At 38.8% G+C, this 60,356-nt stretch overlaps 3 protein-coding genes across 6 annotated transcripts; 1 reads left to right on the forward strand and 2 right to left on the reverse strand.

Moving 5' to 3' along the window:
- Positions 1 to 16,336: 16,336 nt before the first annotated feature.
- asb1 (ankyrin repeat and SOCS box containing 1) lies at positions 16,337 to 24,430 on the reverse strand. Its single transcript, XM_042494926.1, has 5 exons — positions 24,193 to 24,430; positions 22,514 to 22,652; positions 20,284 to 20,586; positions 18,620 to 19,002; positions 16,337 to 16,739 (listed from the first exon to the last, which is right to left on the reverse strand). Exons 1-5 carry the CDS (start codon positions 24,287 to 24,289, stop codon positions 16,609 to 16,611), a joined length of 1,053 nt encoding a protein of 350 aa, XP_042350860.1. The 5' UTR covers positions 24,290 to 24,430; the 3' UTR covers positions 16,337 to 16,608.
- Positions 24,431 to 29,577: 5,147 nt separating this feature from the next.
- traf3ip1 (TNF receptor-associated factor 3 interacting protein 1) lies at positions 29,578 to 52,044 on the reverse strand. Of its 3 annotated transcripts, none has more exons than XM_042494496.1 (16): positions 51,812 to 52,044; positions 49,993 to 50,061; positions 48,463 to 48,624; positions 47,689 to 47,817; positions 45,894 to 46,340; positions 45,739 to 45,810; positions 45,273 to 45,296; positions 43,942 to 44,011; positions 43,485 to 43,505; positions 42,380 to 42,467; positions 41,766 to 41,861; positions 40,791 to 40,923; positions 40,673 to 40,709; positions 39,599 to 39,675; positions 32,933 to 33,150; positions 29,578 to 31,849 (listed from the first exon to the last, which is right to left on the reverse strand). In XM_042494496.1, the coding sequence occupies exons 1-16, from the start codon at positions 51,932 to 51,934 to the stop codon at positions 31,684 to 31,686; spliced, it is 1,932 nt and encodes a 643-aa protein (XP_042350430.1). In that variant the 5' UTR covers positions 51,935 to 52,044; the 3' UTR covers positions 29,578 to 31,683. The 3 variants fall into 3 exon arrangements, with proteins under 3 accessions (XP_042350430.1, XP_042350429.1, XP_042350428.1); XM_042494495.1 differs by having other exon boundaries at positions 41,766 to 41,858; positions 43,936 to 44,011; XM_042494494.1 differs by having other exon boundaries at positions 43,936 to 44,011.
- A 901-nt stretch (positions 52,045 to 52,945) lies between these two features.
- Positions 52,946 to 59,435, forward strand: agr1 (anterior gradient 1). 2 transcript variants are annotated; one of them, XM_042495203.1, is made up of 9 exons: positions 52,946 to 52,993; positions 53,396 to 53,427; positions 53,531 to 53,649; positions 54,008 to 54,071; positions 54,710 to 54,762; positions 55,824 to 55,900; positions 56,502 to 56,565; positions 57,126 to 57,209; positions 59,270 to 59,435. In XM_042495203.1, the coding sequence occupies exons 3-9, from the start codon at positions 53,553 to 53,555 to the stop codon at positions 59,317 to 59,319; spliced, it is 489 nt and encodes a 162-aa protein (XP_042351137.1). In that variant the 5' UTR covers positions 52,946 to 52,993; positions 53,396 to 53,427; positions 53,531 to 53,552; the 3' UTR covers positions 59,320 to 59,435. The 2 variants fall into 2 exon arrangements, with proteins under 2 accessions (XP_042351137.1, XP_042351138.1); XM_042495204.1 differs by lacking the exon at positions 53,396 to 53,427 and having other exon boundaries at positions 52,969 to 52,993.
- The last annotated feature ends 921 nt before the right edge of the window (positions 59,436 to 60,356 follow it).

Here is a 60,356-nt window from a genome sequence, read left to right on the forward strand (position 1 = left end):
AATGTGAATATATGTTTTTAACATCAATATTATAATCAATATTAAGTAATAATAGTAGCTATGTTAAGGACATTCTTGTTACTTTTTTATGAACTATCACTTAATGTATTATTATCTCATAAGAGGTTAGGCCAGGCTTTCTGACAAAAGTACTCAAAACAAAAAGAAAAAAAAAAGTGGGTTATGCGGTGTTTAACTGACTATCTTGTCAAAGTGTTTGTACATTTTCTGTCTTTCTTTTACTTAATCCACAAGATGCAAGGCTTCATATTGATGGAAGAAAGGCATCCTGAAATGCAGAATAAAACAGAATTAATGTTATTCTTGCATCTGCATTTCTTGCTGATGACTCAAAATGTGAAAGGGGTTTTGACCCTAAAGCTTTAGCAACTAAATGGAATTCAGCCATCTTTTCTTTTCACTATTTACCTGTGCTTTTCACCATTTACCTATGCTTTTCCTAATGTGACATGTCAAAATGTTTTTTGATGATAAAGGTCTAGTTTATCTGGTAGATACAAATTTACCAGTGATTGGCAAAAAAGGAAAATAAATAAAATGATAAAATAAGATACATAACTATCAAGTAGTTAAAGAGTTAATTAGATACATTACAGAACTAGATTAAAACAGACAAACAAAATAATAATTAAAAAAAAAAAACACAAGAAATACATGTTGCACCTATTAAGTAGCACACAAGATCAACCATCAACCTGTAAACCTGACCCACTCTAATCAAATGAGATAGTTTGTTTTGTTTCAAAATAGGAAACGAGAGGCTGCCAGTGTTTGTAGAATTTCTCAGCTGAGCCATGGACAGAGAATTTAGTCAATATCAGTTTTTGGAGGCATTTTTGGGTCAAATGCAAATAGGCTACCTGTGATGGGCAGTACTGTATGCCTTGCTTTTACCTATCCACCTGTGCTGTAACATCAGTTTTTTTTTTTTGTTTTTTTTGCAGACAAACCCTATAGTTTAATAACTAAGGGACCCTTACATCAGTTAAAAACACTGCCTCTGCCTTCCCCTTTAATGTCAAACACTGAAATATCCTCTCATTTCAGTCTTGTTGGAATCTCCCAGCGCGAGAGATGACTTCTAGAAACATAAATCAAAAAGTTACTCTTCTCCCCACGCGCGCGCGCACACACACACACACACACACACACACACACACACACACACACACACACACACACACACACACAGCTCTTTGCTTGGTCTCTAGAAAAAGCATCCGAAACCAAAGGAGCCGCACACTCCTCCATGGAATTCACTGAGGACAGGATGTTGGCTTCACAGTCACGCAATGCTGCACACTCTTTATTCCCATTACACATTATATCATCATGTATCTGCATCAAGTGCTGAACTCTGCCAGAATAGATCAAGACCTTGTCATTGTTATTCTGTTTTCTTATATATTCTATAATTAACAATGTCACTGTCATTTAGCTGCCTGCAAGAGTTTTTTGACCCATGCAATTGTACATCTGGAATTATTTTTCTGATGATCATTCAGAAGGATTTTGGAAAATGCATTGAAAAGACAGTAGGGGAATTCACAGGTTAATTGGTGTTTTTAGAGGATCTTGAATGGAGTTGTGCGAGTTTGTAGATGTGTTTTTTTTTTTTCATTAAATTACGCACACACATAAATGAGAAGCCTCTTTACAGAGGTAGGGCTCCCTTGACAAAGAAGCAAATCCACTGAAAATCAAGAGACATTATTGTACCATTAAACAGCTGCTTAATCTGTAAAATTATACTTTTCAAAGAATTGTAATTTCCCTAAAGAAAGTTTGCAAAACAGTGATGCGTGCCCTGGAAACAAGTGAAAATGTCTCACACCATATGAAGAATGTTTCACTTAAAGTAAAACCAGATTTTATGTTTGAGCGACATAGGGAAGGGCTTATTTTCTGAAGTGTGTTAGAGCTTAGTTTTGCTGTTGCCAAAGCCATTTCCCTAAATGTCTTTTTTTAACTCTTCTTGCTCTTTCTTGCAGATCTGGGAAGCCGCTTATCAGAGGAGGAAATGGTCGATTTGATGTGGTGTTCCACTGTGGCCTCGCAGCTGAACCTGTGCGGAGGGAGAAACATGCTGTTTCTCCCTCCGCAGGCTCAGATTTAAGAATCAGCATGTCATTTAATATTTGTACTTATTTAAAATCATACTTACCTTTCAGTTGATGGATCCCTCGAGTCGTTTAAACTGGTCTTCCTGTTTTAAAGTGAGCAGTTGTAGGGATATCAATTGTATCACCTTATTTGTCTCATTATTATTAACTTAGCGGTGGCACCATCAGTACAAAAACTGTGGGCTACAGTACACTGGGTAAAGAAGAGCTGGTGACAGTGACACAGAGGACATACAAAGAAAGAGAGACACAGAGGGGCAGTTGTGTGTCCAAACAGAATTTTAGCAGGGATTTGATCCTAGGTCAGCAGAGTAAAACCGACAGTATGCTTCAAACTAAATGCTTGTCAGATCTTCTAAATAATCTCCTGAAACCCCTATTCTGACAGAATCGCATTTTCGCAATGTTTAAAAAACAGAGAATTTGAAAAGAACAGCAAATATACATCAACTGACCAGGTGTGAAAGCAATGGCAATGTGATTTTGGACTGTGTAAGGCAAAGTTGACCATTGTTTGAGTGACAAAGACAATCTTTGGAAATCATTTGGAAGATTGGACATCATTTGGACATCAGTCCGATGATTGCACTGAGAAATGAATGTCTTCTAAAAGACAATATGAAGCTTTGTTGGCCTAACACATCCTACAATCAAATTCTGATAGTGTCAGAAATTTAGGCTCAAACTCAAACGATGTAATTTCTCCTACAAACTATGTCTACAAACCAACCAGGAGGCGAAAGGAAAAAGAAGTTTTTGGGACTCTGCAAAGAAGCAAACAGTGAACATGGATAACACGATATTTCAGGAACACCTTGAAGGACTTTGTTCAAATTTGGCACAAACTTCAATTTGCACTCAGCGACAACATAAAATCAACTAAAATAGTTTCTACAGATTTTGATAAAAGGCTCCTCTATAATAAAAGGCCAGAGGATTTGGAAAGGACCCACCCTAATGCTCTTATCATTTCAGTTCGTACAATATGCCTTTGTGTATACTCCTAAACATATTTGCAACTGACCACTTACTGCAGTGCTCCACCTTGAATCTATGGGCTCCAGAGTCCCTGAAGACTTGAGTGTGGAAATGAATGTAAGGCTGATATGTAATTAAGTCAAAACCTCCTCACACTCTGTTCTCAACAAACAATGTATTTTAATCACACAGTATTTCATTGGTTACAAAGTCCTAAAGGTGTAATGTCAGCAGCTAGTTTGTTTGAGAGTACCTCCGTACCAGTCAACAAACCTCATGTCCTCTGTATATTTAAATCTTCTGTTCCGTCAAACTGCCCCCTTGATGCACAGAAGAGAGAGTGCGTCACTGCCAGCAAACCCCCACACCAAGTGATCAAGTGATGTTGTTCTGTATCTGACATCTCCTCTCTCGGGGGAGGCAGGCACCGTTTTCCATGCCCGCAGGTTCCAGCTCTGGTGTGGGATTCCCAAGGCCTCAGGAAAGCAAAGTTTACTACATTCCCACAGTGGTGGCCACCGAATGACTCTCTTCCTCTTCTCCCCTCTTCTGTTGAACTGGGGTTTCTTTTTGCCCATGTTGTTGTCAGGCAGTGGTTTGGGAAACTGCCCAATAGTTCCTGGTTCGTTTAGTAAGGGGAGCGAGAAGGAGGAAGAGGAGGAGGAGACCCATAGTCCCTCCGACCCTACCGTCCACAGCAGCTCTACTGCTTTGTTCCCCATCCAAGACACCCCCTCCCACTCTTAACCACGGACCCTTTTCAGTGGCGGAAAATCCTTCCCATGAGCGGTCCAGCTCTACGGAAGTAATTAAACATGGGTAGTTTGGTGTAATGGACATTGTCATGCTGCCATTAACTGATCCCCAGGCTCACAAACTCAGACACACAGCATAATCAGTGCTGATGAGCAAAAAAGATTTTGTTCAAGAACTTTTGACATGTAGCAGAGCAACAATCCGTCAGTGTTTTGAGTTCCTTTCAGTTGAACACAGGATGACAGCACTTTAAATGCTAGCAGGTTCATCACATCTGTGGTGGTGGTGCAGACAGTCTTGTGCCAGCGTTTAGATCTTTAGATAGACTGACATAAATGAAAGCATGGAAATACTACGAACATCATCCTAATGACTAAGAGTCTACAGCTAGTGGATCTGTGAGGCTGCACCATAGACTGTATAAATTGAGCTGCACTTAGACACAGCAGTGTTTTGAGCTAATATCAACATGCTAGCATATACTGACAGTGCCAACATGTCTAGCATGTACAATACCTCCAATGGTGACCATCTTAGTTTAGCGTGTAACTAAGCACTAAACTCAAAGTACAGTTGAGGCTGATTGGAATTAGTTTAGCAGGTCTTTAGCAGGCTGGTCATAGGCCAAAGTACTGGACAAAATGAAAATTTGACGTGATAAATTGTCAGGGGGTCACCAAACTTATCTTAATTATCTTTACCAAATTCCACGGCAAGACGGCCTGTAACAGACTGTATTGTCATGGCTGCAGCTAGAGGTGTCATGTCTGCTCTCCAGATCCTGGTAAAGTTTGATGTTAAGCCCCAAATCAAGTCCCAAGACTTAACCTTTGAGTTTTCAGTCCGAAACAAGTCACAATGCACTCTCGAAGTAATGCCCTTTAATAAGCCTTGACTTACCGCTCTTTGTGTAACTTCAAATGTGCAATGAGATAGGAACTTGTTGTATCTTTGTCTATAATTTTCAAACTGCACATTTCACATACTATAGTTCCTTTTCTTTTTTTCTCTTTTGGACAATGGCATGCTTTTTGTATATGACTGAAATTATCTTTGGTCACATCTTCAACCAATGCTTAGTGCTGCAACATTAATTCTTCATGGTCCTCTCCTGCAACTCATGCTTTCTGATTGATCCAAAGTAGGTGGATCAAGGGGATTAAGTTGGCTTGCTTGGAGTGAATAGCATTAATGTTAGTTCATTCAGGAAACGAAGGAAAATCAATATATTTGTGGCACACTTTTTAAACAACATGCTTTTTAATCTGTGGCCAGGGCCACTGTACAAGGTGCCACCTGCTCATCATATTCACATGCACTCACACCAAGGCTCAGTATTTTGCCCAAGGATACTTTGACATGAAGACTTAGAGCCTGTCAATCAAACTGACAATCTTATGATTAGTGGATGACCCGCTCTACTTCCTGAGCCACACCGCCCTGATGTCATTCCAAATGTCACCCCCAATGTTAGTATCAATGTACTATTCCATGTAGCCAACATCTGCTTGATTAGGTGAACCAGCACATTTTTCATCAAGCTCTGATTCCTTTAATGAGCTGATGATACCTAATAAAGACTAATTAGTAATACTTAAAGTTAAGTATTAAAACAGGGCAGTGAGAACAGAGCCAGACAATCATAATGGGTCTTTATTCCTAACTAGGCTCACGGATCATTGTTCCTTTCCCATCATCACTGCTAATGAATGATATTAGTTTAGTGCGGTATGTAATTTTTTTCTATAAACTTTATACTGACTGCTTCTCTTACTTTCTACAGCTTCATTGTTGTGACCATACGAGAAAAGCTGAAGTACTCAACACTCAAACGAGAGGGACCTCATTAAGTATAAGAGCCAAGTTAAAGACTGTGACAGTAATTACAGAAGCAATGACTTGACATCCTTCCTGCCCTTACCACATTTCACGACTACCGGCTCCTTTGGAAAACAGTCAAATTAAGCCTCATCAAGCCCCTCTGAGGTTTTTTATTTAAACACACTTTATAAGTAAAGATTCTTTCAATATTTCCAACCATATACTCCTTAATTATATCAATAAAGCTGTGTGTGTTGTGCTAGAGCACTGACTGAGTGGTTTATAGAGCAAGACGACCTTAATGGAGGAAAAGTGCTCCCGGACGTGCAGTTGCGATCCACATGTGCTTCGTCACAGTATGACACAGAAAATGAAAAATAATCAATATTTTCATACTCATCCACACCCAAGCTTTCCTGTTCAGTTGATCTAACGTGAGTTCAAACAGGAAAAGGCTGCTTTTCTTGGATGACAAATGACAAACTCAGTTCCATTTTATCTCTGTGAGTCATGTTAAACTGCTTTATGTTTGGACTAATTCTGTTCTTGTGGGGTGGAAAAAAAGGAAAGAGAAAAAGAAGCCTGAACTTGGTAAATCTTGAATTACACTGGGTCAGAATACCTGTGTGCATGCGTGTGGCGGTGGTAAATATGCAGTGATGTGGTCATTGGAGGAAAATAAGAGTTCCGGAACGTCTGAGGAATGAGATCATTCAAATTAAAGTGCGTTGCAATTACCAAATGGTAACAGGCTACTCGGCGGTGCAAGTGCAGGAGAGCAGGCGGCCGCAGAGGCAGACACAAAGTGATTGTGGTGGAACTACTTAACAACTTACAGGTGAGCTTGGATCTAAACAAACATGACCTTTACTCTGTTTTACAGGGTCCATGTATTGTTAAGAAAACACAACTTAAATATTCATATGCATACAGGCACACACACTCTCCATGGAAACAAACTTTAATTCGTGTCTAAAAACTGTGGTCACCTCATGAAGCACGTTGCACTGCATTTAACATGCTGGTCCCCAGTTAAAGCGGAACACTGCGGTGATATGAGCAGAGGCTGCTGAGATTTTGATTGCAGTTTGCGGTGCAAATAAAATTCGGAATGAACAACACCATTCAGCTTTTCCAGGCTCCGAGTGATTTTTGGAGAAAATAAACTTGTTATCATCTGTGTTTCTCTTTGTTGCAAAGGCATGACCAAAGCAAGTCACTTCAGTGTTTTACTACTGTTAATGCTGATCATGATTTGAAGTTGCTGCCAATAAACTATAATTTGGTGATGTTTAGCATTTAGCTGAGAGGACTGAGTGTGTGGAAGCCATCTTGTGATATCATTTTGTGCAAGAGGTTTTACTTCTGTAGTGAAACCTTGCTATGGACTAAAACTCTTTATGTGAAATCTCTGTAATAACTCTCAATAAAGCTACGCATGGTTTGATTATTTGGATATGTTAACAGCTGTTCTATTGCTGTGTTTACGTGTTTTACTCATCTGACTTTTGTTCAAAAAAATATTTCAAGATACAACCACCAGTGCAAGTTTGATAAATGCTAAATCCTGTGAGATATTTAGTCCAAACACATTATTACCTCTATAGATATTCACAGCCTGCTCTCACTCCAAACTCTCCCAATATATACACTCTGTCAGTATTTTTGATCTACAAGCTTAACGCCAAAAGCTACCTTCTGCATCTAACTGGACTGCGGCTGGACAACGTCAAGTAAGAATGCGCCTGGACAGAACCGGTGGCTTGTTAGTGCTGCCAGACATCCCACATGCAACATGGACAGGTGACGTCACTTGACAACGCTACCGAACACATTCATGCAACATGGAAGGCCTGCGTCAGGTAAGTGGCATGTGTGCGCTTATAGGGTGGACGGAAAGGGTGTGTGTGTGTGGATGGGTCCCACAAATATTTTACTGTCATGAATGAGTGCACTTTGCTTCCCGTATGGATGTGAGGTTATTTTTTTCTAAACCTTACCATGTGCCTCTTTTGCCTCGTCCTTTTGATTCATATTCAAAAATTCAGTACATTGTTTTGCTCTGTTTTTTAAAAAGTGCCTAGACATAAAATATGTGGCACATGTTTATTTCCTGCGATATTGTTATCTTCTTTACATTTCACAGTGACACAAGTGGTCATTTGCACTTGCAGTGATTCTTACTTTTGGGAAAACAACTTGCAACTAGAGTGTTATTTTTCAAATGAAATCATGCATGTACATGTAATGGATAAAGAACAGCTTTCAGTTTACTTTGGGTAGACTTTGGATAGGTATTTTAGGCACAAGGTACAAGGTGCAAGGTAGATGCAAGGCAGGTAGGAAATTTTAGGTGAATTTTACAGGATTACCTTATAAACTGTAACATAAAGTAAGTTTGACTTGAAAGAGAAGTCTTTTGCAATGGACCTTCCTTGCAGGAAGATAGTGGTCTCTCTGTCCCATGTCTGCTTCACTCCACACTGATGCAAAAGGGCGGATTCTGTGTGTGTTTGTGTGTGTGTCATGTTAATGAAAGACTTGCTTCAGTGAGTTTGAATCTGAGATGAGGCTCTTGAGGACACGTGCCGAGGTCCACACCTGAATTTTCTGAAGGAAATTCAGCAGAGACTGACAGAAGGAAGAAAGAAAGAAGAGAAGACAAAGGCAGAGATGGGACAAATATAAATAAGATGACAGTGAGACTGAGGGAAGGAGAGATATTGGGAAATGTCGAGATGTCTGCCATGCTTGAAAGGAAGACAGTGCCATCTAGGGACCTCATATGACAGTTTTGCATTTTTGTGCACAGGCACACAAACTTGACACTTTTAGACATGCATTGTTCTGTTGTTTAATTATCAAACATTTTGGAAAACAGCATGTCATGTCAAGTGTCATTAATATTATGAAGTTTTTCAACATACTATATAATGCTGTTTTTGGCCATAGTTTTGACATGCTATACTATGACATTTTTTGCCTTTACTTTACATTGTATACTAAGACAGACCTCGACAAGCTATAATGTCATTTTCAGACATTTTTGGGACATGTCAAAATTGGAAATTTTTGCCATACTACTATTTTTGACCATTTTTTCAGCATGATAAATTATGATGTTTTTGGCCTGTTTTAGCCTTTGTTTACACTTTGTATACTATGACGCGCCTCTGTGAGCTATAACATTTCATTATTAGCCATTTTTGGGAGATGTCAAAATTTGAGATTTTTTGCCATATGACTTTTTGGCCTTTGTTTGGACCTTATCGAACATGCTATGCTATGACGTGTCTCTATGAGCTATAATAAGCGGTTGTCAGCCATTTTTGGGAAATGTCAAAATTTGAGATTTTTTGCCATACTATGGTATGCGATTTTGGGCCATTTTTTCAACATGCTATATGATGACTTTGTGGCCTTTTGCTTGGCCCATTTTTCAACATGCTATGCTATGGCGCTTCTCTATCAGCAATAATAAGCACTTTACAGCCATTTTTGGGACATGTCAGAATTTGAATTTATTTGTACTCTAGTAGTTTCCTTTTTGGTCATTTTTTCAGCATGCATTTTTATGGTGTTTTTGGCCATTTTTTAAGAATTTTATGCTATGGCATGTCATGGCATGATATTTTATGCTGTTTTAAGAAGTTTTCAGCAATTTTTAGGACATGTCATATTTTAACATTTTTGCCTTACTATAGCATTGCCGTTTTGGTCATTTTTTCAACATGCAGTTTTATGTTGTTTTTGGCCATTTTTGCAAAATTGTATGCTATAGCATGTTTTGGCACACTATTTTATGCTGTTTTGAGGTGTTTTCAGCTGTTTTTAGGACATGTTATATTTTGACATTTTTGCCTTACTATAGCCTTGCCTTTTTGGTCATTTTTTCAACATGCATTTTTTGTGGTGTTTTTGGCCATTTTTGCAAAATTGTATGCTATGGCATGTTTTGGCAGACTATTTTATGGTGTTTTGAGGTGTTTTCAGCATTTCTTGGGACATGTCATATTTTGACATTTTTGCTTTACTATAGCCTTGCCATTTTCGTTGTGTTTTCAACATGCATTTTTATGATGTTTTTGGACATTTTTAAAAGATTTTTATGTTATGGCATGTCATAGCATGCAATTTTATGCTGTTTTGAGGTGTTTTCAGCTGTTTTTGGGACATGTCATATTTTGACATTTTTGCCTTACTATAGCCTTGCCGTTTTCGTTGTTTTTTCAACATGCATTTTTGTGATGTTTTTGGCCATTTTTCAAAGATTTTTATGCTATGGCATGTTTTGGCACACTATTTTATGCTGTTTTGAGGTGTTTTCAGTATTTTTTAGGACATGTCATATTTTGACATTTTTGCCTTACTATAGCCTTGCCTTTTTTGTCATTTTTTCAACATGCATTTTTGTGGTGTTTTTGGCCATTTTTGCAAAATTGTATGCTATGGCATGTTTTGGCACACTATTTTATGTTGTTTTGAGATGTTTTCAGCATTTTTTGGGACATGTCATATTTTAACATTTTTGCCTTACTATAGCCTTGCCTTTTTGGTCATTTTTTCAACATGCATTTTTGTGGTGTTTTTGGCCATTTTTGCAAAATTGTATGCTATGGCATGTTTTGGCACACTATTTTATGCTGTTTTGAGGTGTTTTCAGCATTTTTTGGGACATGTCATATTTTGATATTTTTGCCTTATAGCCTTGCCGTTTTGGTCATTTTTTCAACATACATTTTGTATGATGTTTTTGGCCATTTTTTAAAGATTTTTATGCCATGGCATGTCATGGCACGATATTTTATGCTGTTTTGAGGTGTCTTCAGCTATTTTGCAATATGTAAAATTTTGACATTTTTGCCATACTATAGCCTTGACCTTTTTGTCATTTTTTCAACATGCATTTTTGTGGTGTTTTTGGCCGTTTTTGCAAAATTCTATGCCATGGCATGTCATGGGACATTATTTTATGCCGTTTGTGGTATTTAGAGCTGACTTTTGGGGCGAGTCATATTTTGACTATTTTGCCATACGATTGCCTTACCTTTTTTCATTTTTTTAAACATGGATAAATGAATGAGAATTCTATGCTATGGCGTGTCTTTGTACTCTATTTTATGCTCTTTTCAGCTGTTCTCAGCTGTTTTTGGGACATGTCAAATGTTGACATTGTTGCCTTTCCATTTTGGTCAGTTTTTCAACATGCATAAGTATGGTGTTTTGGGCTGTTTTTGCAAAACATTCTATGCTATGGTGGGTCTTTGTATGCTATCTTATGCTGTCTTCAGGTGTTTTCAGCTGTTTAGCTGATTTGCATTTTTTGGCCTTTGTTTCCACTTTGTAAACATGAAGTGTCTCTACAAGCTTGTACAAATATGTCAAATATGTCATTTTTAGCCATTTTTGGGACCTGTCAGAATTTGACATTTTTCGACATACTATAGTCTGGCATTTTTGTTCATTTTTGTGACTTGCTAAATTATGAGGTTTTTGGTCTTTTTTGGCCTTTGTTTCCACTCGGGCTGGGGTTATGTGTCGACGTAATCGATTACTTGAATACATGGATAGACCTAACGTGCGTCGACGTACCCTTTCACACAGCGCGCGTAATGACAGCGTGAGCAGCAGCGGGCATGTTGTTCGTGTATCAAGTTAGAGCGTGCCCACCGCTCGCCTGAGCAGCGCTTGTCAGGCGCATCTGAGCTGCGCGTGAGCTGCAGCACATCTACAGAAACGGTGGCTTGCCGTTTTTTTTACGTGTGACGCTCGCGTTTGTTGACTCTTTACCACTTTATACTGCAGTTTAAAGTCTTTCTCTGTCACAGAGATGAGCAAATACAAAGATGTTTGTTTTACCTCAACTTCCTTGCTTCCCTTTCAAAACAAAAGCTACCTGACTGTGTCTCTGTGGACAGAAGGCCATCAGTTGCTGATACAATGCATTTTATTTTTAAACATTTACAGGGCGGGGTTGTCAGCTGTGCAGGAGCTTGTATAACTTCATAAATGAGTGGAATATGTGCTTATAAATATGGAAATACAGCACTCATATCAGCAGGCAGCGATATGCCTATAGGTCCAGTTAAGGCTGGACTATTTTGATGCAGAAAGAATGGACTAGTTATATACTAGTTATTCAAATTGCATTAATTTTACTGTAAGATGTAAGATGTCACTGTTTTATTAAGTGACTTGAATTTTAGATTGTTTTATTTATTTTGCTGTTGGATTGCTAAATGTAGATCGCGCCACATTCCTTTTATTTCAGTGGAACAAGCTCTTGCATTAATTTTATTTTAGAGAGACTTTATATCAGACTGTAAAACACAGATGACCAGTTAAGACTGGGCTATTTTTTGTTGGAGAATAATGCCCTGCAGTGTATGACAACTTTTAAGATGTTATTTTCAGTAAATTCGTTGTTGTATTTATTGAATAATTTAAAAAAATAATAGTTAGATCAATTTAAAAAATAATTGATAGATTAATCAATTAATCGAAAAAATAATCAATAGATTAATCGAAAAAATAATCAATAAAAAAATAATCGTTAGGTGCAGTCCTAGTTTCCACTTTGTAAACGATTAAGTGTCTCTACAAGCTATAATATGTCATTTTCAGCCATTTTAAAGAACATGCCAAAATTTGACATTTTACGACACACTATAGTAAGGCATTTCTGGTACTTTTTAACATACTAAATTATGACATTTATTACCTTTTTTGGCCTTTGTTTCCACTTTGTCTACTATGACGCATCTATACAAGCTATAATATGCTGTTTTCAGCAATTTTTAGAATGGCATTTTTGGTCATTTTTTTGACTTGGCAAATTATTTTTGGCCTCTTTTGGCCTTTGTTTACACTTTGTATACTTTGACATTTCTCTTAAAGCTGTAATATCTTGTTATCGGACATTTTTATGACATGTCAAAATTTGACTTTTTTTGATATACTATACTATGTCGCTTTCTGCCATTTTTTCGTCATGCTAAATCATGAAGTTTGTGGCCTTTTTGGCTATACTTTCCACTTTGCATACTACAAGTTATAATTTGCCATTTTCAGCCATTTCTATGACATGTCCATATCTGAAGTTTTTGGACATACTATAGAATGGCGTTTTTGATCATCTTTCTTACACTTTAAATTATGACGTTTTTGGCCTCTTTTGGCCTTTGACCAAAAACGCACAGTATAGTCAGTTGAAAAATGTCAAATTTTGAAATGTCATAAAAATGGCTGAAAATGACATATTGTAGCTAATAGAAACACGTAATAGTAGACAAAGTGAAATAAAAGGCCTAAAACATCATAATTTAGCATGTTGTAAAAATGACAGAAAACGCCATAGTATAGTATATCTACAATGTCACATTTTGACATGTCATAAAAATGGCTTAAAACGAATATTAATATAGCTTGTGGAGACAGCTTGTGGTGTCATAGTATACAAAGTGGAATAAAAGGCCAGTGTAGGCCAAAACGTCATAATTTAGCATGTAGCAAAATGATCAAAAAGGCCATAAATTGCACCAGATTTAGCGATTTGCTAATTTACATCTGTAGTCCAACACAAAACATAAGCAAGGCTCACAACAAAACACAAAGACATCAAGGACAACACAACTGACAATGCACATAAACTAAACTATCAAACATAATAAACACTATAAAACAGTAGATATGTCCACCTCAATGCAAAATGTAAAAATTGTCTAAAATATACAATAAATACATTTTTAAAGGGAGCAGTTGCGGGTGCGAAGGAATCAATACATAGTCAAACCATGGTAAACAATACATTACATTAGTTACAATATGAAATACGCAATGGTTATTTCATGAAATGACCATGATAAAGTAGCAGCGTTGTGAACTGACAAAAAAATAATAGTTACATCATAAGGTTGGACATGTAGGAAGGCTGCATTATAAAGTGACAGAGGTGCATTCGTCACATTATGAAGAGAACATTGTATTTAGCAGCGTTATAAAGTCACCTGAATAGTGTTGCAGCATTGTAGAGTAGCCAAGATACAAAAGCTACACTGTAAAGTTACCAGAACACTAGGTTATTATCAAGTGACCAAGATACAATACGGATACACAATAGTTACATCAAAGTTGGCCAAGAAACTAGTGCGGACTCCTTACTTTAGAAACTAAGCACACACTGCAAAGGTAAAAGGTGCCATATGAAACAAATTTGATGATTCGTGACACTCTTTAGGTTGTGGGGGAGGTTGTTTCAATTTTTTATTGGCCTCATAAAAAAAGGCTGACTGAGAAAAGGCAGGCGCAAGAGCTTCTTTTTGGTATGCTGCAGTCACCTCTAGAGGCAGACCATAAGGCTCTGACCTGTGATTCAATAAAGCTCATAATAAAGCATGTTGAAAAAATGGGAGAAAACGACAGTGTGGTATGTCGAAAAACGTCACATTTTGACATGTCAAAAAAATGGCTAAAAACAACGTATGATAGCTTGCAGAGAGGTGTCATACTATATAATGTCGAATAATGCCAAAAACGTCATAATATAGCATGTCGTAAAAATGGCCGAAAATGACATAGTCAAAAGACATCATAGTATACAATGTCAGAAAAAAGGCCAAAAAGGTCATAACATAGCATGTCGAAAAAATGGCCAAAAACGACATAGTACAATATGTCGAAAAACGTCAAATTTTAACATGTCAAAAAAATGGCTGAAAACAACATATCCTTGCTAAAGCGACATGTCATAGTATAAAATGTTGAAAAACAAAACAAAAACGTCTTTGTAAAGCATGTCCAAAGAATGGCCGAAAACGACATAGAACAGCTGTAGAAAAACTTCAGATTTTGACATGTCAAAAGAATGGCTGAAAATGAAATATTCTAGTTTGTAGAAACACATCATAGTATACAATTTTGAAAAAAAAATGGCCAAAAACAACATAGTATAATATGTCAAAAAACATCTAATTTTGACACGTCAAAAAAATGGCTGAAAGCAGCATTTCATAGCTTGTAGAGACATATCATAGTATACAATGTCAAAAAAGGGCCAAAAATGTCATGATATAACATGTCAAAAAATGCCAGAAAATGACATAGTATAGTATGTAATATAATATAGCATGTCATCCAAAATGGCCTAGAATCCTAGAATCACACAAAAACGTCATTGTATATTTTGTTGTCCAAAATCGCACAAAACATCATAGTATAGTTCGCCATCCAAAATGGCCCAAAATCGCACAATAACGTCATGAGTATAGTTTGCCATCCAAAATGGCCCAAAATTTAACAAAATTGCACAAAAATGTCATAGTATAGTATGTCATCCAAAATCACACAAAAACATCATATTATAGCGTGTCATCCAAAATGGCCCAAAATCGTCACAGTATAGTTTTTGTCCAAAATCACACAAAGTCAGCTCCAAATGTCATACTATAGTATGTCATCCAAAATCACACAAAAGCGTTATAAATGGCCCAAAATCGAACAATACTGTCATAGTCTACTATGTCGTCCAAAATTGCACATAACTGTCAAGGTAAAGTTTGTCATCCAAGGTGTCCCAAAATCAAACAAAAACATTGTAGTATAGTATGTTGTCCAGAATCGCACAAAAATGTCATAGTATAGCGATAGTATGTCGTCCAAAATGGCCAAAAATTGCACCAAAACGTCATAGTATAGTATGTCGTCCAAAATTGTACAAAAACGTCATATTATAGTATGTCATTCAAAATAGCCCAAAATCACACAAAAACATCATAGTATAGTATGTTGTCCAAAGTGGCCCAAGATCACACAAAAATTATATAAAAAGTATAGTTTGTCGTCCAAATTCTCACAAAAAAGTCATAATATAGTATGTGGTCCAAAATTGCACATAAACATCATAGTATAGTATGTCGTCAAAAATCACCCAAAGAACGCCACTTTGGAAAATGGACAGAAACCGCACAGAAACGTCATAGTATAGTATGTCATCCAATTCTGGATGCCCAAATGTCATCCATGCTGATCTCTAGTGGCTGACAATAACATCTACATTGCTGAAAATTAGACCCAAAATGTAAACTTTTCTCCTGCTAGCAGTGTTTTCACTTCCGATCCAGGACCTTAAATTGTCATTTAAAATTTTTGTTAATTTTTTTTCCTTAATTATTGTTTTTGTTCTGATCGATCTTTGAGGCCATTTTACAAAACTTAATGTTAAGGCATCTTAAAAAAAATCCATTATGGAAACACAGAACAACAAACTAAAGTGGTTAATGCATCAAAAGAAGCAAAACACTATTCCAATCTAATCTACAGGGCACTTTTTCATCCTTGCACTTCACACTAGTGATCACTTTTTATGTAAGCAATCTATCTTGCTGCGCATTTTGCCATTCACTGTCTGAGAGTTGATAAAACGGCCTAAAATCTGAGTGTGCATAAAAAAGAAAATGAGCAATTAAAGGAGCTGCATCTAAGTAATGTTCCTCTCCAGAGGATAACTAACATATAGCATGTAAATCATTGCTTCAAACCAAAACATATTCTCACTATGTTGTTAGACTGAAAAGTGCTACTTAAAGTAGGACCAAAATGAATCCCATGGATTTGGGAAGTCACGAGGCAAACACTTGGGATACATATACCGGTATATTTCCACAAGTTAAAACATACTAAGGCTTCTCTGATCCTTTCAGAAGCATTTCAATAAATAATTACAAATAATAGGAAGAAAAGAGTATTACAGAACTGTTAACCTCAAAATTTTTAAAAAATAATATTAACTGTTTACTCTTAGAAAATAATAAGCAGTAAGCAAACTGGGTTCACATAATTCTCTATCATGGGGTTGGGTTTATTTAGGTTTGGGTTGGAAGAGTGCTGTAGAAGAAGAGACGGTGGATGGCTGTCAGTTTTGGTGAAGCAGGAAGTTCTTGATTGGTTGTGGTAGCGGTAATGACGGTATGCTGTTTAGACGATTTTTGCCCATCGCTCTGCGAATCCTGATGCGACACAGGTGTGTCAGCCTACGAGGGCTTCCTGAGAAGAGACAAAGCAAAGGAGGATCTCCTTAGCAGCTGCAGTAAAAATGTACTACACATTAAAAAACCCTAATAATAGGTACAGACCTTTTTTCTCTTTAAATTTAATCTCAACCTTTTTAAATTTTTCTTTGCCAGCCATGTTTCTCAAGTCAGCCTTTCACTTTTGTTGTCGGAGCTGTCAACAAATGTTTCGACATAATGGATATAATTCTAACATGCATTAAATGGTGCCTTTGGCATGTAGGTCCCACTTATGTTTCAATGAGAGGAAACAGAATCACTATGACGGCTATCGACTTCATGTTTATTGAACCAAATGGCAACTAGATTAGTCCAAATGGACGTTTGTGCCAAATTTGAGGAAGGCCTTCTTAAGATGTTGTGTTCACACGAATTAGATGAACGCAAGATCACAGTAACTTTGACCCTTGACCATCAAATTCTAATCAGTTAATCTGTGACTCAAACTGGACATTTGTGCCAAATTTTACAAAAGTCCCTCAAGGTAGGGGTGGGCAATATGCTCTTAAAATAACATCTTGATATTTCAAGGTATTTTTGTGATAATGACATTCTTGACAAAATGGCAAAATACTGCGAATATTACTTATTAATTACAAGAACATACAGTTGCAACAAAAAAGGGGTTTTAGTTTTATATGTCAGCACATTTAAATGTTCAGTTAAAACTGAAAAAGGATGATCTTTAGTTATTGAGTTTGTATTGAGTTTTTTCTGAGCGGTATGTTGCTCAAAGAGTCTGAACAAAGGGTCTGGTTTTAGAACAAACTCTTCTGTCGCAGAGCTGGTGACAGCTTTGCTTTCAGCCATGCTTGTTGTTACCGTGCAAAAGAGTATGATGTCATTATGTCAAAAAGTCCGAATATTACAGTTATCACGATCTAAAATGTTGTCATATTAAAATCATACCAATATTATCGTGACTGATTAAGATGTTCCTGAGATATTGTAGTTACGAGAACGCGACAGATGCAAGGTCACACCAACTTTGACCTTTGACCATCAAAATCTTATCAGTTCATCGTTGAGTCTAAGTGGATGTTTGTGCCAAACTTGAAGAAATTCCCTCACAGAGATCCTGAGATATTACGTTCACGAAAATCAACCACTTCTGTTGATCTATTCTATGGGCCTTTTTCACGGCAAGGGTTAAGACTCAGGAAAAGCACGGAGGTTACTGATAACATTAACAATATCTCCACTATTTGGGTGTAATGACAGTGTGACAGCGATTCAGCATGCACATTAACAGGACCATGACCCTGTGTTTGCAACATAAATTCTTTAGTGACTAAAGGGTGTAGATGTGCAGTCTCTAGGTGTAAATGTTCTGTTGTGCATTGCTCAGAGATCATTTATGCCTTGTTCGGGGGCAGAGAGAACCTGACTACGCTCCTTTGTGTGGCCCACTGATGTAGAAAGGTTGACAGACAGATGTGGGTAGCTGCTGGCAGGAACTCACTGTTACTTTGCCAATCAAGGCAACGGCCTACAGGATCCTTATGTGCGAAACTTTTTCTTTTTTGAGTCATAATGTTATTTCAAAAAGCGTTTATGTTCGGTAGAATTCTATACTGCCTATTGATTATCATGTAAGAATGGAGAAATTCTTGGGTGGTAAAGAAGGCCAAAAACCACAAAAAAGAATAAGAAAACCCCGGATTTGACACCACTCCAAGCCAACAAAATGCATTCATTTCACATTTAAAATCAAAAGCATGGTAGTTTCTTAAAAATGGCATCACCTTGTGAACAGTAATCACCTTGATGGGATTTCCTGAACTACCTCCCACATACCTCTAGCACGGTATATAACCATTTCTTGATGCCAGCAAATTCAAAGATTTTACTTACTTCTCGCCTCCAGAAAGACCCTGAGTGCCTCCTGATCCACCTTCCTCCGATTGGGAGCCTCCAACTCTGACCCGTCCCAGGGCACGAGGGCCGGGTTGGCCCCGTGGTCCAGCAGCAGGTGGATGAAGGCCACCTCACACCCGTGTCGCAGCACAGCATCCAGCAGGCAGGAGGCCAGGCCGCGAGTCAGGGCCTCTTGGCAGACGGGCCCTGTGTAGTTAAAATCAGGCTGAGCGCCGGCCTGGAGCAGCAGCCGGAAACAGTGGAGGTGGTGGTAGGCAGCGCTGATGTAGAGAGGACACACCACCAGAGTGTTGAGGGTGCGAGCACTTAAGAGGAGCCGGGGACCCAGCTGGTGGTCCATGTCTACATCAGCATGAAACCTGGACAGATGGAACCATGGATATTTTTTTTAATCCTGATGCTGTCAGAGGGAAACACATGAATTTGTTGATTTTCTAAAACAAATATTTGTGGTAATTTTTCATTTTTTAGTTTGTTCAGCCCCAACTGTTTTCTGAAAAGCCCCAGATCTTTTAGGTTTTTAAAATACCTTCATTTCTACCCCTTTTTATGCAGGTTCTGGAAACGCGAAAAAAAAAAAATGTTAAAAATAGGCAATACACTCCTTTCTCGAGCTGTGTACAGGGCTCTGCAGGAGATGAGCATGGCTTTCGCTTTTTTTTTCTGGTGTGTCACGGTTGACATTACAGGCCAGCCATAAAACAGGTTGGTAAACAGTAGAAAGCAGCATAGAAGCCAATCAAAATGTTACAGTGGTTTAATATTTTTACTTAGTCTGTCTCCCCTTCAAACTCGGTGCCGACTGAGGTTTGATGTTCAAGTGCTGTTTGGATGGGGGGGGGGGTCTGTCACTGCACCGGCTAAGGGGTTAAATTAACGTATCCACCTGGGTGTCGTATTTTCATCACTCTCAACTGGAGCTGAGGCCAGTAGACCCCATCGAATGAATAAACCTTCCCAATTACAAACAAAAGCCAGATGTTAAAAAGGGTTGGTTTTTTTATACAGCAGGAAAGTGTTTTTTGTGTCAATCAGAGAAAAGTTAGTAATACAGTTTACGCCTAATTCCTACTACACGTATGTAATGCAACTTGAAAATTAGACAATTTTTTACTCATTTTGGATGGCGTCTTCAAAATTTGATTTGGTATGGTTTCAAAATAATGAAGACAGCTGAAAAACAATTAGGTACAAAATAGGATGAAGGCTCAACAGCAGTGATACTCAACTCGTGGGCCAAATCTGGGCTGCAATAGGGTGCTGGGTGGCCTGCCAACCATTGACTAATTTACAATGAAAACAGACTGACTGATACTGGGATTTTTGTTTTTGTTTTTTTTTAGTGCACTTTTAACATGATACGGTGCCAAAATCCACTAAAAACATCAGTTGAAGTACAGCTTATTTATATTTTTTAAAAAATAATGTACAGATTTTTAGGCATTCCATTACCTCAAACATCTTCAAAATCAGTGCATATAGCTACCATAAATAAAAATAAAAATCTCCCCAGGGGAGCATACCCCCGGACGTCAGTGGGATTCAGATGAGCTCTAAATGTTTACAACATCTGGCTCTGCCCCTGAACTCAGCCAAAGATCAGCAATCCAGGTCTTACACTGATCCTCTCCTAACCTCACCTGATGAGCTCCTGCAGTATGTCCAGCCTTCCCACTCGTGCTGCATGGTACAGCGGGGTGCTACGATGGTGCCGACTTCCGTTAGGATCGGCTCCGGCTTCAAGGAGGATCCTGACGCAGTCCAGGTGACCATTCACCACCGCGACATAAAGGGCTGTCTGACCTTTTACATCAACTAGATCCACCTCGGCTCCCTGGGCGATCAGATAGGCCACGCAGGCAGCGTGTCCTGCTGTGGCTGCAATCCGCAGAGGGGTGCACGGCAGACAGCCACAACACCACACAGACTTCTCGTTGATACGCCTGGAATCAAAGGAAAAAGGGGAGTGGTTATTAGTCGTAACCATTGCTTTAACAAATTGGATTTTTCATGCTTGCACTTGTGAAGAATTTTTGTAGAATAAAATCAGGCAAATGACCATGCAACCACATTAAAAAAATAACTTACCAACATCCTAAAAATAGCATTGCTGTGTGGTCATCACAAATTAAATATTTACAACAGCTACCTGCTAAAATATACTGCTGTCAACACTACTGCCTCGAAAAAGTCAAAATAGGTGGAGCAGGGAGAACTAAATGTAGCAAATAGTGTTTTATTGAAATAACAGCATGTTGTAAAGCATGTGGAATGGAGATGAACTGCCCTCGGCCAGTAATAATGGGTTGGCTGGGTGTGGAGTATGAGTGCTGCATACAACCACTGTGGGATTGGGGTTAAAAGAGTGTTGACCACTCTACGATAGTCCTTTCTGGCTTTGACATTGCTCACATTGCAACTTTCAGTACCTCTATGGACAGTACCTCTAAACCAGTAAAGTGTTTGCGTCCCACTGTGGCCACCAACTCTAAACCATAATGCACACATGGAGACAAGAACGTGTTTGGTTGTAACTCTGTAAGGCACTGAGGAATAAAAGCACCCGGCATATGGCGTGAGTTATGCAGCACAGGGCTGTTCTGTGGTAGAGCTGTGTAAGGGCATATTCTGCACAGCCTGTGTGTCTCTCAGGCTGTCACTTAGCAAAACCCACACAGCACAGAAACCACAAACCACTGAGTGCCACACATGAACACTCTGGACAAAAGCTGCCAGTTCTGCAGTGAGCTGGAGTGCACAGTGTGACCGCTGAGGGACAAAGAACATTCTACACGTCTGCAACAATGACAAACCAAAACTAGAATCACCGCCTTGTGGTTGTTTGCCTCCGCGAACCGGTCAAGTTGCACTTACAGTTCACAATCATGTGTGTGAAAACATGGATGCTTCGCACACATCTTCTCCCCAGCAGTACGAAAGATCAATACAATCCGCAGAGTTTCAAGTTGAACACCCAAGATTAGTGTCAACAATTCAGTATCTGACCAAATGTCTCCCCTTCTGTTCCTGAGTTGGGTTAAGGCCAAAATGGTGTTTTCGATGAATACTATGATGTCAAAGCGAGTTTGACCTTTGACCATGTGCATATATGCCATCACTTTGCCATTTTATCCTATTAGACAACTGTGTGAAATCCTATCATGATAACCTTATGAATTCTTGAGTTATAGCCAAAAAAAATGTTTTGTGAGGTCACAGTGAAAGACACCTTGACCTTTGACCACCACATTCTAATCAGTCCTTTCTTGAGTCCAAGGGGACGTTTGTGTTAAATTGATAAAATTCCCTCAAATGTGTTGTCAAAGTGACCTTGACCTTTGATCAACAAATTCTACCTAAGTTCATCATTAATTTCAATTGAATGTTTGTGCTAAATGTAACAAAATTCCTTCAAGGTGCTCTTGAAATATTGCGGTCACAAAAAGAAAAGAAAAAAAAAAGACGAATGCAAGGTCATGGTGACCTTGACCTTTGACCACCAAAATCTAATCAGTTAATTGTTGAGTCCAAGAGGATTTTTGTGCCAATATTTCAGAATGCCTCAAGGGCTTCTGGATATATCCCGTTCACAAGAATGAGATAGACAAAGTCAAAGTGATCTTTACCTTTGACCTTTAAGCACCAATATCTAATCCATTCACCATTGAGTCTAAGTGGACATTTGTGCCAAATTTGAAAAAAATCATAATAAATATCATATTCACAAGAAGTGGACGCACTGATGTACAGACAGACAACTTTAAAACATACCTCGGGCCTCAGATGTCAGTGATGCAGAGGCATAAAAACAACTTAGACCTTACTGCACAGAAAATCATATTATATTCATATTATTTTACTTCCTCCTACCGTCTAAAGCTGTCTTCCTGCAGTAGATTCCTTAGGGTGTCCAGATCTCCAACGTAGGCTGCATTGTGCAGCCGCATGTCATCCTGCTCCAGAGGTTTGTCGCAGAACTGCTCCTGGAGCCATTCCTTTAGGTTACGGCCTGATGACGACAGATAAGAAACTGGCTTGATGCGCAACCAACATAAAAAAACTGAAATATTTTTTCTATCATATATTTAAAATAAGCTGATGTATGCTATAAAACACTATTTAATGCTCAGCCTACAATACTGCTTTTCAGCACAGATCTCAGAAGCACAGAAGTGTTTTTGTGTTTAAGACTGGACAGTGACAATGCAGTATGTACCCACATATGCATTTGAGAATCCTGTAGTTGGCAGTGTTTTTGTCACTGCACATTATTTTGTTGCATATCTGTACAAATGTCCCTGTTGAATGAGGGGCTGTGACTGTGTTGTGAAAATAACCCCTAATGTTTCTGGGGAATTCCTGAAACTACCATGGACAGTTACAATTGACACTCAAATTTAAAGACATTTTCAAGATAACTTTTAACCCAATGTAATACTTTTTAAACTTTTTTTTTAAACAATTAACCTTCTTCTTTACATATTATATATTTACTTGTATGTGGTCCTGTTCAGAGGACAAAGTTTTATGTCGGAATATGGTTATTAGAGTGGATTAGGTTAACCCTTTAACACCTGAATTGGTGTTCGTTGTTCTTGCCTTGCATTCAAAAGCCTTTTACAAGCATATAAACCTCAGAATTCTGAGGGAAAAGTTTCGATTTCTTTCAAAAATACTGGAAAAAAGAGCAACTTAGCAAGAAATGTCCCTAAAACAATTTTTTTTTAAGTGGAAAAAGTTCAGAAAGCAATATTTACAATTCTCTTAATTATATACTAAAAATTATGTTAAAGAAAAATGAAAAAAGTAAACACATTTTTAGCACTTTCTTGAGATCAGGGTCAGTTTTTTGTTTGTTTGTTTTGGGTGTTTTTGAGGGGGTTGTTTTTGTTTTTTATTCGTATGATTTTTTATATTATTATTTTCAGGCAATTTTCTTGGAACTTTTTTTTATTAATTTCTTGGTCATTTCTGGCCATTTCTTGTTAAGTTTTTGTTGCCATTTTCGCATGTTTTTTTCTAAAGAAATCAAGCCAGGTCACGGAGGGTAAATCTACAGGTAATAGCAAGTGGCTGAGTGGTCAATTTAAAGACATTATAGCACATTTGGTGCTATTAAGACCTGAAAAAAATCTAATTTAATACGAAATTTAATGACTTTGAGAGGCTAATATTCATCAAACTGAAATTAAGACTTAAGCTTCCACAATGTAATTAAAGCAAAAGTGTTCATTTTGATTTTATTGTGCAGGTGATTCTACTATTATGTCAACCTATTGTAACAAATACACATAAGAGCTCCAATTATCAACCTCTTGTCCAAATCCATCCATTATGACTCAGATATTGCAGAAACACTGTAGATGTTTACTGATTCCGGGAGCCACACCTTATTACACAGGAGTCCCCCCCAACAACACCATATCTCTGTTGTTGTTGTCACGCTCACTATCTGTTGGTGTGTCAGCCTCCCCTCCTCTCACACACACTTCACATGGAGGATACATGCTCCCCCTGAGAGGACTGATGAATCATTCAGCCTTGGTTACCTGCAGCAGTGGCACTGGGCAGATCAGACACAGTGATGAGCGGAGGGAAGTTGATACTGGGCGGGTCGTCAACATCAGCCTCTGGACCGTCCGCCATGCTCCTCAGATGTCACCTGGAGCTGCTGCTGCGGCACAGAGATCGGTTCCCCAAAACACGGGAAACACAACGAGCTGAATCACACAAGACACATCAAAATACACTAACGTGACTGTGTTGACGGTGACGTCTGCGCGAGTCCACTGCGCAGAAACGGATTCCCGTCCGCGGGAGCGCGCGCTGCCTGTTAAAGCTGTATCGCCCAGTATTCACGTTTTCAGCTGCTCTCGCGTGGATCAAACAGTCTTGGCATGTAAATGAACATAACTTTATATCCGTGGCAAGAGCATGGGTATTAAACACATACAAACAACCAGATTAACAATACTGTCTGTGATTGCGTAAATGTCATGCCTGATCAAACTATAAATCGCGAACATGTGAAAACGGGGTTTCAGGAAACACTGACGTTTCACAAAGAAATGCCTATGCTCTTACCACGGACACAAAATTATGTGTATTTACATGCTGTTATATGTGGGAGCAGCTGAAGACGCGAATACTGGGCGATACAGCTTTAACAAGGCTGCGCGCGCTCCCGCGGACGGCAATCAGTTTTTGGCAGATGGTCACTTTTTGGCACGACACCGGACCGACCATGACAACACAGATAGCAACGTGAGTTAATTTATGTGGATACAGACTGTTTTCAACACTTAATACCGGGTAGAAAAATTTGACAAACATTTTATCAAATATAATATAATAAGCAAACATTTTCTGAGAACTGATCTTTGTTAAAATTAAAATAGCTAAACATTTTCCTATGATACATTTTTTAGGGATTTTAGGTTTCAGAAAAACCATGGCAATATTCGGGATTTTGTAATGTATATCTGTCACAATATAGATGGACTTCAATCCCCAGCATGAAGGTCTAAGCCTACGTGCTGTTGTAAGATCAAAACACTGTGGGAATCTTTATTTATTACAGGTCTCTACTGTTAGAGGATAGGACACTGCAACATCAAAACTGTAACAGATACAGAAACTAAATTTAGTTTGAAAAACTACTTGAATATTGCTGTCTAAAATATCCAATGCCGAGGCACATTGCATTGTGTTTTTATATGTGCTGCTAATATGTGTTGAGCCCAGCCACCAGAAGGCCATTTTAAAGGTCAAAGAGCAGTACAAGAAGGGAACCATGAGTTTGGTCTTACTCCAGCAGCTACTCTATATCAAACTTTCTGTGTACACAAGGGTCAGGTATTATGTTTAGCTGCTGGATGCGTGTACGCAGTCTGGTAATGTAGACCTAAAATATGTCACAGTCTGCTCTGCCTCTCATGTGCTGCTGTGGGATGTTATCCACTTACTCCACCCCCACCTCTCTCTCCGCCCGGCCACTGCCCCTCAGCAGCCTCATCACCTCCACATTGAGATGGCAATTTCGACACCGAAGAGCGAACTGTCTCGAAACGTTTCGTCACTTGCGGCTTCGGCACGTAGCTCGAGACGGGTTTCGAAACATTACGTGATCGGTGCCAAACCCGGACAGATTAAGTCTGCGTTAATGAATGAACCCATTACAATGTTCTACAAACTAACTGTAGCATAGCATAAGACCAATGTCACCAGGTAACGTAGCCAATAATGACAGGAGGTAGTAGGGGTGGAGGGGGAAAGCGCTTCACAGAAGAACCTCGATTCTCGTTTTTAACGATTAAGAATCGATTCAAAATTCCTAAACATCGACTATAGACTATATTTACTAAATTTAGTCTATTCTTAACCCTCTAAAATTGTAACCATTTAGAAAAGTCTGGAGACCGTTTGTCGGATCGTCTTACTTTTTTCGCCGGTGAAAGCTGCCGGCTGTGCCGTGCAGATGATCACTCCGATGCATCGCAGCTCTTTTAGAAGCCTCAGTATCCAGCCTGGGAATCCGGGTGTTTGTACGGGACATTGTTCAATAAATACAAAATGATATATCCGATACTGGGTGTCTTCCGTCCATATTTTATCCATATTTCGATGATAAAAGTACACTAGCATTGATGCTAAACGCCATATTGGTTTCCCATGGTTCCATGGAGAGGTCAGAGGTTAGTTTCGGTCTTGTCCACCAATCGGAAGACGAGCAGGCGCTTTGTATCCGTTTACGTATACCATACGTCATCTGAAGCAAACTGCACTGTGATTGGCCTAATCCTATTGTATCTATCGCTCTGTGTTATTGGTAGCACCTCCTGCATTAGAGTAAACTCTGGAAGCCCCTATAATCATAATCATAATAATAAGCAGGAGAGCCTCTTATGGATGTAAACTGTGTGTTCACTGCAGGCAGAGCAGGCAGGAGAATCAGGCCCCTCTCTGAAGTGTCAGGAGTGTGATGTGGCCCTCTGCAGCATCACAGATAGGAGCTGCTTTGCAGAATGGCACGGATAATGGGATACACAAACAACTGCAAAAAAACAATGTGACTTTTTTTAGAAAAGTTTGTCCATTTTTTGAACTAAAATAATTCTAACGTTTATTTTTTCACTTTCTGATTCCCAACACTTGGGAGAAAGGTTTTCTACAACAAAAAAGCTTGTACATGAAAAAAACCCTACATAATTTCATACACACTTTGCTTTCATAACATAATATGCCACTGGCAAAACATACTGGAGTAGATCCTGAAATTACACATCCTATATTTTGAATTGGGAATCAATTTTGAATTGGAAATCGTTTTGAATCGAGAATCAATTCTGAATCAAATTGTAACTCCAAGAATCGAAATGGAATCGAATTGTGAGATACTGAAAGATTCACACCCCTACTCACCTTTGCTCCATTCAACCTGCCAAAACATTAAATAAAGGTCATTACCAACTAACCTGCTCTGTTGTGCTGCATTTTGGTTTACCACACCCTATTACAAAATCTTTGTAACTCTAAATCTATGGTGAGTCATTTCTGGGGTAATGCACACCAAGGAGGCATGCAGCTATGACTCTATGATTTGTGATGACAGATGAATCTGGGGCCCTGGTGGTGCTCTAAAAATACACAGACAGGTCAACAGTGCCGTGAGTCCCCATGAGTGGACAGGTCGCTTTAGACTTCCAGCTTTGTAGAAACAAGACTGTTTCATGGAGAAATGGAATTACCGTCTCGCAGTTGTATGCCTTTGCAAACCAGTCAAGTTGCAGTAACAGTTTACATTCATGTCTGTGTCAACATGGATGCTTCACGCACATCTTTCCCCCAGCATTATAGGAGATTTATACTATCCACACAGTTTTAAGATAAGTGTCACCAATTCAGGGTCTGACCAAATGTCTCCATTTGCTGTGAGGTTAAGTAATAGCCAAGAAAGTGTTTTTGCAGAACATTATGTCATAGTGAAGTTGCTCTTTAAACCTCTGGATAAAAAAGTCACCAATTCATCATCTTATCCTCTTAGACATTTATATGTTTTTTTTCATACTTTGTGTATGAATTCCAGAGTTATGGCCAAAACATGTTTTCTGAGGTTACAGCAACTTTTGAACTTCAACCACCAAATTCTAATCTCTTCAGTCTTGAGTCAAAGTGGATGTTTTTGACAAATTTGAGGAAATCCCCTCAAGGCCTTCTTGAGATATTGCAATAAAGGGAAGGTGATGGATGCAAGGTCACAATTGACCTTTGACTACCAAAAATTAATTGTTATTACTGGGTCCTAGTGGATGTTTGCCCAAATTTTAAACAAATTCCCTCCATGCGTTTACATCACATTCACAAAAATGGACAGACCAGGTGACAATGACCTAAACTTTTCACAAATAAAATATGTTCAATGTATTGTTGAGTCCAAGTGGACATTTGTGCCAAATTTGGAAAAAAAAAAACAACCCCAAAATCCCTCAATGTTCTCAACTGCATTCTGTTGAATGCCATATCTCCAGAATAAACACTTCTGAAATGGAATTGCACCGATGAACATGCTCCAGTTTAGCTCCTAATGTTCTACAGTTATAATATTGAGACACAGTGTCACTAACTGTAATTAAGCAGTCAGGTTCAAACCCATACTATCACAAGACCTGGCAACATAGTACATGACCCATCTCACTGATTTCAACATTTAGAACAATTATCATTTAATAGTAATTTAATCAAAGCAGAATATAAAAAAAGTCACTTTTTTTTTTTACCACTCCAAAGGCTGGCCATGGGTTTTACCTACTCAGTGTAACTTATTTTCAGAATTAAAAGTTTAGGGGAAAAAGGGATTTAGACCAATGTCAAGATTCAGTGGGTAACTATAGACAGTGAAAGGTGTGGTCATTCATTAGCAGCATGATCCATTGTGAAAGTCAAAAGTAAAAATGAATTGAGGACTTTTTAATGGTGAAGAGGCAGTCATGTCTTAAGTCATTTCTTCTTTGTGAAAGTCCACAGTTTAAAGGAAAACGCAGGTGGACAATGGAGCTGTCTTATGCTGTAGTCTTACTCTAATCCACCTGTTGAGACTTGGGGCCTGCGTCTTTTGTCCAGGGGCCTTCAGATAAATCTCCAGCTTGCGTTCACAAATGCTCGATCCAAATCTTGCCCTAATAGCTTTGTGTGTTTTGCAGCTGTTTCTTGGCTTGCCAGAGAAAAGTAGTTGCTGCTAATGTTACTTGAGGGGGCTCAAAAATACAGCGAAACGTTTCACTTCTGTCATGTCGGACTGAGCTTCAAAAGAAACGGGGGCCGGTTGAGTGTGACTCGGCAGTGCCAGACGCCACAAGGACTTCGCCTGAACTTGTCAAAATCACAGACCAGGCTCATTTATCATTTCGCTCATAATGTTACTCCCGCAATCCAGACCTCTCATTAAGTTTCCATTATAAGGCCAAGTTGACTCTGAGTCTGTAAAATCCTCTCAGCATCACTCACTACTCTCCACTGACTCTTTAAAAACATGAAGAGGAAACTAACATATATTGCAATGTCACCATTTATTTCACTCCACTACAAAAGTATATAATTATTTGAACTATAATACAATCTCCACATATACATAATGTACAGTTTAAAGAGAAACAGAGGATATGATACAAGTAGTTTACAGTGTGCACTGTCCATTCGTATAAGACATATCAGACATATGAATATGCAGGTTCTCTGTTTTTGAAATGTTTTGTTGGTGCAAATTTTTTAAAATGTGATTTCTCATTAGGTTACAGTATATTTGATAGACTAAATATAATACTGATATGAAAATGGAGTAAAATTCAAAATGAGAGTACATTTTAACAATTAAAACCCGTGGGCCCCTTTTTTTTTTTTTTTTTAAGATATAGCCGCATAATTTTGATTTTTTTTTTCTGTAGCACTTAATGCCTGTAAATGGTCTAAACAAACAAAATTTGCCAGTTAGAAACTCTAAATATCAATATAAATATCGGTCCACTGGCCCGGGAGACCATCTCTACTACTAGATTAACAGTTTTTAGCTTAGCACTTGGGCTGGGAGTTAAAAATTGATACAGCATGGCATCACAATATTTTTGCATGGCGATATTATATTGATTAGCAGATGCTAAGGTATAATTTTTTTATTATGTAAATGATAATTTTATAAATTAAATTGTTGGTAGCCTATTAGAATAATATAAATAGCTTTTTCAGTCCACTAGATATATTTTGCTGCGAAAAAGAAATATTGAAGTGGGATGGAAAGACTGAAACTTGTTGAAGTTTTCCTTTGTTTGCAGTTGAAACAGGGTATTATATTGCAACATATCGCAATATATGTTGTCAGAATACTCATGCATACACACACATCACAAGACATTTAAAATAAGTTATATTGTATCTTGACTTGATAGTATTGTGATAATATCATATCGCGGGGCCTCTGGTGATTCCCACCCCTAGTGCCACTTATCCCAATCGGTAACCTGATCAGGCAGTGGAAGTGCGGACTTGTGTTTGGGTAAAGAAAAAAAAATGATATTTTGGAGGTTGTGAAAAAAGAGAGTCTAGCTATAGTGTGTAAGGAAAAAAAATAAACTAGTTTTGTACAACTGGGCATTATAAAACACATTATTGAAAATATGGATTACATTCATCAATCCAACCAGAATGTCCTAGCAAGTGTTTGTTTTTTAAATAATTTCCTGTAAACACTGGCAGTAAAACTAACAGAGGTAGCAACTGCACATTTACAAGTAATAACAACAATGTAAAATCAGATTGGTACTGTTACCTAAGTATGATAACTGCATTTCCATTCAGAGTGAGATGGGCCACTATGCAAAGTAACATGTCTGACCAGTCTGCTCTTGTTTTGTATTATTATTATATTATTATTTGTATTTCATTCAAACGCGGATGACATTATTGGAAAGTTTTACGGAAAACTGGGACAGTAGTTACTTTCAGTCTCACATCTCTACCATCCATCCTAGTATTGCTTCATATTTTCATGCTATATCTGTAAAGCACATTTCTTTATGTCACAAAAGAAGCTAGCAAAAAAATTACAGCTTTGTTTTTTAAATTTATAAAGATTTAAAAGTTCATACAAGAAGTTGCCATCTGACCAAATTTTTCTGCATCCTCCAAACAAAGGAACAATTTGGTAAATCCTATGGTAGAAACAGAGCGTAGGGAGTGTGCAGCTGTGAAAACATATAGATCTAGTTTTTAGGGAGCGTAGCTTAACGGTTTAGAAGACAAAGAAAAGATGAGTATGACATGTATAAAAGGTCCCAGGACAAATTCAACCAGAACACTACAATCATGTAACATAGGACTCCCCATATCATTTCTGCATGCAAAACCTAATTTTCACCCTGTGATCAGCCAGTTTAATGTGACAGAGAATATTGAATCACTGTTGTGTAGTTTTTCCAATAGCAGTACAGCAGTGCAAATATTTATAACAATCCTGCTTATTGTGCCAATCAAACTGCACGTTCTGTGTGCAGCAGTGCCTCAGTCCAAAGTCCTCACAGCTAGTTAAAATAAGACGTGAGGCAATGGCAACAAATTAAGTTTGAAATATTTACAGCTTCTGATGAACTCATCCAGCATTAGAAATAACTATCTAGTCCTGTCACCTGTGCACTGGCTCATTCCACAAAGGCACCATTACAGAAAAGGGCTAAACGATGGGGTAAGGTTACTGTGCAGAGCAGGAAGATATTTATTCATTTATTTATCCGTCAGTCACAGCAGATCTTAGTCAGACCTTCAGGCCATCAAATGTAGCTTTTATATAGCAATGCATGACTGATGGTGTCTGATATGTTTGGGTCTATCTCCTTGTCTGACAAAATCCCTAAAAGTGCAGTGTTTGGTCCCATTCCTCATCATCTCCAGAAAAAAATGGTCTTACCATTATTCTGAAGGAGACATTGTTCATCCCTAAATCTTCAGTGCATTTCCAGGAACGTTTTTTTTCTCTGTAGACTTTGTTTCTCACTTCAGGTTCTAGAGGAGAAATTGATTCCAGTCACCATCTTCTGGATCTTCTCTTCATTCTTCAGTATGTTGGACTTTACAGCGCAAATCTTGTCCTGCTGGTCCTTGATCAGCTGCTCCAGCTCTGCTAGTTCTGACTTGAGAGGCTCCACCGCCCTGTCTGTCGCTCTACAGCATATACAAGCATTCACACACACATGCACACACACATACGAAAACACACAAGGGATGATTAATTGATAGCATGCCATAATATACAAACAGGTTGAGGTATTGTCCATAGTGACCAGCAAATATAATAATGAGAGACGTTGCTCAGAGTTGCTTATCACTGTCAAGAGGGGTTTCAAGAGGAGTTGTATGCCTCTGTAGGCCAATCAAGTTGCAGTTAACATCCATGTCTCACCAGATCATTTATTGCCATGATAGTTGACAGTCCTACAAATATGGACACTGCTGCATACATGATAAATATTCTGAAACCTGGATGCTTTAAACACATCTTTGACCGCACAGCACAGACGCTTCATTTAATCAGCAAGGTTTTAAAGTAAGTGTCACCAGTTCAGTATCTGACCAAATGTCACCACTTCTGCACTACCACCTTCATACAGGTAGTAGTGCATTTTGATAAATATTTGTACCTGACAGAATGACCCAATACACATTTTACTGCATTCGTACAGAAGTACTCTACTCTGATAGATATCTGTACCTGACAGAATGACCTGTGCCACTTTAACAAAAAGTGCTCCATACTGATAGATATTGTACCTGATAGAAGTTGAGGAGATTCCCTCAAGGCCTTTTGAGATATCCCTCATAAGAATGACATGGACACAAAGTTACATTCACCTTGACTTTTGACCACCAAAATCAAATAATTTCATCTTTGAGTCCAAGTGGACGCTTGTGCCAAATTTAGAGATTTCCTCATGGTGTTCTTGAGACATCACAATTAGAAGAATGGGACAAACCGGGTGACAATGACAAAGACCTTTCACAACCAAAATCTATACAATTCATACTCGAGTCCAACTGGATGTTTGTGCCAAATTTGAAGATTTTCTGTCATGGCGTTCTTATTGAGATAGCCTGCTCACAAGAGTGGTACAGATGTAAGCAAGCAATGAATACCAAGTACTGGATTCAATAAATGAAACAGAGAGACAGCACCTTGCATGAGACAGTGATCTGTATTTCTACAATGCAAATAAAATTTTATGTGTGTTGCAGATGTGCAGACCTCACCTCTGCTCCTGCAGCAATGCCTGTGCGTGCTCTTTGTTCTCCCGCCGCCAGGTGTGCAGTTCAGCCTGCATGGCGTCCATGTCCTCCTGTATGTAGTCCATGATCTTACCCAAAGGCAGGGTGCTGCGGCACACCGTCTGGATGGACGAGCGGAGCCGCTCTATCTCCCGTGTCACGAGGTCCCGCTCTTTCTTACGTGCTGCTTCAGACACTATATTCTGTAAGTGGAGGTAGTGAATATAACGACTGAGTCAAATTGCAAAGAATATGAACATCACATAAAATTCGAGGAGCGTACATGTCGGTATTTGAGGAAGGAATAATTAAATTTCATAATCAGGTTTATCTACATCAAAATATTTTTTTCATTTCATCTGCATAATTTAAACTTAAAGCTGTGTGTACATAGTGTGTCCCTAGACCAAAACATAATAAACCCTCTTTAGGAATTCCACCTTTGCCAACAAAGTCTCAAATGCCCAGAACCAGAGCAAGGCTGCATTTAGTGGTTTAGGATTTCAAGGCTAAAAATGTTAGGCAGGATTTCTACCAACCTAGCTGTATATATAAAGATCAAACGTGCGGCTGAATTGTGTTGGCCAAAGTTGGGGGACTGGTTGATGAAGGCTTCCAGTGTATGGTGTGTGGTTGAGGGGAGGGGGTTCACCATATCCAAATTACACTCAGTCCCTCGATGGCGAAGAGGAGGGGAAGGTATCAGGGAAGGACCTCCCTTGGCAGGGAGCAAATCCAAGGATGTTTGCTCAGCTGGGCTTCGCAAGGCCTCGGAGTGTGTGTGTGTGTGTGTGTGTGTGTGTGGGTGTGTGTGTGTGTGTGTGTGTGTGTGTGTGTGTGTGTGAGGCTAAAGCACTCAGTATTGCAATCCTAAAGCCACACACACACACACACACACACACACACACACACCAAGCATACAGTGGACACACAGCCCCTCGGCACTCTGGGTCTTTAAGTCGTGTTTATTTTAGTAACAGGCTGTGGCAGTGGGGTTATTTTACTACAGTATTGAGTAACAACTACTACACTTATGCCTCCTTTCAAGTTCAACTCTTGGCCCAACTTATATTATTTGGCTTCACAGATGGGAGCACCTGCCTTCATGAGGCAGCAGACGTATTTGCGATAGTGTGTAAACTAAATGACAGCTTCCTCTTCAAAACACACAATCTGTCACATATTGCTTGGCATAGCCGGCACACGTAGCGTTTGCCTTATCAAGCCGCCTCTTAAAACAAACCAAACAGCTCAGTAATTACAATCTGAAAAGGCAGCTTGACTAGACAAGACCACACTGCAGGAATGACATCAAACGTCACTGTTTGCCATCATGTCTTTACAGGAAGCACGTACAAATTTCTGACAACCTCACTCTTTGTTACCTATTTGTGGTGGCTCGAGAGTGTGAGGGTTGAAACGCCTCGGCCCAGCAGTCCCCTGACAAGGTGGGTGGCTTTCCACTGGGCGCTGTGAACCATGCAGCTAGACAAACACTCTACGGCTCATTCGGCCTGCCTGGCTGCGGTTTGGTCTGCGCGGCCCAGACAGGACCCATGGCTTCGTTCTATTTGCCGCCCCCTTGCTACTTCGCCCCCCTCCCCAACCCCCTTCTCTTTCTCTGTTGGAAAATAAAAAACTTGGCGTGAAAACATGACCCCTGGTTCGTGTGCACTCTGTCCAGGTGGATATAAATCACAGCTTTATGGAGGTCTATGTCGGGGTCTACGAGACCTGTGTGCTCCTAGTTTTCCTTTTTCTCACCCAGATCACAGAACAATATTTAGATGTGGTGACCGCAGAGGAGTAGGAGGTGAGAGAGAAGGAAGGGGTGGAGACAGGGAAGGTTTTCCCATTATCTCAGATGGTGATGAAAGCCTCAGGCAATGGAGAAGACACAGTCTCTGGATGGCGTTAGAAAGGGCAGGTGGACTAAGGGGAGGTAGTTGGCTCTGAAGTGTTTTAAATAGTGCAGTCTCTTAGACTGAGACATCTCTACCTTGTGGAAATTGTCTTTTAAATTAGCATTACATTGTTGGATGGAGTTGAAATCTTTCATTTTAACTGTAAACTCTCGACTTAAGTCTCCATCAAAACAGTGCCAGCAGAATTAAATTACTATAGCCTTAGCATAACACTGCAATGTGAAATTTACATCACGTGCATTTCAGCCTTTAGCCATATCAGCCTAATTAGCCAATGCGTGCAAATATGTGATTTATGGAGTGCTTATAGGGATTTTCTGAGGCAAGAGGAAGACATTCTTCAGTCTCCTTTGACAAGAAAAACTGCGTGCATGGGTAGAACCTGTCAGCAGTGGAGCAACCTCCAGGGTATCATTAACTAGGAAAGCAATCATTTAGAAGCTGGTTGACAACAAGAGATTGGCTTCCATCATAAGCAGAGGAGCTTCGTCATTCATTAATCTGCTTCACTTTGGTCAAAACAGGATGATGAGAGAAAAATGTGCAAACCCTTTCATAAGAGCCGGTTTACCCACAATCAAGTTCAGTCAGTTTAAACTCAGTTGATAATGGGTACAGTATGTTGTGGCACTGTAAGCTGCTAAAGTCGTCTCTAGGAAATCATTTGAACACCTCTTTCCAGGGTTTCCAAACATTTTCATCGACAAAATTTCGAGACTTTTCCATGACTTTTCAAAAACCCATAATATTATTTTTCTTGTCCCAAATGCCCATAACCGTAATTTCAATTAGCTGGCACACATGGGAGAGACAATACACAGGGAGAAAATGAATAAACATACGTGATTGTAAACAAACATCACACATCAACGCATATAAGAACTAAGTTATGTGAACCACTTAAGAAAATAAATTTGCCATTATTACATTACATTAAAGATTATCTATGGAAGATCACTGTAAAATTTTCATTTCACACAACAAAATCTCATGACTTTTTCAAAACTTTCAATGATTTTCCATGACTTTCCAAGGCCTGCAAAATGTGATTGTGAAATTCCATGACCTTTCCAGATTTTCCAAATCTGTGGGAACCCATGTCTTTTTTTTTACAACAAACAAATAAGAAACTAAAATTCAATTAAACTAAAACTAATTCAGTATCTGGACAAATTTCTCTTTCTCTCTACATGCTACCACTTCATTATTTTGTCCTATTAGGCAATTGTGTGAAGTGACATAATTAGGATATGAATTTTTGACTTATGGTCAAAACCATTTTTTGTAAGGTCACAGTGGCCTTGCCCTTTGATCACCAAATTCTTATTAGTTCGTTGTTAAGTCTAAGTGAACGCTGGTGTCGAATTTGATAAATTCTCTCAAGAGTTTGTTAAGATACCATTTTTAGGAGAATGAAACAGGTACAAGGTCACAGTGACCTTAACCTTTGACCACCAAAATCTAATCAGTTCATCTTTGAGTCCAAGTGGACATTTGTGCCAAATTTGAATTAATTCCCTCGAGGAATTCTTAAGATATCACAAGAATGAGACAGTGACCATATATACAAACCCTTACCCTTTCATGATATATGAATTTTTAAATTATGGCCAAAAACATTTCTTGTGAGGTCATGGTAAACTTGAATTTTGACCTATTAAATTCTAATCAACTCATTGTTAAGTCCAAGTGGACGTTTGTGCCAAATTGATGAAATTCTCTCGAGGTGTTCTAGAGATACTGTATCTTGTTCACAAGAATGAGACAAATACATTGTGACAGTGACCTTGACCTTTGATCAACAAATTCTACCTAAGTTCATCAGGAACTCCTGAGACATCTCATTCGTGAGAATGGGATGGACGGACAACCCGAAAACATAATACCTCCGGCCAAAGCAGAGTCATAAAAAAGGAATTGTTAAAGGACAAATGGATGATTTAAGACCACATGCAACAACTTTAGTGTTTTTGGAAACAGTCCTATTGGCTACTGGTGACCATCTGAAGATACTGATGTGCATCCTAATGGTTTGAGCACACTGTGTTCCTGTAGAAGACCTGAGAGGTGAGCCAGGGAGCGAAGCATAGAATGAGAATTGGCTCTGCCTGTTGTTTATAGGTTTCCTCACCAATTTTTTTTTCATAGAAGGCCATTCACAAGTCTAGCTAGATCATAAAAATAGCTTGGAGTCAGTGAGGTGAGGAGAAAAGCTTACGGCCACTGACGTTACAGGATGTTGTTGCAGGGTCACTGTAGCCCCTTGGGAAGACAACTGAGATCACGACCCTGGGCTACGGGGCGAACTGAGACGAAACTTCCAACGGGACTGCTGCAGTGACTGACAATGGAAACTGTATTTAAAAAAGGTGGCTGATCATTTAAACATTCCCATGGAGAGAAGAAGCTGTTTTGAAGGGTTGGATGATACGACTTCTGATCATGCCAGTGCTGTCGAAGTTTAGGCCTTCAGGTAGGTACTCCTCAAAAACCTGACCAAATTCCTCCCAACAAGTCAATATGACCTCTACAAAAGTAATATGACTAATGGAATGCCACAGGGCCATTTCCTTGTGTTTCCACAAAAAACGCTGGATGTTTATAAAGACACAGAGGTCTGCAGAGAGGAGTATTTATTTTCTTGACAATTCTGCAGAGAGTATTCTGGCCCTTCTCCTCCGTGACTCTCACTCAACAGCCATCCATTTGTATGCCACAGGGTTTATTTATACATCACAAACCTTCATCAAGGCTAATTTGATGGGGGTAAAGAAATGGGGGGAAAGAGTACACAAAAAATTCTTATGAAAACGCAGCTGCTGCAAGGGGCAGATTCTGTCTAAATAAAAAGAGAACTATCTTGGAATAATATACAATACTGCCGAGGGGTCATAAGGAAGGGCATCCCCATAAATATACAGCAAATTCTTAAGTCACACACACTGTGGCGGGACATGGCAAAATACAATCATTTGACTGTTTTGGAATTCCCTTTATTTACATCAGAACAGCAATGGGGCAGCTCGGCACTGGCATTAACAATAGCAAAATTAAATTCAAAAATGACTAAGAACATAAATAACAATGCGGGTAATATCACATAGACTGGATTTTCATAAAATATACAAAATGGCCCAAGATTTTTTAGCTAAACGTGATCTTAAATCAGAGTTTGTGACTCATTCAGATGCAGCGTTTTGATGAACATTGGCATTTAAGAATAGCAGGGGCTGAAATTTCAAACCCGTCATACCACATAGAATGAGGAAGCTGAATATTTACATTTTTGTCCCTGCGTGTTTTAGCGTGATTACTAAAAAAAAAGGACCCCATTAAGCTGACCTCTCCACCCTTTCATGTCAGGAAGGAAGTCATTATAGTTCTTTATACAGCTGACGAGGCAAGGCCAATAATCATGGAGAGGACTGAACAGCTCTTATGTGCAGACATACCTGTTAAAAGCTGCCAGTGCAGACCATACAGGATGCTCCGAAATGGAGGTTCGGAACCCCTGAAAACTGAGGAGGCTCCATTAAGAAAATTAGGATAAACTCTACAAGGCTATGCTCATGTTACAAAAAGAGCACTGCAATTTCGGATGTTTCGCCTCTGTTTTTGGTTTGCATTTTTTTGAGGTGGGTAAAGATATGTAGAAACGCCACCTTACACATGCATAGTTGGTTAAATGCTGTCCCTACAAACTCCTGTCAAGTTATTTCAGCTTACTTGGTGACTAAGCTGAGACAACTTCAGGTGTGAATTACGAGGGCCGACGTCTGAGGCCGCAGTTAGGAGGGGATAGATCGGGGGCCTTTATGCATGAGTGACTGTCCAAAACAGTGCATCCATCAGAGTCAGGGTGGTCAGCAAGGGGAGCGTATGCTTCACTGAAGAGGACCACCCAAAGCAGACAGTGTACGCCACCTCACACCATGGACTACAGACCAAACTGTAAGCTTCACACTGATTCACACTCCAAATAATGATGAAAGACAGCTCTCTCTTTCTGGCTGATAAAAAAGCTGACAGAGGGGGAATGCATAAGTAACGGCAATAATGTGTCACCTTGAAGAAAGCCGGTTTATCGTGTCTTATATAAAGTCTAATTCAAAGAGAAGATGAGAAGAAAGAAGAGAAGTGCATTGGAGTTTTAATAGATTTGTAGAAAAAGACTGCAGTGTTAACAAACCTCAGACTGGTTGTGCATTGTCTGTTTTCTGGAATAACACTGTGTGAACAATCAGAACAAGATTGCTCTACAAGATAGTCCCTATGATGGCAGATAACCTCAAACAGAACAGAAAAGTCTGTAATCAAAATAAAATAAGCATACCTAAGATATTGAGCAACCCCAGAAAACAAGCTCAATTTTCTCCAGACATCTTGATGTGTGTATCAATTGTGTGTGGTCTGTTAGAGGCAGAACCTCTGGTTATTAGCCCCTCAGCCTCACTGAAGGGGAACATTTTTGTGGTTACAAGGCGGTGCAATTACACCTCTCCACTCCATTTGTTTATATCTTTCTTTTGATAATAACCAGTGTTGCACTGGGCCTTTCACTGCAGTTGAGAAATTTGCCCCGGAGAGCAAACCTTCCAGGAAGAATGGCCAAACTGATGGAGAGGTTTAACATGAGCTCTGACGAGTACAAGCAGACAGACAAATACTAGGCTGTTGCTGCACTCTAGTGGAGAAATAAAAGAACTACCACTATTAGTGTACATACCTGTTCTTTAGATTTGGGGGAGGATGGGGACAATTCATAGTCTTTCTTGGTCTCAAGGATCTTTTTCACAAGGCCACCTATAATGAGAGAAACAATGAGGTAGTAAAAGATCTGCTTCCTGCAGGCAACAGGTATGTTAAAGGCACACTTAACTCCACAAATGACCATTTGTACATCAGTTATTCACCCCTTGTTACAATGAATTCGTAAAGAGAACTTTGGGGTTTTTTTGCATGCCTCCATGGAGAATGAAGAATCCAAAAATAAAGAAAAGTCTAGATGAATTGAAGTCATAGGGGGCTGCATTTAAAACTATATCAAAACATTTGTTTACAAATTCACACAACTCCTGCAGCATAACCCAATTTTTATTCATCCAGTCATATGCTCGATACTTTCCAAACAGACAGCCCTTTTCGACAGGGAACTGAACAAAAAGTTAACTTATCTACAGTCTTTTCAAAACTAGACTCCATTGACAAAAACAGTAATTTGACCTCTGTCAACATGGGAGCTGCAGGTCTACCGCTGCTTGTTAGTTTGTGTTATTGTGTGAATTTGTTGAATCCAAACTAACCCTTTAAAACACCCCTAACACAATAAACTAAATGATCAAGACAGTAGTAGACCAGCAACTCCTGTGTTCAGAAAGGTAAAATTAGTGTTTTTGTCGATGGATTTTGGCTTTTAAGAGAGCGTAGTTGCACTTTCAGTTCAGTTCCCTGTCTGGGAGGTACTGAGCACATAAATGAATAAATGAGACTTGGATTATACTAAACAAATAGTGTCAGAGTTTTCCATCAGTTGTTTTGATATAGATTTACAATTACAACTGCCATTTATTGAGACTTCTCCAATTTTTTATTCTTTGCTCACTGGAGGCGTGCAAGAAAAATCATTTTCCCAAATTCAATCGAACGTGGGTGATTCATTGATATAAAAATGGTAATTTGAGGGTAATGTATTCTTCTAATTAAACATGAAGAAAATCAGGAGCATTATTTCTCCTTCCAAAATGAGAAATAAGGAAGATCTATTGAGAGAGAAAAAAACACAACAAATGTGTCTATGTACCATGTTTGTCTTCGTTGTTGAGATCTTGTGACGGCACCTGTGATTAAAAAAAAAAAACAGTACTTAACTATGCAGTGTTTTTCCATTTGAACACCTCATTGTTAAAGTCACTTACTACCTCCATCTCAGGAGCATCTGAGGGGGGAGGGACCGCCTCCTCCACGAGAAATTGCTCATCTTCATCCTCCTCGTCCTCAGATAGTCTCTTTCCATCCATGATGACTGGAGCTGAGGGCTTGGCACTGGACAGCCTGGAAGACGGACAAAGAGCTTGACTCATTTCTGACTGAAAAATTAGATAACTTATAAGGTGCGACACATGCCATCACACTTTTATCTAATGCAACTGTTGACTGGTCTGACTTGTTCCACAGACTTAATAATTACACAGCTACAGACACTATCTTCATTTACTTTGTTTACTTGCATTTTATTGACTATTGTAAGTAGTGATTTTTTCCCACTGGCAGGGATGAGACTTGTGTGCACACTAACAGCCACAACACACGGGGCACAGCTGCTGCGCCACACATCTGCAGGAGCATGCCCGCACCAGAGCGCATTCATTTTAATCAATTGAAGCTGCTACACTAACCATGGAAGTCACGCTTGACCCCGTGGACACCACGCTGCTCAATGTTAATTTTATGCAGATGGTCTATTTTTTTTCTCCATGCGCAGCTCTGCTGTCTTCCAACAGGTGAAAATTGCATAGAACTCAGTAAAAATTAGTACAAGCTGTTTAAAAATAATAAAAATAAAATTCCTCATTGTACCGGAGGACATGCAATGCAGCAGAGCAACGTTGTATTTTAACATTTCCAATAAATGTAGAATAGGTTTCCAAAACCTGCACAACTAAATGCATAATCATTAGTTAAAACTCAATGCACACACAATGAAGGTGGCATCAACCACACGTTGCAAAGACATTGTCTGCATAGCACAAACAAAAACACGCTCTGCTCTGCCTAAGTGATGTCCCTGCCCCAAGCATTTTTGGCTACCAAAATTTATACACATAGAGAAGGAGGAGGATTCTCTCAGGCCACTATAAATCACATCAATGACACTGAATATGTGGTGAGGTCACCTCTCAGCTGGGGTCATGTCAGAATAACTTTCTTGTTTCTTGACTCTGGGAGGTGCTGGGCGAGCACTGCTGGGCCGTGGTATTCGCCTGTTGCTGCTAGATTGAAAGGAACACACACAGTACTGAAGTAAGCTGCTGAACTTACCATTTTGGAGCTAAAATACTTGCATTCATACAAGTAATTATTATTTTGTTTCACAAGCCAAGTTTTTGTTTCCTTGACATCTTTTACATGCCAAATCCTCTGTTAACATCTCTCTGTGATTTGCCAAATGTCTACTTTGTGACAGCATCCAGATCGCAGGATGATAATTGTTGATTGGAACAACAAACATGGAACAGAACATTTGTAATTATTCAAATGAAAAGGCAAAAATTCAACTGTGTAATCTGCTGAGGCTGATCTTGAATCGGGCCTGGGAACAAACACAGGTTTCAAAAACAAAACTTACCTAGATTTTAAATAAATAAAGCAGTGCAATAACATTCTTGATACACTCATAATTCTCACATAACTTTTTATTTGTTTACTGTTTATGATTTTTGCAAGTAAAATGTAATGTTTAGCTGGTGTTTTGCAAAATGAGTCAAGGTTCAGAGTTGACTGTACAGACCTGGAGGCCATGTCAGATGGCGCCGAGGAGCCTGCAGTGTCTCCATTTTCCAGCGGGGCAGGTCTCTGAGCCAACAGAGCATCTCCGTCTGTGAAAGTACAGCAATGACTTGTTGTTAGCTCAGTTTATCAAGGATAAGGCATGTCATTGATGGATTCTGACAAGTAAGCAGTACACACCTTTATAATAAGTACATACCGGTGTCCTCCTTTCAGCTATATGATTCCACTCTAACAACGTTAGTTTTTAAACAATGTAACACAAATAAATCCAGCCATGTGCGTTCAGCCGGAGCCTCCTTGCATTTACTTCTAACCCATGCTGACTGTTAAGTGCTCCTTCTAAAATTCGACAAATTCCTTCATGTACTTTTAAAAATTACCAGGATACTTAGGACTTAAGGCGAAGACAGAAATAGATTTTATCCTTTTGGACTTAAATTTTTCTATAATGTTAAACTTTTTCTTTAGTTCTGCTAATATCTTTTATCTTTTCCCCATTACTTCTACAGTATCTAATTGCATTCACCTGCTTGTAAAAGGAGAGGGGATGTCTTTTGTTTTACATTTCCTGAGATTTTAACCTTTATTCCTTCTGCGCTGAGGTTTTTTGGAAGATTTTCCTTATCTTCTAGAAGAGTTTTGGCAGGGTCAGGAATCGTTGCCACTGGAAGCCTTTGAAGGCCTTGACAGTCATTGTAACCGATGTTGGCCTTTCAAAAATAAACTTGACTGACTTGCTAAGATACTTTAACAATGAATTTCATTGCCCTTAATCGCTGAGTGTGTCGCTGAGTCGCTCCCAACCCAAAGGGAAAATCTGACATGTTTGGGAAGACAATTATTTGCTGTTCTTGAGTCAGATCAGAAGATCAGTAGTTTCATGTCTTGTGCTTTCAGTACGGAGGCATAAGTTGCTCCATACTCTTTCTCCATTATAGAAACCTACCACTGCAATTCTCTAAATGCATTTTAGATCAAGTGCTTCAACTCTCCTGTTATGCTGACACAATTTCACCATGGAAAATTCTTGTGTGAATCTAACAACCTTTATACTCTATTTTTGCATGCAACTGAACAAGAGAGATGAGATGGAGAACACTTACCTCCCTCACTGTCAGATTCATCTGTTGGAGAACAGAAAACGACAAGCATTATTTCCCTTCTAATACAGCTATTAAAATCATTATGGAGCAATGTAGCACACATGTATTAAGTATGAAAAACAAATGAACAAGTGGGCTGTGTATCTTTGTAATATTTTTAGGAAAATGTTTTTGGAAAACTTTTTTTTAATGTCATTTCAATGAATCTTTTGTTTCTGCCAACAGTAATCCTGATGAGTCACTGCTACCTCCCACCAAGGGAAACTAGTCAGTGATTCTATTAGACGTGTGCAGATAGAAAGCCGTCAACTATAAAACCATCCTGGACATACTAAAAAGCCCTTCTGTCAATGATTAAAGTGCATTTATTTTAGACATCTGTATTAACTATGTAAGATATGCCTCATTGGTGTAGGTGATTAAAATAGCATGCTGGAGAACAAAGACTTACCCTGACCTCCAATTTTGGGTCTCCGCCTCTGCCCTTTGGCAGATGAAGGCCGAGGTATTCTAGCTGGACTATCAGGCTGTGAGAGGAGCAAAGACAAAAAGGAGACACGATTTTAGAACAGTCAGTCAGTCATTTTCTGTAACCGCTTGTCCTCGTAAGGGTCGCGGGGGGGGCTGGAGCCAATCCCAGCTGTCATCGGGCGGAAGGCGGGGTACACCCTGGACAGTTCGCCAGACTATCGCAAGGCCGACACATATAGACGAACAACCATACACACCCACAGTCACACCTAAGAGCAATTTAGAGTCATCAATTAACCTGAGCTGCATGTCTTTGGACTGTGGGAGGAAGCCGGAGACCCCGGAGAGAACCCACGCGGACACAGGGAGAACATGCAAACTCCGCACAGAAGGGCCCCCAACCGGGATTTGAACCAGGGACCCTCTTGCTGTGAGGCAACAGTGCTAACCACAAAGAAGCCCTGTCATGCATCTTTCTAAATTGTGCTTAACATTCATCATAGTTTATTATTTTCTCTGGTAAGCGTGAGGTACACTGGTACAGTGCTCTGATGCACAAATAAACATTAAAAATTCTAAACATAAACATAAAAATTATCCTTTAAACCAGGCATGTCAAACTGGTCCACAGGGGGGCCGGTGTGGCTGCAGGTTTTTGTGCCAACCAACCAAGAGCACACAGTTTGACCAATCAACTGTCTGAAGACGGAGATCAGTTGATTAAATGAGTCAAGTCTGGTGTGCTGCTACTTGGTTGGAAACAAAACCTGCAGCCACACCGGCCCCCCTGTGGACCAGTTTGACATGCCTGCTTTAAACTATGCATTCAGAGACACCGCATCTTGCAAAATACTGACAATAAAAGTTATAAAGCAAGAAGAAGGAAGTGGGGTTGTAGGTTCAACATACAGCACTGTAACGGATTATATTAGGTAGCAAACAGGTAACAAAAGCTGCATCGAAACAGAAAAAAATGGGGAATACTCTCTTAAAGGGACAGAGGCATTCGAAAAGACAGCGAAAAGGCCCAAGAGACTGAGGGGACAGTTTTCTATTTTATTTTATTTTATTTTGTAAAATGAAAAAAAAGCAAAAAACATTCAGAAACAGCTTTGGATGCAGGGATTTGTTTCTTAATGTATTGCAGAGCTATTTAATTGCCTTGCATATTTATTTGGATTGATTTAAATAACTTTTAGAAGAAAGATCATACTACAATACAAAAACATGGGAATTTAATGAGGAGAGGTAAGAATCCTCTTTAAAATAGCAACAAAGCAAAGCTGATAATGGAGGAAACTGTGAATCAGTTCATACCTGGTTCTCAACTGCTTCTGCAGGCTGCACGGGCAAAGAACACAGTATTACATCATGCACTAAACAAATAATCACATTTATAAATTGTCGAGATAATTATATACTGCACTCCAAATTAGCGCGAAATAAAGTAGTCTGCCACCTCAAGCCCATTGCATTAGCCACTACATTCTAAGACTAAAATGCAGTATGCTGTAGCTCTAATTTGCTACTGATTGATTCTACAGGGTTCAATACCTCATCTTCATCTGGTTTTGATTCCTTGCAAGAATAAAAAGCACACAAAATAGATAATACACTAGATTTTTTTTTTTTTACAAGGTGCAAAACATATCAAGTTTAACCTAGCACATAAAATCTGTGACCAACTCTATATTTCTGTAGCTGGACGTGGCCACACCAATATTAAAGATGAGAAAATCAAACGGTCCCTGTGCAAGACATTATATCTTGTGACAGAGCTTACCGCTGGCACAGGTTTGGCTGTTTTGCTCGGCTCAGGGCTGGGTTTCTGCTCTGGTTCCTCTGACACTCTGACCTGTGCGCAAACCGAAAAAACACAACTTAAATAACTGCATTTGTTGCTAATATTTAAGCTTTAAGTGGTGTTAATGGGCATACCTTTCTATTGCTGCTCTCCCCACTTTTTTTCCTCTCTTCCCCCTCTTTGTGTCGCTCTCTGTCTTTCTCCCGCTCTTTGTCTCTGTCTCTTCGTTTTTCTTTGTCTCTTTCCCGGTCTCTGTGAGAATCCTTATCTCTCGTCTTTTCTCTGCCTTTGTCTCTCTCCTTGTCTTTTTCCCTTTCTCGATCCCTCTCTTTGTCTTTCTCCTTGTCCCTGTCTTTGACTCTTCCTTTGTCTTTGTCCTTGTCTCGCTCCTGGTCGCGGCTCTTGTCTTTGTCTCTGTCTTTGGCGTGCTGCTCCTGTTCGCTGCGGTGGTGTTTATCAGAGCGCTCCCTGTCCCGGTGGTGCTCCTTCTCCCCATCTCTGCGTCTGCTCTCCTGCTCTTTGGGCTGGTCTGGGTCCTTCTGGTCTCGGCTCCCACTGCGCTCAGTAATCTTTTTCTTCTCCTGGAGTAGTTTGTGTCAACACAGAGGGTGAGGATTTAATGGCAGCCAAGGATACATACTGGAGAACTAAGTATTTTATCAGCTCTAGCTAAATGTTAACACAAATGTTGACATTAGATTTAAAGCCCCCCTCGAGCCAGTCTTACCTCTTATCTAACAGTTAACATTCTTTAGAATAGTAACGAAACTGAAACTTCTATATCTTGGAAAACAACAATATGGCACGTAATAATAATTATTAACTCTATTTTTAGGCCACAAATGAAAAAAGAATTAGCACAACACGCCGACTCTCTCTCTCTCTCGCTCTCTTCTTTACCGCCTCCACCTGCTGCAGCCGTCAGTTGTCATGGTGGCCAGGTGCCGTTTGGCTGCTGCTGCACCGGGGATGGAGTGCATCTCAGGACAGGTAGATATGCTGGTGAGGTCAACTGTTTGCAATGGAGTTAATAGGAAGTTTTGGAAGTTCACTGTCTACCAAAATTGTCTGCTCTCGCCTCATCTCATGCAACTGATGCTTTTCTAACAGGACTTTTTGACTTTTTAACTGAAAGTTGTGCACTTTCCAGCAACTACACGTCTTAGAGGCCAGTGCTAGTGGACAGTGCATTGTTTTAAAACCTCCCAAAACTGCATTAAAGACTGTGGACCTCTGCAACATGTCTATCCATCCTGCGGTGCCTGAGGCCAAGAGATGAAGAGAACAAGTAGGAGAGACAGTCGGTGTATTGTGCTATTTCTGCCAGTAGGATATGGTGTAATTCACTGTGTTGATAGCACGCGTTCATCTTACATAGGCTACAAATGCAATTAGGAAAATAAACGAGACATTAAACTGAGGTGAAAGAAACTAAAAAATGAAATGAAGACCTCAGGTGGCAAATACAAAATGTTAAGGCTAAGCTAACTAAATATCTAAGTTAGCTAACGTTACTAAAACTGACAAACAGATCAACTAACAGACAGAAAAACGGACACAACTACACAGGGAGATACAACTAAGGCCATAATATTACAACTCTGGTTGAATACAAGATAAATCAGCTCAAAACGATGTTTATGAAGTTAGTGACAATGTATCTGCAGAAGCATGTAAGATAACATGTGACTGGCAGACTCTACAATAGTCATATGTCTCCTTCCCCTTTTAACAACCTTCTTCATTATTTGTCAAAAAAAATTAACACGCCACCTCTCTCTCTCACTTGCTCTCTTCTTTACTCGACATGATTCAGAAAAATATGCAATATCATAAAAAGGCCAAATACACCAGAGGGGAGGCTTCAATACCAAATGCAGGTTGGATCAGTGTGTATGTCCATGTTTTGCGTGGTCTGAGGACTCTGACCTCTCTATCCAGATGACGTTCACGTCCCTCCCTGTTTTCCTTGTCCTGGGATCTGGAGGTGCTGGCCTTGGTCTTTATGTCCACCTTTTCTCCTGCAAGCACTCGTTTCACTGCATCATCACTGGACATCTGTAAATCAAGTGCAGGAGAATCATTCAGTTTAATAAAGCAATAATATCAATGAGTAATGATAATTAGTGTTTGAGCATTTAACAAGGATGGTGGCATTTTTTCTAATATTGGACTGATGAGCAAGCATGTAGCATATCTGACCAGCTGCCCTGTCTGACTGACTTAGCTTTTACTTTTGCTGCTTTGAAGACATCTGGTTTGAAACTTGTAATACTCGGAAATATCTCTTACACAAGTGTAACCAGATGTCTTCAAAGCAGCAAAAGTAAAATGTTGCATAAGATCTGAGAGGAATACATACATTGTACATGACATGAAATCAAAATACTGTGTAAAGAACAACTATCCCTAAGGCACCAGCCTGTCTGTTTACACTCCATCTCCAGGGTTCAATTAAAATCCTTCAAAGTTTCTCCCCGAGGTAGCAAGACAATTTCCCCAAGAGTGCAATATTTTGATGTGAAAAATAACACACACTGAATATTCTTTTTATGTACTGCCATAACTGTATTGTTTCTCCAGAACAACACAGACAATATGATCAATGAATGAACTGGAGATATTGGAGAATTAGAAAGTGTGTGTGCATTTCCAATTTCCCTTTCTCAGTATGTGTTTGTGTAAGCTCCAAAGAACACAGACCTTGTTGATGCAGCACTTGGCAATGGCCTGCAGCAGCTCGTTGGTTTTCTCGGGCTCATGGCCGGCCACAATGCGTGCTGGCTTTGCCGCCAGGGGCTCCCCGCTCACCAGCATCACGACATCTATTGCTTTCTGGAGGAAAACTATCTTAGAGTCCTTATCCTAGGAAGAGAAAAGAGAGGCTATGAGGAACGGGAGAGATGTGGGATGGGGGGTGGGTGGGATGTGGTTATGAAAGAAAATGACAAATTCTACATCGTGTGCATAGTCTTGCATAGTTGACTCTGATTCCTCTCTTTTCTTGACCAGGCTATTCAAATAAACACATTACATTTTACTTTGCAATGTGTACAATTTGAAAATAATTTGCTACACATAATGTAGAAGTCTAAAAAATCTGATTTTATGGTGTAATGGTTAGCTTTCTGAACATAAAATCTAGCAATTCGGGGGCAAATCCTGAATCTGGAAGGTCCACTGAGTAACATTCTGGTTTGTGAGGCAGCGGGAAAGAGGAAATGGAGAACCTTAAGTTATAACAAGGACAAAATGAAGATCAAAAAAGTATCCTTCCCTTCTTTGATTTGATGATTGCATTTATGTACGCATGTAAATAAGATGGACCCTGTTCCAGACAAATGACCCAGCTAATCAGTGCTTCTGGTCTATCAGCCTGCTGCATCTGACAAGTCTGCCAGCTGTGTAACATAAGGACCTGAAGCTAATAGGAATGAGTACACAGTGTTATCCTGGTTGACCCGGCTAAACCAGGATAAAAGTGAAGTATTAGTTAAAGCTTCTTAGAAAGAGAAATTTGACACAGAATTGAATTCTCTGGGATTTAACCCCAGCCGACAAACATGAAACTTTGGTGTTATCTTTGATCTAGCTGGTCATGATGTTGCTATGCATGCATAACATTTTAAAGAGTACTAAATAGTCTGTCAACAAAGTACTTGTTTAAATATGTTTATTGTATGAAGAGGGAGCATCCCTCTGGTCCTCTGGCACCAGCATTTAAGTTTTTCTGAAGAACAGGAAAAAACGTTGTGGAGGGGGATTGTCCACATTCTTGCTGACCTTCTGGAGAAGATGGAAATTATAAATACAACAACCACATACTGACATTATTAAATTAGAGTTACACGCCTGCTGTAAGGCATCTAGTGTCTAACCTTTATCATGACCTAGCATCTTTCTATCCAGTATCGATGTGGGGTCAACTCTCAAACAGCAGACTTGAGTTCTGACACCTTGGCAGGCCCTCTTTGTCATGTCCTGCCAGATCCTCTCACTCAGTAAGTCACACAGACAGCGTGTAGAGTTACCCCCACACAGACGCCCTCAGACTGTCCCATGTAACGCACACGTGACCTCATACAAAAATAAGGCTGCTGCTTAGGATATAAATACATATTCTGTTACATTAACAGAGACACGTTAACATGAGGGGAGCACTGTCAATCGATGGATGGTGATATCAGTTTTGTGCAGCGGCAGGCCAGAGGTTACAGAGTGTGATCAACTTACCTTAACATTATCTGACTTCATTTCATTTTCTTCATAAAGGCCTTTCAAAAACCCTGTGGTTCTGATGATCTGAAAGTGGTGAGAAATAAAGGTTACACGCTAATTTGCTGGATAATATGCAATTTAAGCTCTCTCCTACTACCTAAACCATAATTAGGTTCTTTTATGAAAGTATCAGCTTTAAAGCAGCTCATCAGATGAAGGGAGTCACACATGCCGACACACTTGCTTTTAATCAAATATACATGAACCCACAGTGAAATATTAGACTACTCAACATGTGGAGAGTGGGAGATCTCAAATCTGTTAAGAAAAGTGAAACAGATTTTACTCTGCTTGACACCTTGTTTCAAAGGATTCTGTTCTGTGAAAAAAATATGTTAGTAATGACAACAAAGGACGCTGTATGTGAGAATAAGTCATTTCTTAAAATAAAGATCCAAGTAAATTTTGTTATACCATGAAATATTTCCATTGACGAATGGTATTAACCGATTAAAAAGCTCAGAACCAGTTATTATTATTTATTTGATGTAGCACTTACAATTTTGGTACCACATATATTTAATCTATGTTAACTCACCTAATATACTACCCAGATTTTTTGTCTTTGTAAATTGGTGATTATTTGAACTTCAAGTTTGCAGTCAATATCTGGTGACTGTTCAGGTACCAAAGCTGACCAAGTGATGATGTGTTGCCATTGCCAAATAAAATAACAACACAAGTTTTCGTTTTAACCTTCTTTGGGAACAAGATTGCAGATGCTTCTTTTTGTCAACAATCTACATTATATTTAAAAGTAACAAAAAAATCTAACTAACTGTATGTATGTTCAACATCTTCTGTTAGTATATAATTCTGAATGGCAGCTTTCCTCTTTATAAACTCCTCCAGTCTACAAGTGGTACATTACCTCTATGCTATACAGCAAGTAGAAGAAAACAAATGCTTGATTAGTAGCTGGCCCCAGTGTGTACCTAAACAGAGATTAACAGATGCTGTGGCTTTCTGAACAGATACAAACTGCCAAGTACTTAGACATTACAGACAGTACACAATTGACTGTGGAGTACATCACTAAGCCTCTCAGCCCTTCCAAAAAGTACTCAAGGCTTCATGTGTATCTGTAACATGGTCACATGTGGGTGCCTCCACTTTGCAATTAGCTTAGAAAAACACACTCTTTGAACGGTGATTAACCGTAGCACAACTTAACACTTAGTTATCTCAACTTATCGAACAGTCCAGCTGCAATAAGCTGCTCAGCATCCGTGATCCCAACATGACGGATTCGAAGAACCAGACAAATTTAACCAACTTAGTGCTTACAATCGTCTCACTCCATTTAGCTGCAGTGGATAAAACTGGTTTGTTGATCCCTGCGTGTGCTCAGATCGTGCCTAGCAACAAGGCGACGCCGTAGACACGACTAGCTAGCTTATTAGCTAACAACTATATTAACTCACTAGAAAACCTAATATTGAATTGCAAGTGAATGTTAGCAGCTCTTTATTTGGCTGCTGGTCGACTTCAATGGTTGAAGTGCTTGGCGAACCTTATTTGTGCAACGTCAGACAGATTGATGGCTTGAGAAAAGCTGCAGAAACACTAAGAAGTTAACGTCAGCTAACTTACTCGGTTAGCATAGTTCATGCTAACATTGGTACATTGGCGAGCTAACTGGCAAGCTTTTCTATGTTTTTAGGTTACATAGGTCCACAGTGCGTCAACATATGCAGGTAAAGGTGGTTCGTGGAGTTAGCAAAGCAAACGCCAGCTTGCTAACGTTATCATATCGTTAGCATAGCAGCCTCACCTCACTGAAGATATCATGAAGGTATCGAAACGGCGGCTTGCTTAGCAATTTCTCCGTCAGAGGTGGTTTCTTTATCACTTTTCCCAGCGTGTCCTGGGTCTTTTTCACCACTGCACCATTCATGGCAGCGGTCGAAAATACAGCTAAGACGTTTGAATGCGGATGAGACGGCAAAAAACTAATATGGAGTAAAAACAACTTGGTGGCTCTGTCGCCCGGTTGCTATGTCAATATACTGCTATCCCACAGTGCATCATTCATGAAGACTGCGCCTGCGCAGAGGGTTGCGGTTGCTAAGCGCTGCCTGTGCCCATAGCAACAGCTAACAATCTGCGACAAAGCTGGAGTAAAGTAGTGATAGATAGATAGATAGATAGATAGATAGATAGATAGATAGATAGATAGATAGATAGATAGATAGATAGATAGATAGATAGATAGATAGACAGACAGACAGACAGACAGATAGATAGATAGATAGACAGATAGATAGATTGATAGACTGATTGATAGATAGATAGATGTTTTGTTGCTGACCTCTATCAACAGCAGGATATTGCTTAGCTTCTATGTTGGATTCCAGCCTTAAAAACAGATATGTGCTCCATACAACCCACTTCAAAAAATCCTAACTATCCATTTATGGTCAGCAACCAATGGAGACCAGTCATTTAGTGTTGGATGTAAGAGATGCCCCATGTTTGGATGATGTACTATGTGATGTGTGCAACAGTGTATTGCTGAGCCCTCTAGCAGTGTGTTACTACTAACCTATTGAGCCTCACGCATACTTTTACTTCTTACACTTGTTCCCCTTCCCATAACATCAACTGTTTGGAATACAATTTTTATTTAATGTTAATTTAGTTTAATTTAATTTAACTTCCACGTCATAAGTTGTTTTTTTGTTTGTTTGGCTTTTTTTATGTCACATACTGAGACCCTACAAAAAGTTGTTGTTCAGTGATAACCAGCTTAAATCAATCAGACTGTATCATTTGGTACATCAGATCTAGCAGTCAAACACTGTGCTTCATTCAGTTAAAAAATGATTCATCGTTATTTATAGCACACAACTTTGCGATACCTGTTTGGTGAGTTCAGTTAAATGATAACACATCTGACAAAAGAGAAGAAATACTGAAGGATAGGTTCAGATGACTGTTGCTTCGTGCTGTCAAGGTAAGACATCTACTGCATACGACCTCAGGTGACAGAAATACCTGAATTAACTTTTCTATTACAAAAAATTACCATAGTGATTTTCATAGGCTTGATATAAAAGCTTCATAAAGCTTGTTACTGAAAATGTTGTACATAATTAGAGATTTTTTTGAATCCTACTTTTAGACACAAATGTTTTTTAAATTTATAGAAATGGTACAGTAGCCCATTGTATCAGACTTTGTTCAAATGACACAAAGAATCAGAAATAGTGCAGTAGTAACTTTTTAATTTCATTATAAATTCACTCATGATGACAGCTAACAAAAATGAATATTATAAAATGGTGGCGGCTGGAGCTTCTACACAAATATGATGTTTAGAAATTATTTCTTAACTGTTCGTTTACTGTACATACAGCCGTGTGAATCGCAGCCTGTCAAGCTTGTTTGGTAAGTTAGCATTGCAGAAGTAAACATGAACTGCAGATATCTGTATTATGTAAACCCTGCGATCCCAGTGCAAAAATTGAACTGTCTTTCCACAACATTGCAGTTCTCTCAAAGGACAGGAAGTGATGCTTCGCTGGGTCTTGTTTGTTTTGTTCCTCGGGCTCTGTTCAAGTGCCGGACAACAGAAAAAAAAGGTTGCGAAGCCTCAGTCTCTCGCAAGAGGTGGGTGATCATCCTTTTATTTCTAAAAGTGTACAAAGCTGTAGTTTTGATCTTATGAATCATTGAATGACTGAATTTATAGCTGTGAGACTGAACAAGAAAAGCAAAGAAACTATTTGTTTTAACATAAACAAGTCGGTATCGGCCATGCCTTACATTTCTGAGTTGTCTGTATCTGAGAAAACAAGTTGTATCATTGTAAAATTACCTCAACTTGTCTTCTAAAATTCAGACAACTTACAAATGTAAGGCATCCCCAATACTAACTTGCTGAGGTTAAAGCAAATAGTTTCTTTTTACAATGTAAAGCACTGTGCTGTGTCATTGCTGTTGACTCCATTGCTGTTTTGTCCTGCAGGATGGGGGAATGGTATTAACTGGGTCAAAACTTATGCAGAGGGCCTTTCGAAGATGGTTGAAACGTAAGAATCTCCACACTCTACATCTTGATTACAGTCTTGAATATTTGTTGATGCTGTTTGGATATGAGTTTTAGCTGTGAAAACAGAATATTAATGTGCATGTGCAACGCCCATGCTTCATATGGTTGATCTGTATTCTCGAGGTTGGAGCTGTACAGATGGTATGCATGTGAATAAGCGTCATCTGATTACACAAAAGGCAGAAATGTATCACCTACAGCTCATAAAAAAGAAAGATTTCTAATTAAGGATACCTTTAAGCTTCTTTGACAAACTTCAAAAATAGAAATAGAAAAAACACATTGTTAAATTATTTTGTATATTATACTGTGTGTTTATATTGTTTTACAAATTCTTGTAGACCACAATTTCTAAGCAATCTGAGTAGGATATATGTCCATAACTTGATAGTTGGGGTTAAAGTATTGTATGATGCAAAGCTACATCTGATCTATTAATATAGCAAAATATATGACGCTTCATGTGTCGTTTTTTCCTTTAAAATCTTGCATGAGGACTTCTGTTTCTTAGAGATAATGTTATGTAATACTGCATTCACATGCATTCACACCCATTATTGTGCTTATTGTATTGTGGAATGTGTTGAGTTGTGTCTCTGTGTGGTTTTGTTCTCACAGTCAGAAGCCCCTGATGGTCATCCATCATCAAGACGACTGCCCGTACTGTCAAGGTACCGCAGTCACTCTGCTGTGTTACAGCTGAAAAATGCTGAATGTAAAAAACATATAGGCTCTCACGTTCTGCATTGTCCCTCCAACCCAGACTTGGGCTGGGTTTTGTGAGGAACACAATGAGTGCATTCCTTAATACCTGCCAAGCAGGCTATGAAAATAGATTGGAATCCTGTTCATTAATCACATAGCTGGTCTCCTGGATGTGAACTCAATGGAAGGTTCCAGTGGTGTGTCTTCACACATACACACAATAGACGCACCCACAGGGAAAAATCTGGCTTTTATTTCTGACTTTAGTCAAGTTTGAGAAAAAAAGGAAAGTGTTTCATGAATGACTGACCATACCAGTACTCTTCATTTCTCAATTTGCCTCTCAACTCAGTTGTAGTCTATTATTGGAATACATTTAACTAAGTTGAGTTCCATAAATTCACATCATCATCATATTGTTTAATCTGTGGCAATAATACCACATATTCTGTGGGTCCCACCCGCTAGGCTTGTTGCACATTTGCCCAGCTTCCTCTGTGTTTGTTAAAACGTTTAAATGCATGGGCTAAAAGTTTTGGGAGCGTATGAAGCAGGATGAAGCCAGGTAAGTTGGGACACTTTTTGAAATACCACAGAAAAACAAAATTAATATGACCTACACCCTCACACATTCTTTTCTTGATGTTGGTCCCCAAGGTTCGAACAGGACTTTGCAAGAAAGCTTTTCAATATGCCGTCCCCTCTTCTTTGAATGACTTACAGAAGGACTTGTAATCGTCTGATCTGTTTACTGTCAGGGAATTCAAGTCACTTTTAAAGGACTGAGAAAATGGCACTATTCAATGTGACTGCTGCTCTAATTCTTACTGAAATCAAAAATTGCACTTGTTGATGTATTTAACTGTTTTATGATGCATTTTAAATGGATAGTTTAAATGTGTGTGTGTGTGTGTGTGTGCGCCACATAACCTGACTTCCCATTATTGCTATCATGACTACTTGCCAGTTATTTTTTTCTAATCTCAAATCTAAGATAAACCATTTATTTATTTTTATTTTTTAACAGCGCTGAAGAAGGTGTTTGCCACTGAAAGGTCCATCCAGAAAATGGCCAAAGAAGACTTCATCATGCTAAACCTGTTGGTAAGTACAGCGGGCTTATACGAAATCTTTATTCAGTGTTAAGGTGTGGAAGTGTAGAACTGCCATGCAAGAACAAAAGGGAAATAACATGAAAAGTTTCTTGTTACGTTTTTTAACGCTTTTCAAGATATTTTCATATCATCATTTTCATTTTTATTAGAAACTTTTCTTGTAAATAAACAAAAAAATATCCTGTAATAACGTGATAACTTTGTATGACTTAATAACCCGGAATGTCTTTTAAAAACATGAAAAACATTTGTTTAAATAAACATAAAAACTTTTTATGTTATTACCTGATACTGATCAGTTGTTTTGTTTTGTTTTTTTGCTTTTATGGCTACATACTTCCATATGTTCAAATGAAGAAATTACAGCAAGTAGTGAAAGTTGCTGATATACTGATATAAAAGGTAAAAGGTATTGTGATGATACAGGGTAGCTGTACTAAATATAGAGTTCCCAATATAGGTAGATGGTTTTACAACCCCTCCCTTCTTTTAGTTTAAGCATAGGAGTTTATACATTATTTTTAGCACTGTGTAAATTGATATGCAGTGTATGATGTGATTAATTATGTTTTTTGTTTTGTTTTTTACAGGAAGAGACATCGGACAAGAATATGGCTCCTGATGGCTACTATGTTCCCAGAATCCTCTTTGTTGGTAAACACAAACACCATTTATTGAAAAAAGCATTCACTTAATTATAAAGAGTCTAATAGGAGTCATTTGAACATATTTGTTTCCACTATAGTGGGTCCTTTGAGAGTTGATCAGATTTTGAATCACAACACTTACTGACAATCCTCTGTCTTTATTTTTCCATCCTATGAACTCAACACAACTCCAAAAAAGAGTTTATTTGAAAGTACCCAGGACTGATTTTTGCATCATTATGAGAAAAAAAATCTCAAAGTATTTTTTATGTCTTTTCAGTGTAATACAAGCATAACTGAAGTCACAGACACGGCACTGATGAGAAGGGATACAGCCTAACACTCAGTAGTTATGTATTCTTAATGATGGTGTGGGAAGTGTCGGGGAAACTAGGACTGGAGATTCAGTTTTTTCCTCTTCGTCCCAAAGAACCACCACATGGCTTCTCACTGACACTGACACCTGTCATCTGTGCGTTTCTTTATTTTAACTTCATATTTTCACTGCAAGATGTTTTTAATGACTCTAATGCTGATGTTGTGTGTGTTTGACATGTCTTTCTGCAGATCCATCCAGGACTGTGCGCACAGACATCAAGGGAAAATATAACAACTTCCGCTACACCTACGAACCAAGTGACATGTCAATCCGTAAGTGACCATCCACCCTTTCTGTCGCACATCTCACCTGTCAGCAGCGGGAAGACGGACTGAGTGCCTGCTGTTTTTAACCCTCATCTTCCTCCCTCAATATTTTGACAGTAATTACAAACTTTTAGTATGAGAAGGGTCTGACAGAGAAAAGGAGGAGTGTATGGGTGTTTGAGAGGGAGGCAGGTTTTATGTTTGGTTTTCCGTGCATTACGAGGGTGGGAGAGGTTTTGCAGCTGATGACTGCCTTTGGAATTTTTTTTTTTTTTTTAATTATGTTTTCTCTATAGAAAGGTTTTTGCAGTTGTCTCATCCAAACGACCCCAGTTGGGTCTAATGTTATTTGATCAATTTTGGTCAAAACAGAAAAAAAGGAATGATGCATCGAGGTATCTTAAAGGAGCCATATTATGCTTATTTTCAGGTTCATACATTTATTGTCTGAAATGCTCCATTTTAGCACCTGTCTCTGTGATTTGCCGGTATTTCTAGGTCTTTCACATCTTTGCTCTTGACAGAAATACAAAGGGACCCATTTAGGGTATGTTAAGATAAGAACAGGTCTACTAAAAATATAAAAGTCATTGCATTAAAAAAAGATCTGCATTCATATATTAACATTGTAAGAATGATCTTTGTGTACACTGATCTGCGAAAACAACCAAAAATGCTGTAGTATACACGGCATGTCAGTGTTGGCTGTGTAATTTTGTAATGACACACCATAGAAAAGGTGACAGAAGAGGTTGCATTTTTAAAAGATTACACTCTGAACCCAGTTTCAAAAGTTTGCTTTTTTTTTGGGCCTAAAATGTGTTGACGTGTGAACAAAAGGCCAAATTGCAACAAAAGTTTAACGTTTCAAGCTAGAACCATTGGTGTGTAAACGGTCCTATAGAATGTTTATATTTCAAGTTTAAAACAGTCCATATTTGTGACATCACAAATTCACAGAAGTCCTGATGGCCTGTTTAAAGGCAGGCACAGTTTATGATATCAGACTGTGTGCATTTCTCTGTTGACTGGAGGTGTTGATACCTTAACATATTTCATATAGTCCCTTTACCTGCTTTATATTAGAAAAGAAATGGAAATCTGACTTTTTGCAATATAAGACCTTTAACTTGGGAGACGAGCAGACTAACTAACTTCTGTCATTAAAAACCTAAAGGTTAGACTAACTTATAGACTTTATAACAGAAAGCTGCCCTTGGCTTCAGAAATCTGCAGCTCTGCTTGATATACTTGCAAAAATCCATTCATCATTTAATTTGGGCCAATAAAAATAACAGACAACGCCTATTCATACGTCAAACACTTGTTGTAGCTGAGCACCCTGAGGTGAAAACAAACCACACCTGCATCTTTTAATTTAGAGTTAAATCTAGTTTGACTGGATCCTCGAGTGCTGACTATGTGAGACTATTTGACATTGTCTCTCGCCTTGTCTTAATTGGCAATTCTGTTTAGCAAGATACAGGAGACATGCTGGTTACAGACTCCAGTGTGCTTTCATACTCATTCTGTTTACATCTAATTTAAAGTTTTAGTCTTTTCTTTTGCAAGAGATCATGATCAGTTCATCATGAGTTCATTTGTTCAGGCTGTAGCAGCGCTTCAGTTTTTTGCGAATGATAAAACTATAGTCTAAGCGTAATTATTAGACCTCCTCTGATGATGAATTGAACATACTGACAATTAGACCTGATGATGGTGTTAGATAAAAACATACCAGACCATCAATGTTATTGAGATTCAACCTCTGAATCAGGCAGGGGCAAGGTAGTTTTCAGGTCTTGCCTGCACACAGTATTATTTTAACGAAACAGAAAATCATATTTTAAGTAATGTCATCTCCTAAAATCAAGTTTTAGTTGGGTTGTTTACTCCCTGACATGATCCGCTCTTGTATCATTTTTCAAAATTGTGGTAGCACCTTAATTTAAAGAAATCTCACTAATGTTTGTTTTCACTTAAATTAGATGGAGTATTTTTGCAGTGCGCCTGTTGTCAGCAGTTTTAAAAAAAAATTAACTAATTTGTCCTCTCTTCTTCAACAGTGTTACAAAACATGAAGACAGCCAAAGTCCCGATACACACTGACCTCTAACATGGCTCAATCTGACTTCTCTCCGTCTTCCAGTTATGCCGGGCAACCTGCTCTGTGGTCAGCAGCGACATGTTTACATGCTCTTCAGAGCTCAATAAAATTATACTACATAAAAAGAGAGTGAAGTGTCTATTTTTTTTTTTTTTTTTCACACCATAGTAATTGTGCTAAAGGAATCCTGGGATTATTGACCTTTGCATGCAGGATAATTAAATTGAAATTCAAAACTATTTCATTTATAAACATGAAAAGCAAACATGAAATTAAATTTCTGTCATTCACCAACAACACATTAAAGTTCTATTGTGTATAGAAGTATTGTTTAAAGAGCTCTTAGAGATGGAGTGACATGTCTTTCCTTGTGCTACTTTTAAAGGCCTTTCACAAGTATTAAAACCTTCGACCTTGAGCCAATTGATTTCTTTTAAAAAACATGGGAGAGAGGCAACAAGCAACCATTTAAGAAATGTTCCACAAATTGCAAGAAATCAGTAGAAATGATTTCAAAAAAGCTGGGGGAAAAAAATGACAAAAAGTAAAGGAACAGCTGGACATTTTGGGAAATACACTTATTAAGTGAACTGTTCCTCTAAACAGATACTTTTCTTGCCTTCTCTTTGTTGCTCTTTTTTTTTTTTTTAAAAAAAAGAAAAATGCAATCAAACAGTTTAATTTTTGAAAACATAAGGAACAAATGAACCTGTTTGAGGCAGGAAATACAGTGGAAATATATTTAAAAAATTAGCATTACTTCAGGGAATCTGGATGCAGGTTTCCAGAGGAACTCTATGCACTTTACTTAAAGTGCATAAAGTGTTTAAAAGTGTTTCACCTTTGAGTAATAGCAACAGGGAAGTATACAATCTCAGTGAATAAGCTATTCTGCAAAAAAATTGAATGAGCAACATTGCATTTTAAACCACTAGGTGGCAGTTTAATATAAATGTCCAAGGTCCTGTGACTCTCCAATAGAATCATATTTGTACAAATGACTGTAAATGCTAATTGGCATATTGTTTAAATTGGATTTTGGATTA

The sequence above is a fragment of the Plectropomus leopardus genome, chromosome 10 (genome assembly GCF_008729295.1).
Source record: "Plectropomus leopardus isolate mb chromosome 10, YSFRI_Pleo_2.0, whole genome shotgun sequence".
Lineage (NCBI taxonomy): Eukaryota > Metazoa > Chordata > Actinopteri > Perciformes > Serranidae > Plectropomus > Plectropomus leopardus.

Bases quoted from the DNA above. Each gene is read 5' to 3' on its own strand.
- asb1 (XM_042494926.1), bottom strand. From the start codon at position 24,289: ATGGCGGACGGTCCAGAGGCTGATGTTGACGACCCGCCCAGTATCAAC. The intron at 20,587-22,513 runs GTAGGAGGAAGT...CTTTGATTCCAG, and splicing joins CAGGAAGACAGCTTTAGACG to GCGTATCAACGAGAAGTCTG. The intron at 16,740-18,619 runs GTAAGTAAAATC...GTCTCTTCTCAG, and splicing joins GGTCTTTCTGGAGGCGAGAA to GAAGCCCTCGTAGGCTGACA.
- traf3ip1 (XM_042494494.1), bottom strand. From the start codon at position 51,934: ATGAATGGTGCAGTGGTGAAAAAGACCCAGGACACGCTGGGAAAAGTG. The intron at 45,297-45,738 runs GTAAGCTCTGTC...TTGCCCGTGCAG, and splicing joins CAGCCAAACCTGTGCCAGCG to CCTGCAGAAGCAGTTGAGAA. The intron at 41,862-42,379 runs GTCTGTACAGTC...CTTTCAATCTAG, and splicing joins CCATCTGACATGGCCTCCAG to CAGCAACAGGCGAATACCAC.
- agr1 (XM_042495203.1), top strand. From the start codon at position 53,553: ATGCTTCGCTGGGTCTTGTTTGTTTTGTTCCTCGGGCTCTGTTCAAGT. The intron at 53,650-54,007 runs GTGGGTGATCAT...TTTGTCCTGCAG, and splicing joins GCCTCAGTCTCTCGCAAGAG to GATGGGGGAATGGTATTAAC. The intron at 56,566-57,125 runs GTAAACACAAAC...GTCTTTCTGCAG, and splicing joins TCCCAGAATCCTCTTTGTTG to ATCCATCCAGGACTGTGCGC.